Raw genomic sequence first — 72,089 nt, 5'->3', positions numbered from 1 at the left:
TTATCACTAGTGATTTATATCTCCTTAATCTCTCAGTGTAATGTGAGTTCATATCAACACATGTGATATAAATAAACTGAGTGGGTCGGGTGGGGAAACCTGGTGAGTACATAGGGTTTTCAACCCACAATAAATAAGTTTATTAACTTTATCAAACCAAACAAACCCGATTGCCCGTTCCCGTTATCCTTACTTTACGTCCCTAAAACATCTAACACAAGGGACCTAGTTTAAGGGACTTTCATCAGGGTGACAACACATGCTTCGAGGGTTCCTCAGCAATTCATGTCAAATAAGGCAACCATGTGGGGGATGGAGTACTGCTGGTGAGCACACAGTTCAAATAAACACCTACAGGTTGCGAGCCTGCTAGCGTTCCACTAGACTGTCTAGAATAGTCCGTGGTCTTCATCTATACTCCGCTAGATGACTAGATCATCAATAACACCTATATAGAGGCCTCTCATTATTTTATTTGATCACACAACAACTATTACATCTACCCATGTTTTACCCAACACGTTTTGTAGATGTAAAACACATATACAATTTAAATCATTTAAAACGTGTATAAAAATATTTCACCCAACATAGACAACAAGTATTCAGACAATATGTACACATAGCACGTAATTTATATTAAATACTTCATATCTATGTGTAAGATGAAAGGGACCATGCACTCACTTGATAAGGTGGTGACTCGGTACTCGGACAGCACTTCATTTACTTTAAAATAATTTCCTTCGACGAAACCTAATATTATTACCACTAGAGTTTAATATATTATTCGTCGAGACTAATTAATAGTCTAGCTATTATTACTATTATATAAGCGTTAAACAATACTTATATAACCCATAATAATAGCTCAAGTACTTATTATAAGTTCCTAATAACGTTATTATAATTAAATAAAAGCTATATTAAAAATAGTGTAGACGTAGCTCACTTACAGCGGGTTTTATAGAAAACCGGGCTTTGCTTGGAGCAGCATTCCTGAGCCGAAAATCTCTTCTTCTCGGAGCCGTCGAGCACTCCGGGGCTTCCACCTCGTGCTAGGGAGGTTCCCTAGGTTTTTCGGGTGGTTTCAGGGATAGAGAGAGAGTAAAGAGAAGAAAGAATACCTCCATGTTTTATTCTTTCTGCCACCCTACATGATTTTTTCTTCTCCGATTCATATAGCCTTGGATATAATAGTTTTAACTTCTTAGAACCTGCCCATGTGTCGTGCCAAAATTGTGTATTATCCCCAGATATGACAAATTTACTAAAAATATCATTAAATCTGAATGTCATCTCTTCAATGTCTTTTTTGGTTCCAGCTATGTTTTTCTAAACACCTGTGATACTTTTTTTGCTAGATGATCAGCCGGTTTGTTTTTCAAATTGTGTAAACCACCAATTACGTTGGCCCATAATGAAGATGATTCATGTTTGATTCGCCACCACCATTTTACCAACAATGCTATGTTTAGCGCGCGTATAGAGCCTACCCCCAGGCCACTAAGTTCCTTAGATGCAATTACTTTTCCCAAGGTACCCAGTGTATTTTTTGCTTCTCTTCGTTTCCGCCCCATAAGAACTTCCTTATAATCCTTTCCAGTTCAGCTATAACACCAACATGAGCTATTAACGATAAAGTGATAAAGCCAAACTCAACTCTATCTACTTCTATTTGATAGGCATATTGTTGTATTTTAAATGTATTCAAATTTATCTTATCATGTAATCTCATTTATATATATATATATATATATATATATATATATATATATATATAATACAACTCTCTCCATGATTTATTGGAGATTGATTATATCTACTCTTATATGGTATCAACCACTTTCCGATCCTTCTTCTTTTTTCCTTTTCTAAGCCTGCCCTACCTTCTTTTCTTTTCATCGATCATGGCTTCTTCAAGCACAAACGATGGAAATCTCTCCCTTAATACTATCTTACACATGCTTACGATTAAGTTATCATCCACGAATTATTTGTTGTGGAAAAATCAGATTCTCCCTCTTTTCAAATACCAGAATCTGTTTGCTCATGTCAATGGTGAATCAATTTGTCCCTCTGAGACGATTACAGTGGAAGACAAGTCTTCCCCAAATCCTCTTTTGCCCATCTGGGAAGAGGCAAATCATCGTGCCCTATTGATTATCCAAGCATCGCTCACTGAAGAGGCGATGTCTGAGGTTCTAGGTCTCACTACTGCTCATGAAGTCTAGGCAGCCCTAGAATCGGCCTATAGTATTGACTCAATTGACAGGATGCAAAATCTCAAAGATTCTCTTCGTCAGCTCCAAAAAGGTTCTCCCTTAGTCTCTGATTATAGTAGAAAGTTCAAATCCATCTGTGATCAGCTAGCAGCAATTGGGCAACCGGTTGACACCACAGATAAAACTCATTGTTTTTTTCAAAGTCATGGTCCCTCCTTTGAAACCTTCTCCATTGCACATAAGGCTATCACCCCACGCCCTTCTTTCCGTTATCTTGTTGCTCAAGCAGAAATCCATGAGCTTTTCTTGAAGTCTCTCCATGGTCCCAACAGTCATCCACCTCCAGTGGCATTTAATGTTCATCAGAATCGTTTTTCACCCACTGCAAACCGTGGATCTTCTTCCCGTGGAGGACGTGGTGGTAGATCGGGTGGATGGGGACGAGGTCGTCGCCCTCCTCACTATCAGTTGCGTAGGAAAGATGGACACTATGCTTCCCAATGTCCTGGTCTTCCTACCTTTGCAAAACAAAGTGTCAAAATTGATGCTAATTTAGCTCATGCTTTCACTGCTAAATGTAATGTTGATCACAACTGTTCTGATTGGTATGTTGATACTGGCGCCTCTGCGCATATGACACCTGAAGCATCCAACCTCACTAATTCTGCTCCATGCACTGGGAATGAGCATGTCGCTTTTTGTAATGGTAATATTCTTAACATTTCTCGGATTGGTAATGCTTCTATTACCAAAGATATTAATCTAGCAGATGTACTTGTGATTCCCAAGTTAACAAAAAATCTTATTTCGATAAGCAAGCTAACCTCTGATTCTCCAGTTAATGTGTTGTTCTCTAATAATCAATTTGCCATTCAGAAGCGCAAAACCAAGGAGGTGCTAGCAAAGGGCAGGGTTGATCAAGGATTGTATGTGTTGGAGCATGGTCATGAAGCCCTAATTTCGCATCTGAATTCTACCAGAGTAGGTGCTTCATATAAGCTCTGGCACTCTCGTTTAGGCCATGTGGCGTTTTCAACTATTTCAAATTTACATAAACTTGGTCATTTATTTGTTACTTCAGTTTTACCTAAACCTGGTCTTTGCTCATCTTACGAGCTATCTAAGAGTCATAAACTTCCTTTTCCCATTAATGAAAAACGATCTTTGCATGTTTTGGATATGATACATTGTGTGTAACATCCAAAAATACGACCCAAAAATTTTTGTTTTTAATAATAATAAAAATCATATACTGATCGTCATACCATGAAACCATACGTCAAATATCTCAACTCATAATAAAATGTCATGAAACATTTGTGCCAAATCAAACTATGAATCTAAACAAACTCCCAGGATAAAGACTGAAGTTGTGGGGTGTGCCATGTCATCATCCCGAGCTCTTCCCTTTACTTGCGGAAGTACCTGAAACCAAAACTGAAACTGTAAGCACAAAGCTTAGTGAGCTCCCCCAAACTACCACATACCATACAATAACATATAACACATACTGGGCCTTGCCCACTGCATCGGACCGAATTCCAGAAACTGCATCGGACCGAAGTCAGGAACTAACCAGGGCCTTGCCCTCTGCATCGGACCAAAGCCCAGAAACTGCATCGGACCAAAGTCCGGAAGCTGACTGAGCATAACATAGCATAGCATAAACATATCAACTAGTATGAACACATAAACTGCATACTGCATCGGGCCGTAGCCCGGAACACATAACACGTAAATCCAGTCTGAGCCACGAAGGCATCAAACATACTAACTACTGCATCGGACCGAAGTCCGGAAACTACTGCTATCTAAACGGGCCGGCATTGTGGCCTTAGACCCGTTCCTACTGGAAGGAAACTCACCTGAACTGTTGAGCTCTACTGATAACCCTCTGGCTGCTAACCGACAACTCTCTGAGCCGCTGCTCCTCTAGCTCTCCGAGCTACCAATATCAATATGACACTTAGTCTGACAGTCCTCCAAAAGTCAACTAAGTCAACTCTGGTCAAAGTCCAAGTCCTGGTCAAAGTCAACCTTCCAGGTTGACCCTACTCGCCGAGTCAGCCTATTGACTTACCGGGTTCATAAGCTCAAAAACCCCTTTCATACGCGACTCGACTCGCCGAGTCTACTGATTTCCGAGTTCTGACCTGTCCGACTCACTGAGTCCCCACTCCACTCACTGATCCGAGTCTTAACTCGGAGGGTTTGGGGTTTCGCGACTGGACTCGCCGAGTCCAAGAACAGAATAGTCGAGTCCCAGACAATCTTTAACAGACTCGTCGAGTTGTCCATCCAACTCGTCGAGTTCCTGCTTATCTTCATCCAACTCGCCGAGTCCTCCCATTTGACTCGCCGAGTTACTACACAACTCAAGTCTGAAATCTAGTCCGACTCGTCGAGTCCTCTCCCAGAATCGTCGATTCCTTACGTTCATTTCCATAATTTCGAGTCACAGAGCTTCTCCTTTGCTCCAAACAATAGATTTGGGTTCCTAGAGTCCATTAGCAACATAAAGTTGCTACCTTTACGTGCTTCTTGTCTCATAATACCAAAACCAAGCTAGAAAGGAACTTAACTCATGGGGAATGGCTTTTTCATAGCAACTAACAGGGCTTTCTGCATCTTTGGTCCAAATAGAGCTCAGATCTGGAGTTTCAACTCCAGATCTAACTTGTGCACCTACTTCTCATCACATACTCTCAAAGAAACCCTAAAACTCCATGAAAGATGGATCTAGAAAGGAGAAAGCCAAGAATAACGATTTATTACCTCCAAATGCTCTAAAAAGTTTCACCAACTCTGGATCCAAGGCCTTCTCTTTTGCACTACTATGAATCTCTTCTCTTCTAAGCTCCAATTTACTTCACCAAGGGTAGATCTTGCTCCAAAAACGATTATGGTGGCTAGGGTTTGGGGTTTTGGACTATAGGGGCCGCAAATGAGCCCTAGGGAAGAGAATAAGATGCTTAAATAGGGTACCAAGTCCCGAAATTATGGTTTCCCAACCCAGACCAGACTCGTCGAGTCCACTTGCCGACTCGCCGAGTCGGTCACTTACTTTACACCTGGAATCCCGCTCCGACTCGCCGAGTTCCTCCCTGGACTCGAAGAGTCGACCCTCTTTAACTTATGGTTTTCCTTTCCTTTCTTGACCTTTCTGATTTCGGGTGTTACATTGTGATTTGTGGGGTCCAACACCCATTTGTTATACCGATGTGTTTATATATTATGTTATTTTTGTTGATGACTTCTCCATATTTACTTGGTTTTACCCATTGAAACACAAATCAGATTTTTCCAACACTCTAAACAATTTCTTGGCCTTTGTTCAAACTCAATTTTCTTGCAAGGTCAAAGTGTTTCAAAGTGATGGGGGTACTGAATTCATAAACAACCAGGTTAAGAGTATATTTGCTGAAAATGGTACTCATCACTGCATTTCTTGCCCTTATACATCCCAACAAAATGCTAGGGCTGAACGCAAGCATCGACATATCACTGAAACAAGACTTGCAATGCTATTCAATGTTAGTGCACCTGTATCTTTATGGGTGGACACATTTAGTTCTGCAGTCTATATCATTAATCAGATACCCTCTTCAGTGCTAGATAGCAAGTCTCCATTTGAGCTTTTATATCACACACAACCAAACTTCCAGGTTTTTCGTAGCTTTGGTTGTCGGGTATACCCTTACATACGAAATTATTCAGATCACAAGTTGGCTCCACGTAGCATTCCTTGTATCTTCATCGGCTACAACACACAATACAAAGGATATCGATGTCTGGATACTAGCACATCCAGAATCTATACTACTCGCCATGCTAAGTTTGATGAGGCAAGTTTTCCCTTTGCTGATTCCCCTTCGTTTGCTGATGAAGCGACACTACTATTATCGAATTTTGAAGAAACTGGGTCAGTGCTGCAGGCCCAATCAAAGCCCAGCACTAGTTCTCCCTCCAGCTCACCTTCAAGTTCATCTATTGTGCCCAGCCTTTGTCTCTTGTGTCCTGATCCTCCTCCTGTGATATCTTCATCAGATTCGCCACTACAGACTAATGATTCACCTCCACCTTCTAATAATGATGAAGACCCCTCCAGTGATGACGAGCCAGTCTCTCCTCCACATGGTGTTGTAACTCCACCAGTTTCTCCAGTCTCCACCCATCCTATGATCACACGGGGAAAAGATGGGATTCGTAAACCAAAGGTTTTTACAGGATTCATGGCTCTCACATCTAGTGCTCTTCACCAAGTCTTACTCGCTTAAAAAGATCCTAAATATTTTAAAACTACATCTAAACATTCCAGGTGGAGGAATGCTATGTATGATGAATTACGTGCACTTCAAAAAAAATAATACCTGGGAACTAGTTCCAAGAACTCATTCATCAAATATGGTTGGCTCCAAATGGGTCTTTTACACCAAATATCGATCAGATGGTTCTATTGATTGGTATAAAGCGCGTCTAGTAGCACAGGGTTTCACTCAAGTTCATGGCATTGATTACTCTCATACGTTTAGTCCAGTTGTGAAAGCTTCCACTGTCTGTATCATTCTTTCCATAGTTGCTCATCAAAACTTGCCTTTACATCAACTGGATGTAAATAATGCATTTCTTAATGGTCATCTGACTGAAAATGTGTTTATGGAGCAACCACCAGGGTTCATTGATTCCAGGTATCCATCTTATGTGTGTCGTCTCAAGAAAGCTCTTTATGGCCTTAAATAGGCTCCACGAGCCTGGTTTCAACGTCTCAGTACCTTCTTGATTCATATTAGGTTTATATGTAGTCGAGAAGATCCCTCTCTATTTATTTATAAGCATGACTCATGTATTCTCTTTCTTCGTGTCTATGTTGATGACATAATTTTAACCGGTAACAATAAGGAGTCCATTGCTAAATTTGTTACCAGGTTACACAAGGAGTTTGCAATTAAAGATTTGGGGCAGTTGAGTTATTTCTTGGGACTTGAGGTGCTTTACACCAGCACTGGGTTGTTTCTTACTCAGACTAAATATGCTCTTGATATATTATCAAGAGCTGGTTTGCTAGATGGCAAGCCTGTTTACACTACTATAGCCACATCCGAACCTCTCACAACTTCAGGTGATCCTTTTCATGACCATACTTTGTATGGATCTCTAGTTGTTGCTCTACAATACCTTACCATCACTCATCCAGATCTCTCTTATGCATTAAATCAAGTGAGTCAATTTCTGCATGCACCTACAACTGCTCACTATCAGGCTGTTAAACGGATTCTACGTTATGTCAAAGGAACTTTGTCCTTTGGTCTCATCTATCAAATATCTCCTTTTATTCCTCTTGTTACTTATTCAGATGCATAGTGGGCTCGTTTTGTAGAGACAAGACGATCTACTTATGGTTACTCCATTTTTCTGGGTGGAAATATTGTCTCATGGAGTGCCAAGAAGCAACCAACAGTATCTCGTTCTAGCTGCGAATCAGAATACAGGGCCATGGAAAATACCGCTTCCGAAGTTGTTTGGATTACTCATCTTCTTAAAGAACTGCATATTCCCATCTCCCCAACGCCTTGCTTGTATTCTGTAATGCTCGCAGATCTGGGCTAGTCAATTTAGAGACAATGAGCATCAAAAATAAGTTTTTGATGGAAGATTATTTAGAAGGATTAATCTTAACCAATGTATAGTATATGCTACAAGGGTTCCGTACATATAAAGAACGCCGAAATCCAAGTTATAACGAAGAAGTTATGGTCCATTGAAGTTTTACGACAAAACCGGCACGACACCGCGTAACGTAAAAAGTGAATTTTTGATAAAATAATTTTTAGCCTTATATATCTAAATCAAAGTTTTAATATACGTTAAACCAAGAGTGTTCATAAAAAGAACGTCAAAATCTGACTTCGTATGAGGAAGTTATGATTTTTCTAAGATTTGGCATAACAGTGCACAACCTGAAATTCGAATTTTAGATCGATCAATTTTTGACCAACGCAACCTAAATGAGAATTGAAGATCTCATTAATAGTAGCGCAACGGTAAAAAGACAGACGAAAACGGACGTCTAATGAAGAAGTTATGAATTTTTAACAGATTTTTCATGTTCCGGCCTGTTAAAAATATAACTTTAAAAATAAATCAAAATTAGACGACAAAGTTTAAATGAAAGTTGTAGGGTACTAGGGTACGGTCCCGCCTACGTGTGAATATAAAGAACGTTAAAAACGGAGGTCGTATGTGAAAGTTACGGATTTTAGAAGTCGGAAGTGTGTTGTGCGAAAATGGGTGATATGGCACAATCTTGGCCATTGCTTTCTCCCCAAGTATTGCCACTAGATGGTGACATGTGGCACCAAGTTCAACCATTTTCATCCTATAAATAGAACCTCTCCCACCCTCATTTTCTTCACACCTTACTGGAGATGGAAATCCTGCCATGTTGCTGCTGGATTGTCCTCTCAAGTGGAATTTGTCTCTTCTGTCATCAACTCATTCAAACTCTAGCTGGGTGAAGACCTATTTTCATGCCCGTTAACATCTGATGGAGTCTATAGAGTCAACGCCTTTGGGCGAAAGTTAGATTCTATTCCCCCTGTTAATAATAACCCAATTCAGATATCTTGGTGTAAACTCATCCCGATAAAAATCAGTACTTTTACTTGGCGTGCTGCGTTGGGACAGATTCCTACTGCAATGGCTCTATCACAAAGAAGTATACAGATTGATATGCTACTGTAGCTCATGTATTGAAGGGTTTGAATGCGCAAATCATGTGCTGGTGCGTTGTCCCTACGCCTGTTTGGTATGGAAGCATATCTTCTTGTGGTGTGGTATTAATTGGTCAGACTTCCAAAACATTGAAGAAACAATTCACTACACAGCCAATTGGGGTAGATGCCCTAAGAAAAGGAAGAGACTAACAACCATATGCTACGGGACATTATGGAATCTATGGAGAGCACGTAATGACCGACTATTTCAGGGGAGATTTGTCAACCCCAATCGTGTGGTGGACAATATCAAGGCGTCGGTGTTTACATGGATTAAATATAGAAGTAGAGGGTATCCTTGTAACTGGGAGGAATTCATTGTCCACCCATTTTCTTTTTAAACTTTAATTTGTACGTTTTGCTTGTTCTTGCTCCCCTCTAGCTACTTGCTAGTTCGGGTGAGCATTTATAATATTGGCCGTTTCCAAAAATATAAATGCTCAACTTTGTTCAATTTACACTTAAGATGTCATTTAATACTGATAGTTAACTACTTAAATGTTATATTCTCAATTAAAAGTTAAAAGCATCTAACATCCAAACAAATATGTTACAAAGGTTGGTGTAGAGCAATGTGAAAGGAGATCTGAGCACTAATGGATAATAGATGTTTAATGGACCACTAAAACTTCACTAAAGGGAAACAAAGTTATACAGAGAAAATATATGTACAAAGGTTATATATAATTAGGATGACATCGTAGAGAGACATATGGTATGCTTGGTCGTGTTTGGAAATCACAAAGTTGAAGGCGTCGAATATACTAAAACTTTTTCTCCAATAGAAAAAATGGTTACAATAGATGTTGGGGTTTTATGAAATCTAAAAAATTAAACAAACCAGATTTGTAGCGAAAAATAGTATTTAAAATTTTAAAACAAGCCTAAGAACCATTGATCCACTTAGACAATTATGATTAACTAATACAACCATATTGAGATGTATAACTCATACCCTTGAAGCGTACTACTTTTGATGTCGTGATAGCAATCAAAATATATTGTTACTATGACGTATCCACACAATTCAATCCATATAGCTGCTAGACAATCAATTAATCAAAGCAAAACCAATATGATTCTTCTTTGTTCCCAAACTGACGATCAACTTGAGGAGGTAGGATAGAAATTTTGTGGTTTAGATTGGGAAAAGAAATGAGGAAAATTAGTTTCTTGGGAACTCTCAACAGAAAAATCCCAAGATGTTTTTCTTTTATACTTATATTAATCGTAGGCTTTAGGCAAACCTTTAAACCATTAAACAAGTCAACCTAAAACCATTTAATTAATTATTTGGCTTGTTAAATGAACTCTTTATTTAATTATTAAATAAGCCAATTATTTGGTTTTACTTTGACTTAATAAATAATAAATAAACTATTTGTTTTATTTTTTATTTTAATCGATAAATAACAAAATTTATCTTATAAATATTTTATTATTTATTTTGAATCTTTTATAACTTTTAGTATGTGAGCCACTAGTCTCACAGATAATAACAATACAACAATTTGTTTATATCTTGCATCTATCTCCATCAATACATACCTTTTTGATCTAGCATGTAATTGACACTGGAATTGCATCTAATGGATGCATATAATGTGTTTCTACATGGTGACCTTTTAAAAGAGGTATACATTTCCTAACTGTCACATGATAATCATGTTTGAAGGTTAAGAAATCACTTTATGAGTTCCACCTCAATGTTGGTTTCCAAAGTTTGAATTTTCCCTTGTTAGTCATGCCCGTCAACATTTCAAAACATATTTAAGTACTCCCTTCAACATGAAGACTTATGAAACTCTATAATGTTTAATGACATTAAACTCATCAACAAATATGTTACCATTGTTAGGCTTTTGATCCGAATGGTGTCTTGTTTTTATCCATAGCCTAATGCCTCAATCTTCCTAGCTATACCTTTGTGGTACTTATGTTTATGCAACCATACATTGTATACTCAAATCTTGGTTAACAATTTGATTGATTTAACATGTTGCGAAAAGACCTCTAAAAAATGACCGATTATTATTTTCGTAAAAAAATAAAAAAAACTCTCGCTTATGTAATTTTTTTTTTTTTTTTGAAAAAGAGAGAAAAAAAAAAAACTTTTTAATTAGATTAAATCTTCAGTCAAAACTAATGCCTTGATTCTACCAAAGAAGCTAATCTGCTCAACCATCGCGCCTGGTATTCCTCCTACGAGGAGAAGTTGCATCCTCGCCTTGAGCGGCGGCCATCTTACCTCCCTCCTTCACCTTTGTCTAATTTAAAAAAATAATAATAATAAAATAAAAATAAATTAGAACACAAAACATTAAAAAAGTTGTAATAAAAAAAGTTTGCTAATACTCACTTGATTCTTCTTGGTAGCCAACAAGATCTTCAACAAGGGACTAACAACAACAACAGCAAGTGAAAGTATAATGCCAACAATAAGACTTGGTTTCTTTTCAGCCTCTTCAATAAGTTCCTACACAAAAATAATAAAAAATTAAGTTCCAAATACTCATGAAAAAAAAAACCCTAATAACTTACCATAACCTTCATCTTGTGTCCACTCAAGAAAGGTAAATCAGCAATCTTGTAAAGCACATCAAACACAGATTTCTGCAAATTTTCATAATCAAATTTATCAAAACAAAGAAAGTGAAATGGAAAACTATTAAACCATGATTTGAACTTTTGTTTAAGTTGGTTAATTACCTGGATACCCTTGAGTCCTTCAATACCAGCAGCGTCTTCTTCTGCTGTTTGATTCGCTTTCTCTACTAAAAACTTCGGCTTCCATGTCGTATCCCTAATCGATGCTGCAGTCGTTTCATCATTTGTGATCAAAATGTTGTCGAACAAAATCCCTTCTTGCATTGTCCAGATTTCGATTCCAATGGCGGCGATGGGTTCGACTGCGAAGTTTTCGAGTTCAAAGTATTCGGGATTTGGGATTTGGCGAGGCTTCCAGACTCCCATGTAGTTAGGGTTATCGATAAGAGGAGCTTTCCATGTACCTTTGTAATCCGGATTCTTCTTCATTGGTCTTTGCCACTTTCCACACCCTACGAACTCGCATTTAGGGTTGTCAATTTTCGGAGCCTCCCACTCGCCGTCCTCCTCATCGTCCCAATCTTCCGGCTTCACCGCCTCCGGATCATCGATTTCATCTGGTTCGTCTTCTAACCATCCTTTTGGTTTCACAGCGTCTTCATCTGGAATCTCCATTGGTATATCTTCATCCCAATCGTCGGGTTTTTTGGCATCTGGGTCGGGAATCTGTTTGCTGTCGTCCCAATCTTCAGGTTTGTGCTCGCCATAGTCGGGAATGGTTTTTGGGAGAACAATCGGTGGATGAAAATCTTCAGGTGACAAGATATTCACCTTCTTTTTCTCTTCTCCGTCGATTAAGATACTCACTTCGTAATCAGGTTTCAATATGGCAGTATAGACATGTGTCATTTTGTCTAAAGGGATTTTAGGAGGATAGGTGAGATGGTGTTCGACGTATTTTCCATTCTTCTGGAACTTGGTGTTTACGATGAAATGAACCTTCTCTGTGGAGCCACATTTATCTGGACCAAACATGATTGAGTAAGGAGAATTGCTGTCGAATTGTTTGGGAGTCCAGCCGGATTCTTGAGGCCGGAGGTACTTCAGATATGCGCCACCACATTCAAGCTGGTTGTAGAAGCGCGTTTCGAATTGAAGAACAACTGTACGGTTGTTAACTTCTACAGGCTTCTCCAGCTCCTTAACGATTGCGTACTTTCTAGCCTTCTCGCTTACAAGAAGACCATAATCATCATGTCCCTCGCTCTTTGAGTGATTCCATACACCTGAGCAACCACATGAATGAATCAATGGATTCCGATATTAGTCTGTGCTATGAAACTTGAATTTGCAGGATGATGTATAACAATAGTACATCGCATAGATTACAATCATGAGATGCTAGCAATTGATTACAATTGAAAAAAAAAAATCTAATAAACACGTCAAAACAAATAGCAGAATTAACAATAAACAAATTGTAGATCTGAACATATCTAACCTAAATACTCTTCATTCTCAGACACAGTCCAGCTATCCTCAAACGATTGATCAAACGACTCGTAAAATACCTAACACGAAAAAAACAAAAGAATTAGCACTTCAGAAACCAATGGAATCATATCATAACACCCGATGAGAACACACATTCATCGATTGTTGATTAGGTCACTTACAGTGCCGGAAGAAGAAGCGAAGGTTTGAAAAGCGAAACAGCCGATCAAAATGAAACAAAAGAACTGCAAACAATAGATTCTCCGTTTGCTTTCTTCCATAATCCGACGAATCGAATTCCAGAGTCGATCTTCCGATCTGAATGGCTTCTTCTTTTGGTTAGTTTGTTAAGTGTGTAGTAGATATATGGATCTCGGGAGTGGTTACGTCAAAATGGTTTAACCAAAAATATCGCATGGCGCGGAAATCAATCAATCAGAGATTGCCACGTAGCTTTCTCAAACATGGCTCGCGTCGTATGCAGCAATCCGAGATGAACGGCTATAATGCGTAGAATGGGCTTTCGTTTACGATGGGAACAAGTCGGGGGGTTTTGCGGGGTTTATCGGAAACAAATTCAAAATACAAATCCAAATGGAAATAATTACTTCCCAAATAATATTATTGGATTAATACGTTCATCTTTTTAACAGCAACAAAAAAAGAAAAAAAAAACATTTTACATGAATTTGAATATGAAATCAAAGTAATTTGGAGCTATGCTATCAATAGCGCGCAATAATGGTGCTATAGCGTTTTGCGGTGTTACTGAACCGCTATTTTGAAATAGCGTTTACAAATAGCGGTGGTGCTATTAGCGGCACTATTGACTGCTATTTACCGCGAAACCCATCTGCGCTATAGCGACGCTATACCCGCTTTACAATTTCGTACATATTAGACTACCTTGACAAAGAAAAAAACAATTGTGTGTTATTTCAATATTAATTCTTTATTTTTTAAATTAGTCCACTATATTTTTTGTCTTAATAAGTCCAAATAATAAATATAATTAATTATAAACTACAAATCAACAAATGACAACTTCCTTTCTCGTATGTTTCAGTACTTAGAAACCACGAACGATTTGAGCTGTAATGACATTTTGACACTTTTTAGTTTCCATATAACTATATTAGAATATTATATATAGATTATGTTATGTTTTTATATGATTTTTTATGATATTAATTCCATATAGTATTAATAATCTAATATATAAATTTTGTATAAATATATAATATAAAACTATACATAATATTAAAAAACCGTTATACCACTGTTATATCACTGCGATAACCGCAATTTCAAATAACGGCATGTGACCGCTATTGAAATTTGGACCACGATAACTGCTTAGATTTGGAGTTTAACTAAATTCTATTAAATTCTATGCTCCAAGGAATTGGCTATAAAGATTTTAGATTTTAATTTTTATATTTTATTAAAAAATAGTCTCTCACCTCCTTTTAGTTTTGCCATGATTTATTGTTTGAAATCGTTTATCATCATCTTTCCCACATCTCACCCACACTCCCATGCCCTTAATATATGGGTTCAATCAAAATATTCTATATATTGTTATTTAAAAATGTGTTTAATTACACATTTAATCAATAGTTAAACATTTATGCATCCGATATAAAGTCACTCAAAACTTATTTTACAAAATACTGTTTTAACTTTTGCCTATCTGTTCATGTATATGTATCAATAGAAAAAGGAAACTTACACAATATCGATCACAATAGCAAAACGGGTTCATGACAACCTGGACGTCTCCATATGACGCGTTGATCATAAGGACGCTAATCAATATAAAATCCAACATTTACTGAACCCATCCCTCAAAAGCAATCAAGTCTCCTAAATTACATCTAGGAGTTCAATTTATTGATATTGAGGGAGAGAGTTCAGAAAAAATTGAGTTTTAATTGCATACTCTTGAAAGCAAGTGAAGGGTTGGTGTAAACTTATAGAATGCATAAGTGGCTTATAAATACAACAAGTAACTAGATATTACATTGTGTTTACACGTTCAACAAGAATGGTTTTCCACACAATTCCAATTTCCATGTTTTCCAAGAAAACATGGCTGATATTCAAAGAAGTTGCTGCCCAACTTTCAACTGGTTACCGATTGAAAGCGACACAAGCTTCAAATCATTGTTATTGGATGAAGCATATGAGTAGTCGGTAACCTTGCATTCCAAGTTTCGTTAGACACGTATGTAAACATATGATATTATAATAAAGTTTAAATACATATCATTTTGTGTCATTTGAATAATATGTATTCCGAACGTGAGATCCAATTGTAATTTGTCCTATACAATAATACATCGGGTGGTGTAGTGGGCCAAGTATATGAGGACGAGTTTGTTTCTTGTAGTTTATAGGAGCAATATTCAAACAAGGCAGGAGACTTTTGTGACTTGTCCGTACTATGTTTGGCACCTAATAAGATTGGCCGTATGTTATAGATTTGAAGGAACTTGAAAAAAAAACCTATAGATTTGAAGAATAAAGAAGGGTGAAAAGAGGTCGTAAAATATATGGGTTGTTGGATTACAGTTAAAACGGGTAAAACTTTTGTATACCTTGAGTTTATTAGAAACTTTTCTTATACATTTTTCTTTTTAATAAAAAAGTAGTATAATAAATTATGGTAGATTACACGTCCATGTGGTTTGGGTAATCCGTACACTTGTCTTGTAACTTGTTTTTTTAATAAAAAAAACTATGAATGTCTGTATAGAATGTTTTTTGTGGCTTTGATGCCTTTATAAAATGAATAGTTTGCCCTTATTTTGTTTTTAATTTATTTAAGATGCAAACTCGACAAACCTAACAACGATAAGAACGATTATGCTATGATAATTAAATAGAAACACAAAGAATGTCGTGGTTCACTCTGACAAATAATTATAGAATTATTAAAATCTAACGGGTCCCACCACCCCTTTACTACTCCACCAACCCATTGGATGTTAAGATGCAAAGTCGACAAACTTGAGGACAATGATATCGATAATTATGCTAAGAGAATTAAACAAGAACACAAGAAGAATTAACGTGGTTCACATGATCACATTGATTAAGTTGTGTCCACATGCAAAACATAGAGAGATTCTTTACATCTCCTCTTGTCACTATCACTCATATTTACCTTGTGACTGCTTCCCTTCCTCTCTCCCCTCCTTCTGGCTACCCTGTCTTTGGTAACATTTAAGATTCCTCATATTGAGCCTCAGACTCTCTTTCTCCTCCCCTACCACCTTTAATCACCCATGGTCACTCGCTCTCACATTGGCTCTCTTTGACCAAAAATGATTTTTAACATCTCTTCTACTTTTGACATCTCTCCCATTCCTCATTCTACTGCTCAAGCTTTGTGGGACCTCAATTTGCTTGTTGCCATGGACTTCGAAATGCAGCCTCTTCGTTCTAACCATAGTTGGGATCTTGACCATCTAATGCCAACATTGTTAGTTGTTATTGGCTATATGGTCACAAGTTTGATAGTTAGGGCCATCGTGATAGCTACAAGGTCCACATTGTTGATCATGGTTTCTCTTAACAACGTGGTCTTGATTTTGATGGAACTTTCAGTAATGTTGTCAAACTTGCCACAATTCGAACTGTTCTCGGTATCTTGATCTCTCGTAATTGGCCCGCCAACTTGATGTCAAAAATGTTTTCCTTCACGGTGACCTTGTGGAAACAATGTACATGCGTCAACCTCCCGAATATGTAAGTACTTAATTTCCTAATCACGTATGCCATCTTTGAAAGGCTCTCTTTGGTCTCAAACAAGCTCCTTAAGCTTGGTATCAATATTTTTCCATCATTCTTTTCTCCCTTGGTTTTCATAGTAAGAAATCTGACTCCTCCATTTTTACGTTTCAGTGCGGTTCTGATACTGTCTTCTTCTTTATATAGATTATATCATTCTCATTGCATCCTCTCCTTCCCATCTCCAAAGTTATTTCTCAATTTTCCTCTGAGTTCCCAATGTCTGATCTTGGAACTTTGTCTTTTTTCTCGACATATCTGCCACTCGTGACTCCTTGGGACTCTTCCAATCTTAATTTACATTTTCTCGAGAAATTCTCTCGCGTGTTGATATGGCTGAGTGTAATCCATGTAGCACCCTGGCTGCCACTAAAAGAAAACTTATTGTCGGGGGCAAGTGGTTCCTTAACCCTACCTTTCTAAGCCTTGTTGGAGCTCTAAAATATCTTACTTTTACTCGCTCTAATAGTGCTTATGCTGTGCAACAAACCTATCTTTTTCTGCATGATCCTCATGCACCTCACTTTCATGCTCTTAAGCGCATCCGTCGTTACCTTAAATGTACTTGACGCATGGTCTTCATATTCGTCTGTAATCCGTTGATCACTTAGTTGCTTCCTCTGATGTTGATTGGGTAGGGTGTCCTACCACTCGCCAGTCTACCTCTGGGTTCTGCATTTATCTTAGGAATAATTTGACTTCTTGGTCCTCTAAATGGCAACATTACAATTTTCTAGCGTTTAGTTGAAACAAGACGTTCCAAATCCAAAAACTACTTCACGTAACGTTTAACAAAACGCTACAAACTATAAATTATCCGCTACCTGGTACAAGCTACGAGGTACCAGCTAGTTTTACCGAAGATGTAATTGGTCGTGAGTGCTTAATGCTAGAAAAAATACTAAGACATAAGAGAATAAGTTGATTTGGTAATAAATAGACTTTTCAATTTTGTTTTTTTAATCAAGTAATTGGTTTTTTTTTTCCGAATAGGTTTTTTTACTAAGACATAAGAGAATAAGTTGATTTGGTAATAAATAGACTTTTCAATTTTGTTTTTTTAATCAAGTAATTGGTTTTTTTTTTCCGAATAGGTTTTTTTTTTCCGAAAAATACCAATTTGTTTAAATCTTTATTATGAAACTTCTGGTATTGATTCTATTTCGCCATTTTTAAAGGATTAATCTAGATTATGTAATATTGATAATAACCTCAGACGATGAAATAAATCGTATTGACCTCTTAACCATAAATCATTTCATGGTTTGGAAGTTTATTATGTGTTAATTACTTCGTTAGATTTATTTATTATTTATTTTATTTTATTTTATTTTGTAGTTGGGGTACTACAACTTTGATTTTGAAGAATCGTATCAGCAACATTTGAATGATTTGATTTATCACCATTATTTTGGACTACGTCGTTCAGGATCGAGGTTAGTTCTTTATGGCTTTCTGGCACCACTGGTATCTTTTTGATCAGATGTAGTTCGCGTTCGTTTAATGTCCTGAATGTGTATGCATATATACTATCACTATGTAACATTTTCAATATTAATACGTACTACTTCCCAGATTCATCCAAGATGCTAGGCTAGCTTTTTCAGTTGCAAACATAACAAATCTCTCTACGAACTCTTAGACCCACTTATAGATTCACTCATCACCAACTCTTTCAGATAATTAAAAGATATCAACACGCATTAATCAATAAGCACAAAAAGTACGTAAAACGTTTCTTCTCAAATATTTACTACGAGGTTGACCCCATCATCACTTGGATGCAATTCAAAGTAGAAACAGCTTTTGCATATTTACAGGCATATGATCCCAACTTGAACCATGAAAAAATCAACCAAAAAGTAACCACGTGTACGACACCCTGTTAAAGATAACACAAGAACGACAGCTTCAGTGTTTCAGCGGTGGTGGCTGAACAAACGGCTTATTTTCCACCTCCACTCCCACCGATTTCAGCGACTCTGTATATGGCTTCGGGTGCCTGTAATAGTGTCATGTCAACTCGATTCAATTATCACCATAACTCTGCAAAAATTTCTCATTAAAGTAAGTATTTGTTAATAATTACATGGAGTAAGTATCCCCTCTGATGGGATCAGACATGACTTGCTGGCGATCAGCCTCCTGCACATGTGCTATCTTCCTGAAGAATGACTTCTTGATGAACTCATTCGACTCCTCCGCCACCTTCTCCGGCTCCACCAGCTCCGGCAAAGTCTCTCGCTTTGACTTCTTCACTGAAACATTCGGCGCCCTTCTAAGTTGATGCGTCGCAGTGAACACTCCGATGCTAACCGACATCATAATCAACCCCAGCGAGATATACACCGGTGCATACGCACCTTTCACCAGACTATTTATTAATTCCACCCCAAAGTTTTCATATCGATATATCAGATACAAATCACATATAAGACGCATAATTTCAGTTCAAGAATGACATTAATTACCTGGGTTTCGGATCATGGTGACCATAGCTGTGATCAGCGGTTGGGGAGTAAGCCTTCATCTTGGGGGAGGTTAATGTAGAAAATGCTGGCATTCCTCTTGACCGACTCACCATTGATTTCACCAAATTCTGCAAGGTAAAAAAACAGTTACTTAAACACAATTAGATAAAGAAATGGTTCAAATTCACTAAAATGATTCCAATTTTCATTGTTGAGGAGAAAATAGGAGTTAACTGGGTGATGATTACTCACAGTTGCTCTTAAAGCCATTGAAGATGATGGAACCTGTGAACTGTTGATAACAAATTCTGGATGAGTGGATGGATTGTTATTTGGTGTTTGCAATGGTGTATTCTCGAGGTGATGTGGTGTATATAGTGGGGAAGAAGAGACACGTATTTTCGAGAAGAGACCATGGAGACACGTGGCGGTAGGAAAATGGGTACACGTTTCCCGTGGAGACCTCTGGAAGAAGCACGTGTAGTTCCTAACTGTGACATGTTTCTTTAACGAATTCGATCGCCTATGAGATGCTCTTTTTTCAAACTTATAATTATTCTTTTCTTTTTGTAAAATTAACGTCTTGTTCAAATAATTTTGCTTTATGATATATGTATCTTTATTTTTTAATAGATAAAAGAATTGGAAGTTGATAATTTCTTGAGTTAGAAAAAAAAATTGCTTTATGTTGTAGAGTTAGAAAGGAAAGAGTTTAACATTATTACAAATGTATTAATTATTTTGTAAATTTTTATAACTCATAGTGAAAATAGTTTGATAATTAAAGTTTTTGAAAAGTTATCCTACTTCTAGGGTGAGTTTTTAGACCTGTGAACTGGACTGGATCGGACTGTTTTTTTGGACCCCGGACCGGTTCTCGGTTCTAGGATTTCAGCAAAACCGGTTTGGTTTTTTTATCTGTCCAGTCTGGCCAGTTCTGGGTAAAAACCAGTTTTGGACCGGCTTATTTAAAAAAAAAAAAAAAAAAAAAAAAAAAAACTGTATTTTGTAAAATTTTTTAAACAAGTATATCTTATTCGTTTTAAGTCGGATTGACATATAATTTTTTCTAATGTGTAATTTAGAGTTTATAGATAAATTTTAACTACAATTTTGTTGTTTTTGGAGTTATATTTGATGAGTTACAATCATTCAAAGATGAGATATCAAAACTGAAATATTTTGCTTTTCAGCAATAAAATTAAACTTTTGTATTTTGTGAAAGTTTTAAACAAACATATCTCATTCGTTTTAAGTCGAATTAACATACGTTTTTTCTAAGGTGTAATTTAGAGTTTGTAAATGATTTTAGACTATAATTCATTGTTTTTGGTATTATATTCGACGAGTTACAATGCTTCAAAGATCAAAGCTGAAATATTTCAACTTTTCAGCAAAAAATTTAAACTTTTGTATTCTATGAAATATTTTAAACGAGCATATCCCATTTGTTTTAAGTCGAATTGACATGCGGTTTTTTCCAACGTGTAATTTAGATTTTGTAGATAATTTTAGACTATAATTCTGTTATTTTTGGTGTTATATTCAATGAGTTACAATCATTTGAAGATGAGATCAAAGCTGAAATATTTCAGCTTTTCAGGAAGAGAATTTAAACTTTTGTATTCTGTGAAATTCTTTAAACAAACATATCTCATTCGTTTTAAGTCAGATTAACATGCGTGTTTTTCCAACATGTAAGTTAAAGTCTTTAGATGATTTTAGACTACAATTTTGTTGTTTTTTTTGTTATATTCAATGAGTTACAATCCTTCAAAAAAATAGTATAAATTATAAATAATCAAAGTTTGACCGGTCTAAAGGGCACAATACACGAAAACGTATTCATTTTTACGAGTTGTACCGCATCAAACCCAAAAAAGTATTTATTTTAACGAGTTGTAACGTATCAAACCCAACAATATATTCGTTTTAATGAGTCGTATCAAACCTAAAAACACGTTTTTAACAAGTTGTACCGTATGCATATAAAGTTGTACCGGTCCAAGAACCGGAAAACCCGGACCTGGACCCGGACCCGGACATGAACCTGGACCCGGTAAGTGTCATCCGTTCCGGTCCAAGATCCGCAATATTCTCCGAAACTGGTTCGGTCCAAGAGCCGGTTCGGTCTGGTCCAAATGCTCACCCCTAGAGATGATGGTGAGTTGTGACACTTTGTGGCCGAGGCGGTCATGGAGTTCAGATATGCTTGCTTTGCTACCTCCCTTTCCTCTTGTCTCAGGTAGCGTTCTACTTTCTATTTTAGCTTTGCCCACGTCTGCGGTTTTTTCCCCATGAGCTTTTGAGACAGTGGTCCTGGGAGGAGGCCCCACGTGAAGGCGTCTGCTATTAATCCTTCGTCATGGCATGGGACGTCCAGTGTGATGTTAGTGAACCTGGTGAAGTATTCTCGCATTGTCTTTCCTTCATTCTGCTTGCAGCTAATGATCGAGTGTGAATCTCCCTTGTATTTACGAAGTTGCATGAAATTCGTCAAGAAGAGATACTTTAACTGCCCGAAGTTATAGATGCTCCTTGGTCACAGCGTCTTGAGGCACATTCCTGTATTGCCTTCTAGGGTTGTTGGGAAGTACGTATACTAGAATCGCTAGTCTAGCTTGAGTGAGGTCATCGTCCACTCATACGTGTCAGTGTGACTATTGGGATATGTGGTTCCATTGTAGGTTTTGAGATGTGGTAACTTTGCTGTGTTTGGGATTTTGTAATCTAAGAGCTCCTTGGTGAACGGAGATGTTATGCTGCATGACAAAAAATCTTGGTTTGGGATAGGGAAGGAACCATGTGGGTTATACTGTTGAGTGGTGATGTAAGGTTGCATCATCATGATGTTTTATGCCAGGGAATGGCTAGGGTTTGGCCCATAGAATTCTTGTCATGGAAATGGGAAGGTAAATGTTTGTGTGGGCAAGAGGGGATGAGTTTTGTGCAAGAGGATTATTGGGCACAAGTTGCTGATAATGTGGGATTGTGGTGTTGAAAGGTATGTTTGTTACAAACAGAGGTGTTTCGAAAGCCATTGTTTGATTTCTCACGATCTGGTTCAACGGCGGTGTCTAAAAAACCACTGGTTGTTCGCCTACCATTTGATGTAGTGGTGGCGGTTGCGAGAAAGTCGGTGTGGCACTGACGTTTTCCACCATTGGCGGTGTTGTATTGCTTAATATCACCGTTAGTTATGGTGTTTGCATTGGAGTGCGTTATGTTGATACGGCGGTGGAGGAAGTTGGTCCTCCGACGGCCGATCTCTGTGACTCAGTTATTGGAGTGGTGGTTACCGTCGAGTCGCCCTTTTGTGACGCATCACCGAAAAGCGTTATGAGAATCGGGGTGGTGGTTTGTTCCAATGACATCATAGGTCTGATGGGGCTGGTTGGTGTTCCACCAGTTCCCCCAATGTCGTTAGACGCCATTCTTTCACCAATGAGGAGTGTGTTTTTTATTTGTTTTTCGTCATACGATAGATGGCGCCAAATGATGTGACCTGGTTCCCGGACGATGGTGTCGTACGTTTGTGGTGATTCCGATGAACCTGTGAGGTCACAACGAGAAAGGATCGACAACCGTTCTCCGGGAGGAGGCGCACGGGAAAACGCTCTGACGGTCAAGTTAGTGGATAGACATGGGATTGTATTGTGTGTAAATTATGTAACAGCCCGGAATTCCAAGTATTGTAATAATTATGTTTTTGGGGTGTTTTAAGAGGGGACTCGGCGAGTTGGAGCCTAGACTCGCCGAGTAGGATCGCAGACCTGGTCGCAGGTTCGCGACTGGACTCGACGAGTCCAGATATGGACTCGGCGAGTCTGCGCTGTTTAGCGAAAACCCTAACCGTTCAGGTTTGGGACGTATAAAAGGGACTTATTGGCCGTCATTGTTCATTTTAGCATTCTGAGAAGAACCCTAAATCGATTGTGTGCATCTGGAGCAAGGATTATAGGCCATTGTTGATTATAAAAGAGTGGTTGTGCAAGGAAGAGAAGGGATTGGCTAAAGGAGCAGCAAGGGAGTCACATTCTGAGGATTGGGGACACAGAGAATACATCATCCAGGTAAGAATTCGAGTATACTCTGCTATGTTGATGTGTTTATGGAATTAGGGTTTGTGGAACCCTTTTGTGATTAGATTGGATGCTACCCTAGACCCCCAAACGATTGTGACTCTGTATTGGGACCTTTGGAGGTCCAGAATGTCCCATGCCTGTACATTTCGGGAATTGATGAAGGTTTTGGATTGGAATCCTTATGCCTTAGGTCAATATGTATGTTATGAATCATGGGGTGTACCATGAGCACCAAAATGAGGACCTTACGTGATGGACCAGTCTAGGAAGGCCAGGCCTATGAATGGTCGGAGCAGTTCTGCCATTAGAAAGCAGTTTGAGCGGTTGCATGGCATGGACTCGCCGAGTCCGATGAACAGACTCGGCGAGTAGCTTGAAGATTTACTGGGACTCGTCGAGTTGTTCTTCAGACTCGGCGAGTTGAGTCGGGGTGGCCCCGCGATTCTTCCAGGAGGAACTCATCGAGTAAAAAGGGGATACTCGACGTGTAGAAAGGGAATCTTAAGGAATCGGTGAGTTAAGGGCGAGTGGACTCAGAGTGGTTGAACTCGGCGAGTCTTGGGGCGACTCGGCGAGTTAGGTCGCGGGTTGAGTGAAGTTCTGAGCATGGGGACTCGGCGAGTAGGGTCAGTCAGGGGTTGACTTTGACCTTGTCTTTGACCAAGGATTTACCAGTGGTTCCAGGGGTATTTTGGTAATTGTTGTTATTGTTTGAGTTCAGTGCATTAGTGACTGTCCAGAGGTGGAGATCGTATCAGTGATCGGAGCAGCTTGAGCTATCTGTTCAGTCGGCAGTTTCGAGGTGAGTTATCCTCACTATATCGCTAGGGTTTATGGCACCAATGCCAACCCTTTTATCGGATGGAAATCCGGGTAGTTGTCAGTTGTTATATGTTATGGGCCGGAAGGCAATACATGTTATGGGCCGGAAGGCATTACTATGTGGACCGGAAGGTCATGGCCTGGAAAGGCGTATGTATGCATTTAGTATGTTGATTGATTCATAGGGTAATGTTATGCTAGTGACCGGCCAGACCGGTATCTTGTTTAGAGTAATGCTATGATATGTGATCTGTTGATCGATTGTTGTCTATGAACTGCTATATGATTATTTGTTATGTTATATATGCATTTTATGCTTATGGGCCGGAAGGCGATATGTTATGGGCCGAAAGGCAATATGTTGTGTGATGGACCGGAAGGTCGGCGTGGGTAGGACCGGAAGGTCAGGGCCTGGAAAGGCGTATATGTGGTTGGTATTATGGGGGTATCTCACTAAGCTTTCGGGCTTACAGTTGTGGTTTTATGTTTCAGGTTCTCAAGAGGCTGTGGCAAGGCAAAGGCGTGATCGTACCGTTCCTCGCGTTGGTGTTTTATGATATGAACCTGGGGAAAATACTCTGTTAAATAATGTATTGAAAACCTTTTTGTAACAACGTTATTAAAATGAGTGGTTTTGAAAAGTTTTAATTGTTTTGAAATTTTGGATGTTACAAGTTGGTATCAGAGCCTTGGTTTGAGTGAATTGGGGAAACATTCGTGTGACTCCAGTCTCAAATCGAGGAGGATTTTAAAAAGAGAAATTAAAATGGTTTTCAAATTTAGTAAAAGGAGGACGCGAAGGTACGATCAGCCGGAGCCAGTAAGTAACCCCAAGATACCATACATGATATTTGTTTATTTGAGCTTGATAGCACAGCATGCTAGAGTTAGGCTAGGGATCTTCAGGAATTCATGATAATGTTGCCTGATTTGTGATGCCTGTAGCCTAGGGTCCCTTATGGGATGTTCTCAGTGTTCCTCTAGTGGTGAGGGTTGATAGTTGTTATGCATGTTCCCTAGGGTATTGTGGTAGTACTTCATACAAATATGGGTAGGTGTGGAAGGTAGTATGGGCCCGTACTACTGAAAGCACAGGACCCATACGCGTATCAGGGAAACCATGGTCTCTAGGGTAGGGTTGCAAGAGTTGGATCCCAGGATTTTGGGAAGTGTCTGAGATTGGTAGGGTGTCTTCAGTATGGAGATTTCGGGGCATGATGATAGTGGATCCGGATCAGGATCGGGAGCTGGAGAGCGAGTTCCGGGTGAATCGGTGCCGTCGGAGGTTATCGATCGGACGAGCACGAGCGAGCGGGATGCGAGGATTCGCGAGATCCTGCGTGATGAGGTTGCTGCATTGTTACGGGCTGAGTTGCCAGAATGGTTTGGGTCGATCAGGACCGCCATGGTTGAGTAGTTTGATGAGCGATATGCGGCTCTCGCAGAGACGGCTGCCGCGGCGGTTACAGCGGCTGTAGCAGCGGCAAAGGGAAGACCTAGTCGGGGTTTCAGTATCGGAACTTCTTTTATACGAAGCCCCCCACATTCGATGGAGTTCAGGACCCGATTGTTGCTATGAGATGGTTATCAGACATGGAGGGGTGTTTCTCCACGAGTTTATGCCCTGCTGATCAGAGGGTGAGGTGTGCTCTGAACCTATTGAGGCTCGGGGCGAAGGATTGGTGGAGATTGACCACGGGGTCATATTTCGACGCGCAGAGGGCTGCGGTTTCAGGGGATCAGTTCAGAGAGATGTTCAGTACTCGCTATGTTCCGCGAGATGAGAGGGATAGATTGGCTCGGGAGTTCCTTGAGCTGAAGCAGGATTTGGAGTCGGTGACTGAGAGCACCAGGATGTTTATTGAGAGGGCGAAGTTTTGCCCTGAGTTCGCTTCGGAGCAGGCTCAGATGTCCCGATATCTGAGTATGCTCAAGGGGGATATCAGACAGTTCGTGTCTGCGCAGAGGTGTGAGACCTTGTTGGAGTTGCAGGAGGCCGCCCTGTGGCGTGTGTTAGAGGTTAAGTTGCAGTTACGTGAGTTGAGGCAGGCCCCGATGCAGTCGCAGCCGGCGCCGAAACGGTCCAGGACCGTAGATGTTAGAATGGGGGATCGGAGCGGCCACACTTGTGGGAAGTGTGGGAGGGGTTACACCGGAGCTTGCTGGTCCGGTGGTGCATGCCGCAAGTGTGGAAAGGAGGGGCACTGTGCACGGGATTGTCGGCAGTCAGTGCCAATTCGGGATTTGAGGATTTGTTGTCAGTGTCGGCAGGTTGGACATTTGAGGGTCAACTGTCCACCGCTTTCTGCAGGACCGGTGCAGGCTCTAGCACCGGCCACCTTGAGGAGTTCAGGAGGAGGACAGGATGGAGCGGAGCCCCAAGGGCTCAGGGTCATGCTTATCGACTTGCGGCAGAGGGAGACGGAGCAATGCCGTAGGCAGCTGCGGGTATGATGCTTTCTTGATGTCTTGATTGCCTTGCGTTGATTGTGGCGTATTGTTTTGGTGCCGGTAGCCTTGTGCGGTTTTCGATGCGGTATTCATCCTTTGGCAGGTTGTGGGTTTGGTTACGGGTTATTGTTGGGAATTCCGTTGGTTATCGTTCGTGAGGGTTGTTAGTGGAGATGCGGCACTGGGTTGAATGTCGGGTAGCATATGCAGTCGTAGAGTGGATAATTGAAAGACCGGATTCTTTTGAGTGGATTGATCAGGGAGGAGATGTGTTTTGCTGAGGGTTGCTTATGCTTGTGGGAAGCAGTCATTGTGTAAATGTTCTCTTTGTGCAGGATTGTTCTGAAAGGTCGTTAATGACGATCGGTGGCAGTTAGTCAGTGCTTTAGTAGGGGAGAATTGGAGAATTCTCCAGGAGATCGATGAGTATGTGAGGGTGCTTAGCTGTTGGGATTCAGCAGTGTTTGTCAGCTCAGAGTATAGGCCGACGAGAGCGAGTGTCGGGTATGCGGGGCGGGATACAGACCTAGGGCATTTGATTGTGGAGGCCTGAGAGAAGGTCGGGATCAATCTTGAGTAAGTAACCGGGGTTATGCGATCAGAGTATTTGTATGTTTGAGGTACGTGATGGGTTGTACTGCATTAATCCCACGGGATTATGTTGTGCATGTTTCTAGAGCTGGAACCGGAAGGTTCCCAGAGTTAGAACCTGAGAGTTCGCAGAGTTTGGGTGTACGGACCCACAGAGATATAGCCTCGAGTGGCTAGTATGTGTTATGAGAGTCGGTCCAGTCATGCTGGAGACTCTGTTGGTATTGCTGGATCAGTTTGAGATTGCGGATTGTGTATGTTGCAGTGTGATTGCATTGGAAGGTCTGGCCCCGGGTTAGTGATCTTGTTTAGCTGAGGCAGTGATTTTGATGAGTGGAGAGAGTGCATGGGATTGAGAGCCCCTGCAATGAGAACCAGAGTATGTGAATAGCGGTTACGCAAAAAGGGTGGTGTCGCTTGGGGCAAGCACCGTGGCACCGGTTGGAGTGGCATTATGGCCAAGAGGGTCCCTTGGAAGGAAAAGAGAAAGGTGTGTAACTCCGAAGGGGAGTGCAAGTTCACGAGAATGAAAGCTGCAGAGCAGAGTTATGGTTAGAGTATTTCGAGTATGGCTTCGAGCATCGTGTTCGTGGCAGCGAAGTAGGAACCCATCCGGTTTGGGGATGTCTGTTGAGGCTCAGAAGGGATGCAGGGGGAGAGAGAATCTTAAATTCTCAGTGTGATTCTGATCAGAGTGTAGGGTGGATGTAGTGGTTCATCTTGGGAGATGTTCGAGGATATCATCAGTGTATCGGGTCTTCCAACCTGCGGGTGTTGGGACTAGTTCAGTATGTGTATGTGATGGCAAGAGGAGAACTTGTGAGAGTTGCTCTGAGAGTGAGAATGGATCTCTCAGTCGGTCCGGAATGGACAAAGTGGGCTTTGGATCGGGGATCCGGTGGTTCATGGTTTCCTAACCCTTATGGGTCGAGTCATCGTTGAGATTTAGAGCAGAGTTGCATCTTGGGTAATTTTCGGTTACAGAGAGTGATGTGCAGTACAGAGATCGTGCTTCAGTCGGCAGAGCAGATTCAGCAGGTTAGACAGAGGTTATTGACCGCCCAGAGCCGACAGGAAAAGTTATGCAGACAGACGCCGGTCCGAGCTTGAGTTTCAGGTCGGCGACCTCGTACTCCTGAAGGCCTCTCCTTGGAGAGGAGTGATTCGATTCAGGAAGAGGGGCAAGTTGGGGCCCCGGTATATTGAGCCTTTTCATGTGATTGCGGGGGTAGGCCGGGTGGCCTAACGTTTGGAGTTGCCCACGGATTTGAGACAAATCCACGACATTTTTCATGTGTCGCAATTGAGAAAGTGTAAGCCGATGAGTCGGCAGTGGTCCCATTAGAAGACATTCAGGTGGATGCGGGCCTGAATTATGCTGAGAGACCAGTGGTCATCAGAGATCGGAAGATCGAGGTTCTGAGGAATAAGGAGATACATCTGGTGTTAGTTCAGTGGCAGTGCCAGAGGGGATCGGAAATGACCTGTGAGCCGGAGCGTGAGATGTGGGAGCAGCATCCGGAGCTATTTTCAGAGTGAGACTTTGAGGGCGAAGTCTAGTCCTAGTGGGGGAGAGTTGTAACAGCCCGGAATTCCAAGTATTGTAATAATTATGTTTTTGGGGTGTTTTAAGAGGGGACTCGGCGAGTTGGAGCCTAGACTCGCCGAGTAGGATCGCAGACCTGGTCGCAGGTTCGCGACTGGACTCGGCGAGTCTGCGCTGTTTAGCGAAAACCCTAACCGTTCAGGTTTGGGACGTATAAAAGGGACTTATTGGCCGTCATTGTTCATTTTAGCATTCTGAGAAGAACCCTAAATCGATTGTGTGCATCTGGAGCAAGGATTATAGGCCATTGTTGATTATAAAAGAGTGGTTGTGCAAGGAAGAGAAGGGATTGGCTAAAGGAGCAGCAAGGGAGTCACATTCTGAGGATTGGGGACACAGAGAATACATCATCCAGGTAAGAATTCGAGTATACTCTGCTATGTTGATGTGTTTATGGAATTAGGGTTTGTGGAACCCTTTTGTGATTAGATTGGATGCTACCCTAGACCCCCAAACAATTGTGACTCTGTATTGGGACCTTTGGAGGTCCAGAATGTCCCATGCCTGTACATTTCGGGAATTGATGAAGGTTTTGGATTGGAATCCTTATGCCTTAGGTCAATATGTATGTTATGAATCATGGGGTGTACCATGAGCACCAAAATGAGGACCTTACGTGATGGACCAGTCTAGGAAGGCCAGGCCTATGAATGGTCGGAGCAGTTCTGCCATTAGAAAGCAGTTTGAGCGGTTGCATGGCATGGACTCGCCGAGTCCGATGAACAGACTCGGCGAGTAGCTTGAAGATTTACTGGGACTCGTCGAGTTGTTCTTCAGACTCGGCGAGTTGAGTCGGGGTGGCCCCGCGATTCTTCCAGGAGGAACTCATCGAGTAAAAAGGGGATACTCGACGTGTAGAAAGGGAATCTTAAGGAATCGGTGAGTTAAGGGCGAGTGGACTCAGAGTGGTTGAACTCGGCGAGTCTTGGGGCGACTCGGCGAGTTAGGTCGCGGGTTGAGTGAAGTTCTGAGCATGGGGACTCGGCGAGTAGGGTCAGTCAGGGGTTGACTTTGACCTTGTCTTTGACCAAGGATTTACCAGTGGTTCCAGGGGTATTTTGGTAATTGTTGTTATTGTTTGAGTTCAGTGCATTAGTGACTGTCCAGAGGTGGAGATCGTATCAGTGATCGGAGCAGCTTGAGCTATCTGTTCAGTCGGCAGTTTCGAGGTGAGTTATCCTCACTATATCGCTAGGGTTTATGGCACCAATGCCAACCCTTTTATCGGATGGAAATCCGGGTAGTTGTCAGTTGTTATATGTTATGGGCCGGAAGGCAATACATGTTATGGGCCGGAAGGCATTACTATGTGGACCGGAAGGTCATGGCCTGGAAAGGCGTATGTATGCATTTAGTATGTTGATTGATTCATAGGGTAATGTTATGCTAGTGACCGGCCAGACCGGTATCTTGTTTAGAGTAATGCTATGATATGTGATCTGTTGATCGATTGTTGTCTATGAACTGCTATATGATTATTTGTTATGTTATATATGCATTTTATGCTTATGGGCCGGAAGGCGATATGTTATGGGCCGAAAGGCAATATGTTGTGTGATGGACCGGAAGGTCGGCGTGGGTAGGACCGGAAGGTCAGGGCCTGGAAAGGCGTATATGTGGTTGGTATTATGGGGGTATCTCACTAAGCTTTCGGGCTTACAGTTGTGGTTTTATGTTTCAGGTTCTCAAGAGGCTGTGGCAAGGCAAAGGCGTGATCGTACCGTTCCTCGCGTTGGTGTTTTATGATATGAACCTGGGGAAAATACTCTGTTAAATAATGTATTGAAAACCTTTTTGTAACAACGTTATTAAAATGAGTGGTTTTGAAAAGTTTTAATTGTTTTGAAATTTTGGATGTTACAAGTTGGTATCAGAGCCTTGGTTTGAGTGAATTGGGGAAACATTCGTGTGACTCCAGTCTCAAATCGAGGAGGATTTTAAAAAGAGAAATTAAAATGGTTTTCAAATTTAGTAAAAGGAGGACGCGAAGGTACGATCAGCCGGAGCCAGTAAGTAACCCCAAGATACCATACATGATATTTGTTTATTTGAGCTTGATAGCACAGCATGCTAGAGTTAGGCTAGGGATCTTCAGGAATTCATGATAATGTTGCCTGATTTGTGATGCCTGTAGCCTAGGGTCCCTTATGGGATGTTCTCAGTGTTCCTCTAGTGGTGAGGGTTGATAGTTGTTATGCATGTTCCCTAGGGTATTGTGGTAGTACTTCATACAAATATGGGTAGGTGTGGAAGGTAGTATGGGCCCGTACTACTGAAAGCACAGGACCCATACGCGTATCAGGGAAACCATGGTCTCTAGGGTAGGGTTGCAAGAGTTGGATCCCAGGATTTTGGGAAGTGTCTGAGATTGGTAGGGTGTCTTCAGTATGGAGATTTCGGGGCATGATGATAGTGGATCCGGATCAGGATCGGGAGCTGGAGAGCGAGTTCCGGGTGAATCGGTGCCGTCGGAGGTTATCGATCGGACGAGCACGAGCGAGCGGGATGCGAGGATTCGCGAGATCCTGCGTGATGAGGTTGCTGCATTGTTACGGGCTGAGTTGCCAGAATGGTTTGGGTCGATCAGGACCGCCATGGTTGAGTAGTTTGATGAGCGATATGCGGCTCTCGCAGAGACGGCTGCCGCGGCGGTTACAGCGGCTGTAGCAGCGGCAAAGGGAAGACCTAGTCGGGGTTTCAGTATCGGAACTTCTTTTATACGAAGCCCCCCACATTCGATGGAGTTCAGGACCCGATTGTTGCTATGAGATGGTTATCAGACATGGAGGGGTGTTTCTCCACGAGTTTATGCCCTGCTGATCAGAGGGTGAGGTGTGCTCTGAACCTATTGAGGCTCGGGGCGAAGGATTGGTGGAGATTGACCACGGGGTCATATTTCGACGCGCAGAGGGCTGCGGTTTCAGGGGATCAGTTCAGAGAGATGTTCAGTACTCGCTATGTTCCGCGAGATGAGAGGGATAGATTGGCTCGGGAGTTCCTTGAGCTGAATGTCTTAAAGCCTTAAGAACAAGACACTAAAACTCAGATATGGACCCATTAAGACCATTAATGCCATAAATTTGCAAACTTTATGCCTTTAGGTGAATACAAGGAGCCTAAACTCTAAAACCTAGCGCATTTCACTCCAACCTAGACTCTAACACATGAATGAGGACTAAACACGAACCAAGTTTGCACCTTTATGATATAAGATGAGTAGAAACATCTGAAAATACAACTTGGAGGCTTAGGACTAGCTCATACTCACCAAGATCTAAAATTTAGGAACAAAAGGAAGAAACTAGCCTCAAACTAGAACTTAATGAAACATAACCCAAGTTTGGAGCTTTATATCTTCTAGTGGTGCAAAATGAAGAGGAGATGTTGGATCCAAAGTCTTGAGGGCAAAGCTTCCTTCTTGAACAACCTTCTTCATAACAAAAAGCACACGCTATCACTCAAAAAGCTCCAAAATGATCAAAATGCACTATGGTTTGCTAATAGGATCGAGAAAGGGGATGGAGGCTAAGGTAGGGAGGGTCTTGGTCCATCATAAGGTTTAAATTGTGCACAAACCCTAATTCTTAGGGTTTTGGTCTGAGCCATGTACGCCAAGCGTACAAGGACGTACGCCCTGCATACACAAACAATACAAAAAATCAAGATTTTAACTTCGGGGACCCAATTTGCAACAAAATTAAAACTTAATGGTTCAAAAGCAAACTTGATAATTGTAGATGTTACACTAAATCAAGAATTCTCGTGCTATAAAATCTTACTTGTGTACAACTATGATGCATACCCTAAGCAACTACAGTAATGATGTCAATTCCATCTAACATTAAAGAAATTCTCCTATGCTACCAGACATCATACATCACACAATTTTATCATGAAATTCCTGAAGATCTGTAGTGAATTATGAGCATTTGATTTGGCATGCAGAATTAATATAACACAATGAACATGATGATTTGGGTGAGAGAAGATGTATTTGGTCATAGGAATGAGTACAAAAAGGGATCTAGATCTAGCTCTACATAAATATCTCACTCGCTAGTCATAATGAACTACATCTCTCAAACATACTCTACAAGTGGTATGCAACCCACTATTTATAGAGATGCTAACATGTCTCTCTCTATCTCTCATGTCAAAAGGCATAAATCCCATATGCAAGTGGGTCTATAAGAGCCAAACCATTACAAAGTCACTCCATGAATAACTTTGCACCCAAACATTCTCCCCCTCAAATTTAGGAATGGATGACCCACTTCAATCTTCCAAAATGAGCAACTTCATGAACTAAGCCTCAAGCCTGACAAATGTAGAAATGAACTTCAAATATTCAATTATTCAATGACCTTCCAATTCGGGTTATAGAGTGTGAGACCTTACATACCGAGCATCAAAATTTTGGAGTATCCAAACCTCCACAATAGATTACCCAAATTTGAGAATAAAAGCACACCCCAAAAACCTTCATTAAGTCCAAACCCCTCATGAACCGGGAAAAACCAAATCACTTCAGAATCTCAAATCGAATTACTTCATAAACTTCAATTTCTCAAGGTCACATTGGTCTTCAAATCCATGTAATATGAAAATTCACAACTTTCAAATTCTCATATTTAAATCTCTCCCTATTTTTATAATTAAAAAATGATTATAAAACCGAAAAGGAATGAGAAAGTGCTCAATTCAGAATTTTCCATACAACCCCCCCCCCCCCCTAACACATGGCATAAACGTTTTGCATAAATCCGAAAAATCCAAAAATATCACAATTTTCGAATTCAATACTTCTCGGACCGCCTTTGACTTGAAATTCAAAAGTCCAGGTAGAAACTGTCAATTTCGAAGTTACGCGGGGACACGTTGTGCCACAACAACCTTAAATGTAAAACTTTACCCCAAATGTGAAACTGGGCATAAAGTGTTAATTCGCATCAACTGCAAGGACCTTATTCGAAAATTTTCCCATTTCACAGAATTTTTAGCCCAAATGTGAAACTGGGTAAATTCTACCAACTTGCAAAAATTGCAGGTATGCGAAATGAAAATTTAGCATTTATCACATTTTATGACCCCCATTGTGAAAGTGGGTTAAAATATTCACTTCTTTGAAAGTTCAGGGGTGCAAAATGAAACAACCCTTTCTTCTTCACTTCGCATTCCAGTTGGATATGAAGACTTTCGCACATTGAACATACTATCCATGGATGCGAACGAACCATTTGACCTCATATGTGAACTCAAGAGATCATCACACGACAAATACACAATCCATAGATGCGAACCTGATTTTGACCTCCAATCCAGTTAACTAATAACAAAGAATTGTTTGACTATCAAACCAAAACACTCGCACGTCTCATGTCAAACTCGCTATCCCCAAAATACATCACATATTGAAATTACCATCCACGCATAGAAATCAATTTTGACCAGAGTATAAGACTTTGATTCGAATCCCATTCATCCTATCCCAGCTTTGTTTGATGTTTACTCACAAGACTTCAATTTTTACATGTCGAAATTTCCAGTTGCACTTCAAACGATTACAAGCACACATCGAATACTTGATACATTACAAGTTGAAATTGATTTTGACATCAGTAAACCAAGATAGTTCGACCAACAAATCCATTCTACCCAACCAAACCAGTCAAAATTCGTTTGAACCCAATGACCAACTACAAATCAAATTCGACTCTACATATTGAAATCAACCCCTCTTGACTTCCAAAGCTCCATCGTTCGACATCAATATTGACCGCAAGGGGTTTCAATTTCCATATGGATTTCAAGATGCGAACATGAACCTATTCACAGTGTTCGACATCAAGAACCCTAACCCAGTCAAATTTCAAAATTAAACTCCAATCAAACACTATTTCGAAATCACACAACCCAAGTTCAACTTGTATCAACCAATGTCAACATTCAATTCATTGAAACGACAACAGTTTTGTAAGATTTTTTTTTATCTTTATCCCCCTAGCCTAGAAGGAAAGATACTTCTTTTACTATGATGAAATTTTTTCAATTTTGATCACTTTATAGTTAGAGTTGATTGGTTGTGCCTACCCAATAATCTAGAATGATTCTCTATTCACTCGATTTTAGTTTTTTGGGTCATAATCATTATGTAGGAGAGATAGCTGAGTGATTGAAGGCGTAGCATTGGAACTGCTATGTAGGCTTTTGCTTACCGAGGGTTTGAATCCCTCTCTTTCCGTACCTTCACCTAATTCATCGATCTTACTAACCACAATAGAGCAAATAGCAATGGATACGACTATTACAACAGTTAGACCTTTCTTTGATATGGATTCTCTATTCCTAATGGTTGTGTACACTTGATAATCTAATGTTGGCTTTTTTCAAGTTTGACTTTTCGATTTGTAAGGTCAACAAACACAAAATTGATGATTCTAACATCGATTTTCAGATCAAAAAGTGATTATTCAACTAATCTTCATCACCTTCAATTGTTCTTGGTCAAGTTCTTTAAAACCAAAATATTGATTGATGATTTCTCAACTTTAACTTGAACAAAATTGAATCGTAACCAAACCATATTATATTCAATCAATTCACAAATTAGAAACACGAAGCAAGAACAAATTGATCATCGGACTAGAACACATGAGTATGACAAGACCAAGACGTTTATCGATCATCTTCAAACAATGAATACTGATGAACAACTCGGAGTCATAAAATTCATAGGAAAACAATGATTTTGACCAAGGATAAATGATGAACTGTAACGAACTAAACGAATGGGCTGGATCAAACGTTACAATGAACAGTAAAGGATACGACTTATGGACTCAATACATTCATGAATAGTAACAGATACGTAATATTGGATCATAGACGAAATGATTTTTGGACTTAAAACCAATCATGAACAGTAATAGATCTAACATGATTTTGGGCTAAATCTTGATTCAAATAAATAGTTTCAAGTTGAGAATTGAATCAAACATAAGAAAATAGGATTGGAGTGGGCTTGATCAATGAAAATTTTATTGGATCATAACAAATGGGTTTTTCAAAAAAATTAATCCAATGAGTCAAAATGATCAAAAATTCAATAACACAAGCACGAATCAAAGAGATTTTAAGAGATCATTGAGAGACTCACCATAAACGTTCCAATTGTGTCGAATGTAGCCAAACCGAGAATTCTTCAAAAAAATCATTTTGATCTTCGAAGACCTGCTCTGATACCAAATGTAGTGAATTATGAGCATTTGATTTGGCATGGAGAATTAAAAGAACACGGTGATTTGGGTGCTAAAAGATGTATTTAATCATAGGAATGAGTACAAAAAGGGATCTAGATCTAGCTCTACATAAATATCCCACTCACTTGTCAGAATGAACTACATCTCTCAAGCACACTCTACAAGTGGTATGCAACCCACTATTTATAGAGGTTCTAACATATCTATCTATCTATCTATCTATCTATCTATCTATCTATCTCTCTCTCTCTCTCTCTCTCTCTATATATATATATATATATATATATATATATATATATATATATATATATATATATATATCTATCTATCTATCTATCTATCATGTCACAAGGCATAAATCCCATATGCAAGTGGGTCTACAAGAATCAAACCATTACAAAGTCACTCCATGAATGAACTACATCTCTCAAGCACACTCTACAAGTGGTATGCAACCCACTATTTATAGAGGTTCTAACATATCTATCTATCTATCTATCTATCTATCTATCTCTCTCTCTCTCTCTCTATATATATATATATATATATATATATATATATATATATATATATATATATCTATCTATCTATCATGTCACAAGATCCCTAGCCTACCACTAACATGCAATTCTATCATAAGCGTCATAAGCTAATAACAGTGTGGGTACGTGGGTTATATTTTTTTGCTTCGGGTGATCGTACACATCTCATTCTTCCTTGGTTACTTTTGAAAACCTTTACCGATCCTTAGTTTGAGTCTGGATTCACAAGAATGCTCATCCAATTCAATCAAACCAAGGATCTGATACCAACTTGTAACATTCCAAAAATCAAGGTAAAATTTTCATTTTCAAAACCAAACCAAAAACCATAAATTTTTGCAAAACATATTTCCCAAATGTAAAAATCATAGATTAGAGTATCCCAAAATCAAAACTCATAAAAATTTGAAGGATGTTCACGATCAAGCCTTCGCCTTGCCCTTGTCCTCTAAAGTACCTAAAACCATAACAATCAAATTGTAAGCCAAAGCTTAGTGAGTTCCACAAATTACCACACATAACCAAACATATAAGAACATGCAAATATGAGCCTTTAGCATGACAGAACCACCTCGTAGGGCCTATATCCTATCTTGACCGCTCTTCAGGCCTTCGGTTTAACTGGACCGCCTCGTAGGGCCTTCAGCCTATCGGGACCTCCTCGGGTATCTTAGCTTTCATTACAAAGCAGGACCGCGTCAACCCAACCACAATATGTCGACATATACAATAGATAAGCATAAACACATATGCAGAGAATACAAGTAATCATACGGATCTACCAATGTATCATATAACCAGCATAACATCATCCTATATACTAGGATACATAACCTAGTTGGCTAGCATTGGTGCCTTCGACCCATAAGTATAGCGAGGAAAACTCACCTCTCAGTCTGAAAGATAGCAGAAATGAATGCTACTCCAAATGCGAACTCTATTGGTCAACTATACAACAAACAGTGAACGAATCTCAAACTTGGTTAAATTCCTCATTAAAGTCAAGGTCAAAAAGTCGAAAGCTCAAAGGGAATAAACAAAAACTAGATACGCCTAGCGTACTACCATACTCATTCACTAGGCTCTGTGTAGTCGCGATCTCTCCATACTAGGGGGCCTTTTCCCAGTACGCTCAGAGTACCACCTGGTACATCCAACGTACTCATCCTAAATCCACTTTTCCTCATTAAGTGATGGATCCATTAAGATCTCACATCCAAAGCTCCTATCTAGTCCCAAATACCATTCTAAGTCATAAAGTTTCCAACTTTATGACTTTCTATGGCTAGGCAGAGTCCAAAAACCAAAACTCTAACTTAATACAAAAACCAAAGCATCATAACTCTTGCATGGAGGGAAGAAAGGGGCCCAGATCACATTCATCAAGTTCCTAGCTTTATACCTTGAAATGATGCTTGAGGGTGAGATACTTTTGGATCTAAGTTGCGTTGAGCTTCCAAGATGATTCCACTTCCTTCTTCTTCCTTCAAGAGCACAAAAATACACTCTCAAGCTCAATAAGGCTCACGCAATGGGTTAGGGTTTGCAAGGGACGTTTTTGGGAGATGGAGGCTGATGGAGGAAAGGGTTTTGAGGGATAAGGATGTTTATATAGTGCTCAAACCCTAAAAAATTAGGGTTTGCACGCTAGCCATGTACACCCAATGTACGCATAAGTACGCTCAGCATACTCACATACACTTGTGATCCACTTTAATGAGTTACGACAAGCGTACGCCCCAAAGTACGCTTAGTGTAAGAGATAATTTTTCAACATAATTTATAGTTTGGGTCAAAAAGGAAAATATATGATGTTCGGGTGTTACACTAGAGAGAAGACGTGATTCTCTCCTATTGCGTGTGTAAGCAATAGATGGAAAGTCTAGAGACTCAAAATTGGACCGACTAGTTTTGTTAGCCATGACAGGAGAATCATGACCAAACCCAACAGATAAGGGCAGAGAGGACTCCCTAAAACCAAAGATAGTATCAGAACTATCCTGAGTAGAATCTGTTCTATTTAGGTTGAAAAGAGAATTAGCACCATCTAATCGATAATCCAGTATCTGACTACTATTAAAAGAACCATAATCAATTGATGACTCAGATTAAACAGGCTCGCTATAGGAAACATATCAACTCCACAAGATTTTTCACTAGACCTATCAAAAAACATTACTTTGCACTTTGAACGGAAAGACAAATTCATAAAATTTTACATCCCTGGAAATAAAAATAGAATTCGATTCAAGACATAAAACTTTATATCCTTTCATTTCCAAAGAATATCCTAAAAAAACACACTTCTCAGCTCTAGCAGAAAACTTATCATTATTTTTAAGTTTGTAGAAAAACATAAGCACCCAAACACACGAAGGTTATCAAAATTGGAACACTTCTTATAAACCAATTCATAAGGAGATAAACCTTTTAAAGTAGATGAAGGATTTTTATTGATAAGAAACACTGAGATAAGAATGGCATCACCCTAGTATTTCAAAGGAACTCCTGCTTGAAAAATGAAAGATCTTGCAACATTTAAAATGTGTCTATGTTTTCTCTCCACAACATCATTTGTTGTGGAGTGTAAAAATAAGAAGTTTGATGAATAATCCCATTATTTTCATTAAAAATTTTTACATAAAAAATTGAAAACTCGTTTCCATTGTCAGATCTTATAGCTTTAATGTTAACATGAAATTGATGTTTTAACATTTTAAAGAAAGTGACATAACTTTGATAGACTTCTTCTTTTGGATTTAAGAAGAAAAACCTAGGCAGCTCTATTGAAGTTGTCTATAGTCAAGAAAGTTTATATACACCTATCTACACGATATGGTTCCCACACATCTAGGTGAATAAGTTCGGTAACATGTTGACTACTAACAAAAGAATATCCAGTTTGTTTGGCTTTATGAAAAACATCATGATGAGGTAAAGAAACATTATTGAAATTAAGTTTCTTTTTAAGCACATTCAAGGCTTGATCAGCAGGATGACCACGGCTACTATGCCAAGTAAAGTTGGAGATACAACAAGAATTTTAAGTGATAGAGGACTTATTACCTGAAATGATGGGATCATGATAATAAAGTCCTCCGGATTGATTACCAGTCTCCATCGTCCCCTTGGACTATGATGATGGGTTTTGATACTTAAAATAAGAGAGCTTTTTCATAAAAACCGCAACGGAAGCTTTAAAAACTCACTAGTAATTTTCGAGTATATTTCAAAACAAAACCACCAATGATCCTTTTAAAGAGGTCATAATGATTTTAAAAACAACCATAGAGTGTTTTAGAATGACAACCTTTGGATCCTTTGAACCCACTTGGTTTTGGGTGTTGATGAAGATGATTAGAACAAGGCGCTTGAACTTCTCTACAAGTAATCCACCACCAAGAGTAAGGTACAAAGAAATTTTAGTTTTTTTGTATTACTTTGTTCTTTAAGCCTTTAAGTGCTTAACAAAATAAGCACTAAAGGAAGACACAAACTGAAGCACCAAATCAAGCAACTAACTTCAAAAGAAAGATAGATGATATGAGAAAAGAAAACTATGACTTTTGTGAGTTTTCTAAGCTAAAGAAGAAGTGTTTATTTCACGCAAGAGGCTTTCATTTATACTCCCATGCAAAGTAAGGTCAAACCAATATAATACTCTAAAGTATTTTAAAGCATAAAGGCATGAGGGGACATGATAAGGAAGCTAGGAAAGGAACATCCCATACCCGTGGGATTTTCGGCCATAGTGCCTAAATAAGACAAAAATTGTGTTCTAGTTCCTTTAACCAAAAGCACCATCTAACTAGTTAATACATGGTTAGCCAAAGTGACCAAAAACATTTGTACTTGACTTAGTAATTATACTATATGATATAATAACTAGTTTGTTCTTTCTTTTATTATTATTTTCACAAAATAATAATTTTTCTCTAATTAAATACAAGAGTTGAATTTATTTATTAATAATCAAATACTTAATAAATATTCAATAAGTACCAAATTGATTAAGGTGTGACCCTATATGATCATATGTTATTAGCAATATCACTCAATAATTATTCTTGAGCATATAGATCCAACATGTGAATCTTGAATAAAGCAATTATGTTCATTAAAAATAACTTAACACTTACTATCTTTGCATAATTTATGAACAGATAAAAGATTTATAATAAAATCAGGAACAACAAACACATCAAATAAAGTGAGGGAATTTGAAAATTGCAAATTCCCAGTTTTATTAATTTGAGCAGAAGAACCATTTAGGTGATTGATCCTCATATTCAATTTAGAAACATCGACATAATCAAGGAAAAGAGATTCATAGTTTATCATATGTTGACGAGCTCCTGACTCAACAATATGAAAACTTGAATTGAGAAAGGAATTCCATGAAATACCTTATTGACACCGATAGATGTTTCATCCAGTCCTTTCTTATTGTCACCAATGATTTTAAGAAACTTAGAATATTTCTCATTAGTAAGTAACAAAAATTAGAGACATTATCATTATCTCCAGACACAAAAGACTCAGAGTCATAACCAATAGTAGAATTATCAGAAAAACTTTTATTCTGATTGTTAGATTTAGACCTTGGTTTATAATCCTTGGGATATACAATTAGTTTACAATATTTTTCTATAGAGTGGCCATTGAGACCATAGTTCTTACACTGAGGAACTTGACCACTTAGACTTAGGTTTCTTTTCATCAACAAATTTTGACACAAATGCAGAAGACGGAGTTTTATTGTTAGAACTTACCAAATTTGAACCATGTTTTTTTTATTAGACTCTTCACCAGAAACTAAGGAGAAGGTAATCATAATAGAAGGAAGAGGTTTCATTAAGAAAATGTGACTTTTAACCTGATTATAAGACTTATCTAATCCACTCAAGAATTGTATTAACTTCATTAATTTTGAATGATTGTTAAAACTACTAGGAGCTTCATAATTATAATCAGTAAGCTTTGTTAAAATCAAATTCTTTCCAATAAGACTCAAGTTTATTAACGTAGTCAGATAAAAACAAACTACCCTGAGTAAATGAATTGATTTTCTGATGCACATTAGAAATGACAGACCCGTCATCCTTATGATAGGCTTCAAACAATTCAGCCCATATTTTTAGAACACTTTCAGAACAAGCATGATTAGTATATATGTTTTCAGAGATAGACCCAAGGATCCAGGAATGGGTAACAACATTGGCGAGTTCCCATTTTGATAATGTAATAGGATCATTACTATGTTTTGAAATAGTTCCATTAGTAAAGCCAAGCTTATTGCGAGCTTTGAAGGCCCTAATCATGGAACTACGCCAAAACCTATAATTTTCAGTCCTTAACAATTTAAAGTTAATCACACTAGTAACAACATTATCAGAAGGGTGAACATAAAGAGGATCATCAATATTAATAACAGATTCATTTTTGCTTCCACTAGATGATTTATCAGTTGGATCAACCATTATAACAGTAAATAAAGCAAAAAAAACACAATTAAAAGATAAAAGAACACTGAAAGCAGACACCTGCAATGACTTAAGTCCAGTAGAGCACCACGGTATGTTGGGGTCCACGACAGTCAATCACATAGCCAAGGAAAGCATAAAGAAAAACAAGTAAACAGATAGACCAAATCAACAGTTAAATGTTGTACTCAAGACAACAAGATCTCCCACGTCTACATCTAAAAAACAAGAGATAGAAGGGAATGAGAGACGCTCACAGTGGTCCTATTAACCACTTTTGAAGTGTCGTTTACTAAAAGAAAAGATCGGATCCCTTAATTCTGTTCCCTCTAGAGTTAATCGGTGATGAAGTCCGTTCTCTAGAGATTTATTTCAGAATATGACAGGGATTGATTGATCAAAGATGCAACACACTAATAGAAGAAACAAGGTCTCCAAAATATCTGCAAGAATAAATGTACTCGCAGTAACCAAGCTCTTAATAGAAAAGGAAAGAACCATATGTTTTGATTTAGGGAGATAAATAAGCAAACCCTAGATCGGAACTAGAAGCCCTAGATCTTCATAGTTTACGTCAAGGATTCAAAATTTTAAAATGAAAACCCTAAATCGACCCAGTCTGTGAAGAATACAAGGATAATCGAAGATATAAAAGCAAAAGGAACAAAAAACAAAGAACAAATTGTACCTTTCTGGATTAGATGAACGAACAAAGCACCATTGATGATCTAAGAAACAAATCGAAGCACAAAATCTCTGACACCATGTAAAAAGTATAGAAATGAAAGACTCCCAACATCAATGATTCTTATATCATTTAAGGACAAAGAATCACAAGGTTTTCATTTACTTACATATAGAATGTCACTACAAATCACCTACACTACTCTCTGAATATATCACTCAATCTATCCTAAAAGATTATCAAGAAAATCAACAATACAATATGAAAACCCTAATCTGAAGATGATCTATCAACGAAGAAACGAGAGAGAGAGAGAGAGAGAGAGAGAGAGAGAGAGTTGTGAGCTGTGAGAGAATGAAAAAGACTAAATGAACGAATTAACACCACAACTGCACACTTTAATATACCGGGTCAAGAGAGATTCGAAGACCCATGTGTAAACCTGAACAAGATACGCTTTGACCCTCAACGATTAAAATAATTCCACTTGCATACAAAAGAAATACAACAAAAACAAAAAAAAAATACCCAAAGACAAATATAATCGACAAAATGTTAGTTTGCATAAAATGATTTTCTAATTTGAACAATTATACATATAAACTTGTTAAGCAGTCGCTCTACCACCATCTCACTGAGATATGATTGTTGACATCTATCTCTGATTTATCTCATTCGAATGGGATTATGGAGACTTTTTTTTAGAAAGATGGAAATAGATTAAAAAAAATACACTAGCAAAAAGCTATACAAAATTACAAAATAGTTATAGTTCTCCTTAAAGAAAAGAACTAGCATAGTCTAATATAACTAATGTTCTTGAAAAACAAACCCCCAAAACATCATGGATTATAAAACTCTTTATAATGAAAATAGTTATGATACTATAAATTGAAGAATACAAAAACCACCACCCACAACAAATATTCCCAATTGACGATGGGCTTCATTTCAACATAACAAACCCCAAAACATCATAGATTATAATACTCTATAATGAAAATATTTATGTTACTATAAATTGAAGAATACAAAAAGTAACACCAATAACAAATCTTCCCAATTGATGAGGGGCTTCATTCGATGACTCGCTTTTATGAGGAACACGATCATTGGTTCCACCTCCGCTTCCCCTTCCTCCTTTTTGTCCCTTTGCTAACATCACCGCATCTTGTTCTAAGAGTTCTCTGTTGCCATTCAACTTCATTATCCCTAAACCTGTATAGAAATCATATGATCTTTATACGATAATATATTATCAATATGCTTAAAATAAACGAGTATTACCTTGAGATTCTTGCACTAGAGTCCTTAGACTTTTTGAATGTGCAATCCTAATGTTTTCAAGAGCCAATCTTGCTGGGATTTGGGCTAAACAAAGAATCATGAGTAACCAACAAAAAATTTTAAGCTTTCTTTTCTCCATTCCCATTGGTTGTGTGCACTCTGCACCTACAAGTAAATGCATATATAAGCATGAGTTCGATTCTATTCCAAAATATATGTTTTCTTAGAAAGAAAAAATGGATATTTTTGGAAATCAGAAGTCATCTTGAGGGTTCAATTGGTTTCCTTTTTCTTGTGGTTGTGGGCTATCTATTGATTCTTATTCCTCTCCTTTTGTGGTTTATCAACAAGCTAGGAAGTTCAGGGTTACATGAAAATATGTTGGACCATTTGGAGATTTTCTTTTTTGTTTGTTTGTTTGTTTTAATATCACGTCTTTGTCTTTGTGTGAACGATAGAAATTGAAATTTAATAAATATTATGATTATGATAGAGATATTTGTTTTATCAAATGAAACGGAATGAACAGAGAATCATTTCCGATTATAAAACAATATAAAATTTTATTCTCTTGCTAATTCTAGTTCTATATTATTTCATTTCACCCAACAATTCACAAAGTTGGCTTCAAAGAATAAATTTAATGTAGTATTTTGGAATCGTAACAAGCATAACATTTAATATAGAAGCAACTTAAGAGAATAAGATACCCATTTTCTTCAACAGTAAACATGAAGCTATGTTTTGTTTTAGTAAGATCTTTATAATTTCTCAACCATAGATTCCCGTTTTACACAATGCCAAATTAATATCATAATTTATTTATGTGACACAGTAACCCTAAATTTGGGCTTCAAATTGGTGTTGAGAAATAGCATTTAAAACCAAATAAATGTCATGAGTTCTCTGATGCAAATCATCACCTGACACAAACTCATGACAAACACCATTCAATTCGATTAAACTGCATCCAGCATTCTTCTTCACTCTCCTTGAATCCCTCAACCTCCTTATCTTCGTTAAATCATCCCAACGTTTTGCATTTGCATAAATATCAGCCATTGTTGAATAAACTCCACCATCTTCAGGACTAATCTCCATAATACACTCAGCAGCTTTCTCTGCAACTTCAACGTTTCCATGGAGTTTACACCCTCCAAGCAAACTCCCCCAAACAAAAACATCACCCGACATTGGCATACTCTCTATCATCTCCATCGCTTCTTTTATCAAACCACCTCTTCCAAGTAAATCCGCCATGGATCCGTAATGTTTCAGCTCTTTAGGAACTCCATAGACGACCTCCATCTCTGCAAACAGTGTTCTTGCTTCATCGATTAAACCAGCATGACTACACCCCAACAGAACACCAAGAAATGTCACCCCATCTGGTTTGACTCTGTTCTTCACCATTTTCGAGAAAAAGTTCAGTAACATTTTGCCATGACTGTTTATAGCTAACCCAACAAGCATTGCATTCCAGGTGAACAGGTTCTTGTCAGATGTTGCTTCAAATATCTCCATGGCTATCTCTATGCAACCACATTTGGAGTAGAAATCCACCAATGAGGTACACAAGAATGAATCTATTTGAATCTTACTACGTTTGATATGATCATGAACTTCTTTACCTTTTTCTAATTTCCCTAATCGTGAACAGGAGGAGAGAACAGAAACCAATGATGTGTTGTCGGGATGGATCCCTAGAACAAGCATTTGATCGTATAGATCTAAGCACTCGTTGTAGTGTTTCGTTTGTGTATAACCAGACAACATTGTACCCCATGTTGCTGAATCCCTAGTTGGCATTTCTTCAAACACTTGACGAGCACGTTTAGTTTCCCCAGCCTTCACCAACCCATCAAGGATTACATTGTAAGATACAACATCTTTGTGAGCACTTTCGTCGAACACCTTGTACGCATCATCGATAAGACCACAGTGACAATATACGTGAATAAGATTGTTGCAGACGAATACATCGGACGTGAACCCGAACTTTAACGATTGAGACTGGATAGTTTTTGCAAGGGAAAGTTCACGGAGTTGTGCGCAAGCTTTTAGAACGAAAGGAAAGGTGTGAGCGTCCGGACGAACACATCGCCGCCGCATTCTGATAAAGAAGAAAACCGCATTTTCAGGTAAAGAGAGGAGAGTATGGGAACGAATGATGGTGTTCCAACAAAAAATCGAAGGGTTGCTGATGAGGTTGAATATAGAAAGGGGGTAGTGGATTGAAATGGGATGATGACGATGCGGCGGCTGTGGAGGAGAAGAGATGACGGAGTTGAAGGTATGGAGGATGGTGGCGTGTAGGTAGGAGGCGGATGAAGGGTGGAGAGAAAGAAGTCCTCTGGTGATTATTTGGGAATGGATTTGGTGGATTTCTTTGATCGATTTGCATTGATTTTTGAGACTGCATATTAGATCTGCTGACTGTTTGCAATAAATCATCGGTTTTTTGAAACCTTTTGGTAAAAGGATTTTTGGAAAAGGTGTGTTTGATATGTAAAAATGAAAAGTCTCAAAAAAAAAAAAAAAAAAAAATGTGTGTCTTTTGTCTAGCCTTTATTTTCTTTTTGGCCAAAAGTTAAAATGAAAAGGACTTTTCAATTTGCCAAACGACTTTTAGGGTTTTTTACTTTTTGAAAAAGAAAAAATCAAAATTTTGTTTAAAAATATATCCCAAACACCCTCCAAGTATTTGATGTTTGCAGTTCTCAGTTAGAATTGGCGGAGAAAGATTGGATTTTGGAAGAACGTGCCGGAGAACCACCATTAGCAGTTGCAAGTAGGGGTGTTCAAAAATATCCGTATCCGAAATTCCGATCCGAAATTCCGAAATTCCAAATCCGAATTATCCGAAAAATCGGATATCCGAAATTTCGGATATCCAATTTTTCGGAATCGGAATTGGATAATGCTTTTCAGATTTTTCGGATATCCGATATCCGAAAATTTTGGTTTTATTTTATACATTATTTGTTATTTTAGTCGCATATGTCTTATGATATGAATTTTAGTAACTAAAACATATTGATAACACCCTTAATTAAATACCTATATTACTTCATATGCCTTTCTAATTTAAAAATATGTAATTTTTAACTTAAAAACTTCATATGTTTTTCAAATTTTAACAAAATTTCAATTTTTCGGATATCCGATTTGGTATCCGATTCCGTATCCGAAATTTCGGATATCCGAAATTCGGATATCCAAAATTTCGGATACGGAATCGGATACCAAAAATCAACTATCCGAAATTTCGGATATCCGAATTTTCGGATATCCGGTTATGAACACCCCTAGTTGCAAGCATTTGCAACCGTTAAACAAGCTAAAGCATACATGATAGTATGTATTTTTGAAAAAATAAAGAGTTTTTTTTTCTTTTATTAACAAGCTATTTTTCAAGTTCTTCATTTATTTAATTATAAGTTTATAAGCTTATTGAAAGGTTTTACCATAATATATATATATATATATATATATATATATATATATATATATATATATATATATATATATATAGGGAAGAGTTATATGGAAAATGAATGATTAGGGTAACACATATTTGAACCAATGAAAACATGACAACACATCACTTCCACAATAACTTCCACAATATATTACTTGTGAAGAAAGAAATGGACACGTGTCATTTGATTATTGGTTCCGGTAGATGTTGTCCTAGTTATTTGTTTTCCATAGAACTCATTCCTATATATATATATATATATATATATATATATATATATATGAGTAAATTTCATGAGGCTAACACTCAGTAAGTTTTACCATATATTATTTAAATTACATGAATCATCGTTTGTGTAAGTTTTATCATACATTAATACATTATTCTCCTTCTTATGCCTTAAATAAAACCCTTAAACCTTTATCATTGGAAATCTTTGGATGGTACATCAAGTTGGCCTGAATTTAGTCGTAGTTAAGGTTTATGAACGTCATGTTAACGACGAGGTTGTAGTAGAGTGTGTTGTTCATATGGGATAGCATGAATCGGGTGAGGGTAGCATTGACGATGAGGCACCTCCTTCAAATATGTACTTCATCGTCTCAGATCTGTAAAACCTTCATCTTCTCCGACGAGCTTCAGGAAACCCCTCCGATTTTGCATGGTTTTTTTTATAAACCCGTTATAATGCTTGTAATTCTCGTCACAGTTATGGAGATAATTCTTATTGAGTATATATATAATACAATTACAAATAAGTAATAAACATTTGAAAAGATTAAACCCTAAGTTTAAATATACATGATAAGAATAGAGAATCTCTGATAAAATCTCAATATTTTGGGTCAGTTTACGGTTTAATCACAATATTTATTTTTTGAACAGAAAAGTCTCGATTATCTAACTTTATACGATAGTATGTTATTTTTTGTTGAAAAGAAATAAGGATTTTTTCGTTGATTTAGACAAAATATAAAATTATTGGGACTTTTCGGTTCAAAAAATAAAAATAGGGATTAAACTGTAAACTGACAAAAAATATTAGGAAGTTATTGGAGATTTCCTGATAAGAATACTAAGGGATAATGCCAGCTATATCTTTATTGCTAATACTCACCCTCAATCACATGGGTGGTGGTCCAACACAAAGCTTGTGATGAAAATGCTCAAATAACGGCTTTAGAAGACTCTTGATGAAAATATCTACCACTTGCAAGTTGCAACCGGGTAGGAACAAACCTAGTGTGTAATTTACCAGAGGCAACTAGTTCATAAACAAAATGGTAATCAATATCAATATGTTTGGCTCGTTTGTTAGAAACTAGATTATGACTAAGAAAGATGGCACTTTTGTTATTACAGAGAAGGATAAGATGATCAGGGGGTAAGACATGAAGCTCACAAAAAATATGAGTGGCCCAGACATTCTTAGTGGTTGTATCTGCCGTATCATAGTACTCAGATTCATAGCTAGAGTGGGAGACAGTAAGGAGCAACCAGTTGAAGAGCAAAGACCCACTGAATTGGTCAAAACAGATGACCCAAATTACGATGAGGCTAAATGAGCTAGATCGGTGGAAAAGGAATCTTTAGTAGGCCCAGTAAGCTGAGGAATGGGCTACTTGGTAGAGGCATTTCCAAGCTTCTGAGCTGTAGAGTCGGTAGCGACAATCGGTGAACCAACACAATTACTTGAGAAAAGTATGGCGGCGAGATTGATGGGTTCAACTTGACCGGAAAATGGGAAATTTGTTTCATCAAATTGAGCATGACGAGTTGTATAAATCTGAGAAGTAGGAAAATCTAAAGACCAATAGCCTTTATATTGAGTGTCATAACTGATGAATCTAAGATTTTTTAGGTCTCATTAAAGGTATCAAACCCAACGATACTAGAGAGATCCGAAATTTCGTACCTGAAATACAACACAACAAGTTACAAGTTCCTCGGGAACGAGTTCCGAGGGAACTCTCCAATGGTTAAATCAGTCAATGATTGTAACTCGAATTCAATTAATTAAATAAGTGTGTTTGTGTTTTGCATATGATAGAGAGAGAAAAAGAAACAGATAGATAGATAGATAGATAGATAGATAGAGAGAGAGAGAGAGTTATTTACATTACCTTTAGGTGTGTGTGTGTTGAGAGGTATATATATACAGTCAGATGTACCTTTTCGTTGGGTATAAAGCTTATCTGTTGTTCCTGAGATGATTGAGTTGACTGGTGTACCTTTTATCTTAGGAAGGAGCATAACGTATTACCGAACCGAATCTGGTTGGCCGAATGGCCGAACCGAACTATCAACAAAAGGGCGAACCTAACTTGAATGGTTGAACCGAACCATCGGTAGAAGACCAAACTGAACCTGGATGGTCGAACCGAACTTGAATGGATGAACCAAACCATCAATAGAAGACCGAACCGAACATGAATGGTTGAATCGAACCTGAATGGATGAATCGAACCATCAACAGAAGACCAAACCGAACCTGAATGGTCGGACTGAACCTGGTTAGCAAAACCATATTTAATCGAACAACGTATACTCAAACTTGGAAAAAGGCCCGATGAGATATATACATCACTAAGTCCCCTAAATTTGAAGTTGGAGCGATTCAATGTCTGGTCCTGATTTAGACTTATACTAGCCGCATACACAATCAAATATCTTTATTGAGCTGGACCGGGGATGTGGCATTGTTCATCATTTTTCAAGAGTACATGAACAAGATTAAAGCCACGATATAATCTGTCTGACGATGTTATTTATTTAACATGTCTTTGTGTGATCATGAAGTTTGCATAAATCAGATGTGTTGTATATAACCAATAATGTCGAGAAACGAATCGTCGATTGCATCACCTTAAGAAGGGAACTATCCACTAAGTCCCCCAACTCTAAATTTGGAACGGGTCGATATTCGATCCTACTTCGGAAATATACTATGCTGAGTTATAGCACAATTTTGGATGTTGGTTAGTTACGATGCTAACCATAACTTTTTGTGCTTACACTTATCCGTTTTAGGACAAGTCTTGTTTTGATAAATGTTGTTTCAATTTTTTTTTCGACTAGTTGCGATCCTATGTGGAACCCTGATGAAAGAACCATAATGACTTTTTAATGTCAAACCAGGGTGTGTGAACCATGATGGTTTTATTATGTTGAACCATGTTATGAGAACCATGGTGGCTTTATTATGCCATACCATGGTGTGATAACCATGGTGGCTTTTTTAGGTCGGACCATGGCAGTGAGTCGATGGTGACTCGCTATAACATACCATGGTGATGAGCCATGGTGGCTTTGTAGGTCGAACCATGGCATCGACCAATGGCGACACTTAAAGATGTCAATCCATGGTGATGAACCACAAACAACTTATTAGGTCGAACCATGGCACTGAGTCGATGGTGATTTATTATGCCAAACCACGATGATGAGACATGGTGGCTTTGTAGGTTTAACTATGGCATCGGCTGGTGGCGACTCATTATGTCGAACCATGATGATGAAACATGGTTGCTTTATAGGTCGAACCATGGCATCGGCCGATGATGACTCATTAGGTCGAACCATGATGATGAAACATTATGGCTTTGTAGGTCGAACCATGGAATCGACCAATGGCGACACTTAATGATGCTGATCCATGGTGATGAACCATGAGCAACTTATTAGGCTGAATCATGGCACTGAGCCGATGATGACTCATTGTGTCGAACGCGATGATGAAACATGGTGGCTTTGTAAGTCGAACCATGGCATCGACAGATGGCGACACTTAATGATGCTAATTTGTGGCGACACTTAATGATCCTATGTTTTTTGTCACATGTCACAGTCTCATTCAATTTGCCGAATGTCATTTTGTGGTTATTTTGAATTAATTTTTTTTCACGTGTCATTTTATGAGTTTTTTTTAATTTATTAAATTCAACATAATATTTTAATTTAATCATTTCCATAAAGATAGTAATAAATGGATATCAATTTCATTAATGAACTTACATTTTAATTTCAAAATTTTCAAATTAAAGCTCATTAGTTTCTTTTGTTTATTTATTTAAATTTAAAAGATAAAAACATTTTAATTATAATAATTCATTATTTTTTTTATTTTCTTATAAATTCAAAGTTCTCAAATATTTTGATCTTTATATTTATTTATTTTTTAAAAATTAATCCATGTAATACATAGGACTCACAACTAGTGTATATCAAAACTATTAGGATGTTGAGGCGGCATTTTACATAAAAAAAACTTCCTGAAACAATTTTGTCATTTTAAATGCTTTTATACATAAAATATAGTAAGTAAATTTTGATAACAAATTGAAATATAGACAACTAGGAAAACCGTTTCGATGAGTAAATAAGCTTATATAAAAATAAAATATGGTTCACAAATTATGCATGTCCTATTTCCATAACATAGATAACAAAGATGAAGCTTATTACTCATAAAAGCTTGAAGAGGTGCGTGCAAAGGCAAAATGATTGTCATTAGTTGCGAAAGGAGAGTCTGATGAAGAAGATAGTGGAACTTATCAGATCTGGTCTTCAGGATCTGATGATGAAGAAATGAGGCATCCAACTCATTGTGCAATGTTCATAAGTTATGAAGATAATAGCGAAAAGAATGTTTCTGGACGTTGCTTTGTGACCAAGTCCACTGATAAATCTCCAATGACCACCAAGGTACGTGCTATTCTTGAATCATTTAATATTCCTTTATCTGCTTATGATGCTGAAATAACTTCATTTGATGATATTGTTGCTTATTTTGATTCTGTTATTGTGTCTGCTAGTACTGAAGCTCAAAAAATAAATTTGCAACTAGTTGAGACAAGAAGAGAATTAGAAATAAAACGAAGCACAGTAGATAAACTTGAATTACAATTGAAAAATTTTAATTGTGATAGGAACAATCTAGATAAAGAAGTTAGGTTGTTGCTATCACAAAGAAACATTTATTGTAACTTTGCTAAACGTTTATATGAAAAATTGACAGCTTTACATCATTCATCTGAAATAAGCAAAGAACAACATATGAAACTTTTACCTTTTCTTGAATATGAACGCGAAAAATTTGATGTTGTTTCTTATGACTGCGAAAACACAATTGTTCAATTTGACAAAATACATGATGATAAATTCGCATATGGTATTGTCAAAACTGATGAATTCTTGAATGCTGATGAGTTGGTTGATATTGTCAATGAAAGTTTGACAAAGAATGAACAAGTGAAAATCTTAAAGAAATTTGAAAATTCAACTCTTGATTCTCAACTTAATTATGCTGATGTCGATGACAATTCAGATAATGTGAGTGAAATCAGTGAGATCGAAGAGGAAGAAGAGGTTGATTGCTCTAAATTGTCAATCATTAATATCACATCTAAGGTCAAAGGTAACGAAATTATAGCTGATTCGATAGTAAAGGATGAAAATGATAAACCCTCTACTTTGCAACATTGTGACTTTGATAAAGTGGAAGTTGAAAGCTGGAAGTCTGATGACAATGATGAAGACAAAGAAGTGAAGGATTCACATGAAACACCTCAAAGAGTTGTTGTTAATCAAGTGTTTGGTGATACAAAAGAATTCGACAAAATTCTTAATGATAAAGGTGCACATTATTTGGAAACTAACACTGTGGTTTATCCAAATTTTACATGTACAGATAATACAATTTTTCCAAATCAAGTCTTTGTCACAACTGGAAATGTTGAGAAAATTAAACTTGAATTCAACAAAATGGTTGAAAATGATAATCAAAGGTCAACTACTGAAGGTTTCTTTGCAAATCAAAATACAGTAGAAAACAATTTGACTCAAAATTCTTATGTTTTTCAAGGTCAAAAATCATCACAAAAATAGGTGGTTAAACGTGAAAAAGAAAACAAAGTTTTTGAAAGAGATGAAAAACCAAAGATGGAAGTGAAACTAAATTCTCATGAATTCAAATTGATGGTTAGAAAGTATTCAACAAAAAATAATGTTTCAAAAAGAAAAGCAAGAAAAGCAATCTTTTGGCAAGTTGTGTCTAATGATAAACCAAAAGTTGAAAAAGCACAAATTTCAAAGACAAAATCATCAAAATTTCAAAAGGATACAAATTTTCACAAACCAATATATTCTGCTGACAAAATTTCAATGAAAAATAATGATAAATTTGTTCAGAAATATGACAACATTAGAAAATTTGAGACTTCGCAAAAATTTGTGAATGATCATAAGTTTCACAATGTTAGCAAATTAACGAATAATTCATCAACTTTGAATGTCAAAACTCAAGCAAAACCAAAATTTTCACCTAAACAACCAAATTTTCCAAATCCTTCGATCTCAAAATCGACCAAAGTTTCGTATACAAAAGGAAAATCTGATGTATATACGATCAACAATTGGCTTGAAGGGAAAGAAAAACAATATCAAAATGGGAAGTTTTCATAGAAACAGATAAAGACTGCATTTAACAAATTTGTGAATAAGTCTACTACTGGTAATTCATCATCTCATGATTCACAAGTCCCGGTACAAAAATGGAAACCAGTTATGAAAGTTGCGAATGTTGTGAAGGATGAGATGAAAGTCAATGGAAATCCAAAGCTATTGAACAACTATATTTCAATATCTAGATCTGATGATGTTGATTTAATGGATAATGTCTCAGACAAAGTGAAAACATGGTTTTTAAATTCAAAGAATTTGTTCAAAACTACTAATGAAGGACCCAATAAGTTTTAGGTTCCTAAATTTTTTCAATAAATGCAGGTGATATGTGACTAGCAATATGATGCGAAATGGTATATTGATAGTGGTTGCTCTCATCACATGACTGGAAGAAAGGAAAACTTGTGAGATTATAGAAGCTTGGAAAATGCTGGAGTAGTCAAATTTGGAAATAATCACAAGTGTCAAGTGAAAGGCTATGGAAAAGTCACAAATGGACAATTCACAGTTAGTAGGGTTACTTATGTTGAAGGTCTTCAACATAACTTGATTAGTGTTTCGTAACTTGTTGTGGGTACTGGAAATCAGGTTGTGTTTAATGAAGAAGGAAGTATCATTTCAAACACAAAGACAAATGAAGTACTTTTCAAATCCAAAAGATATGGCGACATGTTTACACTAGATATCAAACCAATTGTGGGCAAACCTGCTGTCTGTTTACTATCAAAGGCCTCTAATGATGTTAGCTGGCTCTGACATAGAAGATTGTCGCATTTGAATTTTCGCAATATTAATGAACTTGTCACTGAAGATTTGCTTCGAGGTTTACCTATACTAAAGTTTGACAATGATACTTTGTGTGCAGCTTGCGAACAAGGAAAACAACATAGAAAAGGTCATCCAATTGTGATAGATTCAAAGATCTTGGAACCATTGGAACTTCTTCACATTGACTTATGTGGACCGTCGACTGTTGCTACAATCAATAAAAAGCGGTACATTTTAGTCATTGTTGATGATTTTTCTCGATTCACATGGGTATTTTTTCTCAGGTTAAAACCTGAAGTTGCTCAGACGATGATTGATTTTATCAAAAAGATTGAGATGAGTCTTAAAAAGAGTGTTCGAAGAATTAAAAGTGATAATGGTTCTGAGTTTAAAAATCAAACATTGAATTTATTTCTCATAGGCAAAGGCATTTCGCATAATTTCTCATCACCATATACTCCACAACAAAATGGTGTTGTTGAAAGAAGAAATAGGTCTCTATGCGAAGCAGCCAGAACCATGTTAACATATGCGAACTTTGTTGGAATAGTGTCTAAGGCTACAACTATGTTAGGCAAGTATTTGACCCGGTTGTGCATGGTCCTTTTGGGTTGCCTTCACCATAGCAACTTGATAGGATGATTTATTAAGAGAGAGTAAATATTATTATTATATTATGAGAATAATATAAAGAATAATATATTGTTATTTGATTAATATAAGTCATAGAATTAATTGGAATTAATTTGGTGACTTAAAGAGATTAATTAAATAAAAGGGTATAAACTATCAATTGTTTGATAGTTAAACTTTAGACTGTAAATCCATATAGATATGTATTGGACGGATTCTAGAAGCTAGGATAGCTTCAAAATCGTCCAAGGGGTTATCTAAGGAATGGATTTGGATAGCCTTAAGAGAAGATTATCCAGTTAGGGTTTAAGTTGTAACCCTTAAGGAGTCTACAAGTATAAATAGACCCTATGGCATAAGGAATTCGGTACTTCACCTAAAGTAGAGAAGCCCTGGCCGAATTCCTTCCCTCTCCTCTCTTCCCAAATCATCCTCCTTGCTATTTGGTGTTTGTAATCCATTAGAGGAGTGGCAATTGTGACTCTAGAAGCTCCAAGATAACAAGATCAACAAGGAATTCAAAGGTATGATTCTAGATCTGTTTCAATGTTGTTATTTAACCTAAATAGTCATTAGAAGTCTTGGATTCAAAGCATGTTTAATTAGAAAGCCTAGATCCAAGCATTAGGGTTTTGCATGCGCACATAGGAAAGTTCTTATGGCTAAAACCCATCAGTGGTATTAGAGCCTAGCTTGGTTTTCTATTAAATTGTTGCTTGTTTGTTTGAATCTTAACTGCAAAATTCGATTTTGTGTTTCTGTGTCATGAACTCGACGAGTCCCATGGTGGACTCGACGAGTTGGCCTGACTCGACGAGTCCAGTTGGGAACTCGACGAGTTCTAGTGTCAGGAAGGGCAAAAATCGGGATTTCTTGATATTTATCTTTTGGAAACTTACCTTAATCATATTAGATCAACCCTAATCCGATTTTTTGATATATATGACTATAATCTTGATCTAATTAAAGATATTTATCAACTTATAAAATATTTAATTTCCTTATATGATAATTAATTAATTATTTTGATTATTTTGGCAATTATCTTAAAAGAAATCTTGAATAAATCAAATATAGATAATTAGGAAATTAATTGTTAATTGAAATTATTTGTTATTTGATCCTCCATGTTTTAAATGTTTAAAACTTATCCTCAAGTTTTGAAATTTATATTTTGTGATTAAAAGTTTTAATTTAGACAACTTAAATTTCAAACCCTAGATTTTAAAAGGTTTAAAATACAACCCTATACTTATATATATATATATATATATATATATATATATATATATATATATATATATATATATATATATATATATATATAACTAAAAAGCTAGTCTTACCGTTAGTAGGCCTCATTCACGAAGCCGATCTAAAAGGTGGGTATAAGGTTGCGGCCTATAAAATGACGCTTAATGGGTGTACACTCACACCCACCGCTTGCTTGATCGGTGGAGGGTCGTTAGCCGAACGGGTAGGATAGGGCAACCTCATCCTCTCATTAAAAGTATAATAAGTAATACAAAGGAACTACACATTTTTTTTAAAAAAATTTCCCAATCTTAGTTACTTTAGGAAAAGTGAATTGATGCAATCCCATGAAATTACACTTTGCACCCTTGCTAAGAAGTTAGTGGAGCGTGTGTGGTTTACCGGAACACTAATTGGTTCTAAGCAAAGGTGGAAAAGGGTGATTCATTGTTTATCATAGTTCGATGGAGCGTGTGTGGTTTACCGGCACATCGAATAGGTGATCGTTACAATGAAGGCACCATGTGAATTTGCATGGTAATTCACACCCGCTTTGTGATCCTCGGTATCCCAGTCACAAACAAGAGGGGCACATCGAGATTTAAACATGTCATTGAATAGTTTCAATGAATCTTATCAGAACCTAGGAATTCTCAATATATTTAGGACTTATAGTTAGTTTTTTTATGATGGAGAATTAGTGAATCGTCATTCACTTACCTTCAATTTATTTGCATGTTAGATTACGGCATCCCTTTTCTAATATGTAAATGTTATTGTTGGATCCTAGCCCTAATTTTTCTTATTGGGTGATAATTAGGGATTCTTATTCTAATCTATCTTTGTCTTTTTTTTTTCTTTTGATGTCGAACACAAACAACGTTGCTGCTAGTTCTTTCACGTTGATGAGCCTTTGCCAAAAGGTCACCTTCGATGGAACGAACTTTAGCGAATGGATAAGATACATTCGCACCATTGCTCGCTATGAGGATAAGGAGTATGTCCTCGATGAGAAGCTCGAGAAGATCAACCCTAAAATCGCTACTCCGGCTGAAATTACCGCTTTTGAAACTCATGAGCGAGATGCAACGAAGGTACATTGCATCATGATAGCCACCATGAACTCCGAATTCCAAAAGTCCTACGAGGACATGTACCCGTACGAGATGCATCAAGACTTATTGGAGAGATACCACCAGAACGCGAGACAAGAGCGTTATGAGATTTTCACTAACATGATTTCCGCTAAGATGGGTCGTGGAGAATCTCTTACCGTGCACCTGCAAAAGATGCAAAGGTATGTCGACCGCCTTCGCAAGTTAAATGTTGATTTTAAGGAAGACTTGGCAATCGACATGGTGCTTCACTCTTTGCCTCCGATGTACAATCAATTTAGGATGACCTACCACATGAACAAAGAGGAGGTCACCCTAAGCAAACTCCAAGGTCTCTTGAGGGTCGCTGAGAGCAACTTCAAAGACAAGTCTATTGCACCAACTCCTAATCCACCCGCTGCTCCTGTCTTGGCTATTGGTCAAGGGAAGGGAAAAAAGAGGAAGGCTTCGTCTAAGAACTATCGCAAGGTTAAAGCCCGAGATGGTGCCTCTTCTAGTGGGACCAAAGTTGATCCCGCTAAGCCCTGCCCTAACCCGAAGGAGGCAGAGTGCCACCACTGCCACAAGATAGGACATTGGAAGAGAAGCTGCTTAGAGTACCTGCAAGCCATCAAGGAAGGAAAGATCAAGCCATCTTTCGCAGGTATATACACAATTAAATCTAACGATTCTAATCATGCTATTTCTTGGGTTCTTGATACTGGTTGTGGTTACCACATTTGTTCTAATGTGCAGGGACTAAGAAGAAGTAGGGATGTGGAGCAAGGAAGGATCAATCTAATCATGGGGAACAGAAGATCGTCGCCTGTGATCAAGATTGGAGTGTATTCTTTAGTGCTTAGGAATAATTTATGTTTAGATTTGAACAATTGTTGCTATTCGCCAGAAATGGCTAGAAACATCATTTCATTTCATGGTTTATATAGACAAGGTTTTAGATTTTCTTTTAATAATGAGAATGGTTCTATTTTGGCTGATTTAAATGGTGTCTTTTACTTTGAAGCTATACCATGCAATGGAATTTATGAAACTGTTATGATTGTTGATAACTTAGGAAATGATGTTTTGAATATAGATTCTTCCAATAGTATGGATAAGGCATCCTTGTGGCATTGTCGCCTTGGACATGTCAACAAGAAACGCATAGCCCAACTCCAAAAGGATGGAGTGTTGGAGTCATTCGACCTTAGGGAAGATGACACATGCGAGTCTTGTTTACTTGGAAAGATGACTAAGTCACCCTTCACAAGTTCATGTGAAAGGGGTGAGGGTCTATTGGACCTAATACATACCGATGTATGTGGACCGTTTAGATCAACCACGAAGGATGGGAACCGCTTCTACGTGACTTTTACCGACGATTATAGTAGATATGGGTATATCTATTTAATCAAGCAAAAGTCAGAAACCTTTGAAAAGTTCAAAGAGTTCAAGAATGAAGTGGAGAATCAATTGGGCAGGAAAATCAAGATGCTTCGATCCGATCGAGGAGGAGAGTACCTAAGTCTTGAATTCCACGATTATCTCATGGAGTGTGGAATAGTTTCGCAATTGACGCCTCCTAGGACACCGCAGTTGAATGGTGTGGCAGAAAGGTGTAATCGAACCTTATTGGATATGGTTCGCTCTATGATGAATCGTGCTTCACTACCTATCTCTTTTTGGGGGTATGCCTTAGAGACTGCTGCCGATATCCTTAACCAAGTCCCTACTAAGAAGGTTGCCAAAACACCTCACGAGATGTGGACAGGGAAAGCTCCCTTGTTGGCACATATCAAGGTTTGGTACACAATACTTTGCATTCACACATCTGTTTTAGTCAAGAGAAAAATGCGAAGAGGTCATGCTTATATGTTTCTATGGGAAGGTATCATTTCTTTCAACTTTGTACTAGTTAGGATGTCCCTAGAAGCATGCTGCAGCATGTTGACCCAAGCCTCATATGACTCTATGTGTGAGAAAAAAAAAGCTTTAATGAAATTATTTCATGAAAATTTCTTCCCAATTAGGCTTATATTCGCAGTAGTCAAAAGAGCTACCTTACTCTTCTCATATGAGTAAAGAGTTTATTGTTTGGTCCAAATCATAACAGAGGTACATTCGATCTTATAACCAATCTTTTTCATCACAAAATTCTTAACACAAATCACACAGAAAGACGTATGTCTGAGAGGTCTCTGATCAAACCCATCGAGACTTAGATATACAAAAATTATGTGTTAATGATCTGACATCATGAGTCCGTGATGAAGGTGAAACCCAAACATCTTACAACTTAAGGAATTGACGGGGAACATTGTTCCAGATATTGACGAAACTTTTGTTTCAGTACCAAAAATTCGAAACTCCAAATCATATTCAATTCGCATGCGTGGTCTTGATCAAACATTCGCAACCCACGATGTTTGTTACCCAAAAAGATCCAGTACATAAATTTTTTTATGAATATGATTTCTGTGTGAGTCTCATTTGAATGTCCTGGTCATGATAAATATTTTCAAAGTTGACTTGTCACTGATTACACTGGTCATACAAGTAATTTCTGTTACAATTTATCACCTTATGTTAGGATGACATGTAACAAAATTTTAAACCAACCCAAGAATCAATTTTAAAAGAAGCCCTTTGATACTTATCAAAAAGTATTCGATTGTAATTCACGGGAACATACACAAGCTGTTGATCATCTCTCTTGATGATTAACGAAGCAACCTTTTCCCGGGGTTTAACTGTTTTCGTGTCAAATTACATTTTTGACATCACAGAATTCCAAAAATTGTTTTTACTTGCTTCTTATCTTATTTCTTTGGAACACTACACTCACGAAATCCTTGAGGTTCTAAGTAATACCAACTTAGGCTGAAGATTTCACAAGTCTGGCATATGACTTCGCTTTTTCATCCCAAAAGTGAAAGAGCCTTGCCTCCATGCGAAGGGTTCTAACGGTTACATTTAAATAAAGGGAATATTGACAGGCTGTGTATACGTGACGTATGGTATTCTACCCGGTTTTCTAGGCGAAGTGACAGCTGCTTTTTGAAACATGGCTAACTTTTCGCAGTAATGGTCTGATTTTCAAGGTGCCACGTCGGATATCATTAAATGCATCCCGCTTTAAATTCAAATCAATCAGGGTTACATATAAAAGGGGGTTCAAGAGTGTGTTATACGGTTACGCGATCAAACACAAAAATTCCCAAATTCTCTGATTCTTCATCGTCTTCAAAGCACAAACTATCAAGTTGATCCTCATGTTTCATCCTACCCATAAGAATTGAAGATGCTGATTGTTTCACTGAAAAGGTCACCATTATCAACTGCTATGTTCAGTTCTTTTCCTGTTCCGATGACCTGGTTGTCAATGGCGGCATCAACTGCGTCATACAACTATTCAACTGACATCATCACTTTCAATCTAATGAACAACAAAAGGGTTCGTCTGACCAAGAACATGTTCATTGAATTTCTAAACATACCCCATAACCCACCGTTCTTTAAACCTATCAATTCCCAAATTATCTTCATGTTCAATGAGATGGGACAACAACCCACTCTTGAAAAGATAAGTGATTTCAGGAAATCAGGCTTGCCTTGCATGTGGAATTTTCTTTTCGGAATCTTTCTACGGTGTTTAACAGGAAGGATTGTTGGTCTAGACAGGGGAAGAATGGAGGTGTATGCAATGGTAATGGGTCTCTACTATGCTCTTAGTGTTGATTATGGAACTCAACTTTGGAAGGAGTTCATCAAAAGTTTAGAAAACACTAATGCGGATAGGGGAATTTCTTGTGCACGGTACTGGAGCTTAATTCTTGAAAAAGTTTATGCGAAGGAGGGAATTCCAGTTCCTGAAGGAGCAGATGTTGCAGAATTCTCATTATATCAATTTCCAAAAGTGGTTGAAGATGATGAAAATATCTTCACAAGTGTTGCAAGAATTCCTGATGCAATGCTTCGCAAGGTGTCATCTACACACAAAGTTTTAGTTCGCTACATGAAGACTTTTGATCCAAATGTGCGAACTGGAATACTTTTTGAAGTTAGTGGAGAGTCCTCAAAGAAGAAGAAGAAATATACAAAGGAAGAAAAACGTGAAGAAGTTGCGAAAGATAAGCTTTCTCCTAAAACTACTAAGGAGATAATACCCACAAAGTCAGGGGTATTAAAGAAGCTTCGCAAATCATCACAGACAACAACTACTTCTACTATTCGCAAAACTGAGATGAGTAGTAAGGGGGTTGTGTTTAGAGACGTTCCGGCTCCTGTTTCTCCTGGTTCAAAGAGAAAAAGAGCTCAAGAGATTTCAAAGCATATTTCTCAAAAGCTCTACAAGAAACGAAAGCTGATTATTCGCAATGAATCATCAGACGATGAAGTAATTCCAGAGACTCCACCAATTTCCATTTCCACAATGGTAAATGTTTCTCTTCCTATCACTTCGCAAATTTCCACCACCAAATCCATTCCACTTGAAGTTGTTCCAAACAAATCAGTTCAAGAGGAGGAAATTATTTCTGATAAAGTTGTTAACGTATCTAATACGGGGACACCTATCACAAATATTGAAGTTACAATGCCAATCACATCATTTTCTCTTCCAAATACAAGCACAACCACATCGTCCATATTTGACCATCCTTTAAAACATCCCTTTACTACTTTGTTCCCATCTCAATCACCTGAAACACCACAACCTATAACTTCGCAAGTTCAGTATGATGAAGAAACCGAAGGAGGAGGTTTTGGAGGAATGTTTGAAGCCATACATTTTGATTCAGAGGAGGAGGAAATACCTGATCATATGCTTATGTCAGGTAAGCAATTCAAAATCCTGAATCGAAAGTTGAATGCCATTATTTAATCACAAGCTGATGCTGGTACAAAGTCATCTATATCGGGATTGGAGGTTGAATTTATGATCAAAGCTGCAGAGAAGCGTATCATTACTAAAGTTGATGATTCTGATAAGAATAATGAGCTTCGTATTCAAGCTCAAGGAAAATCGTTTGATGGTGTTATAAACGATTTAAAAATTGTTACAAAAGAATGATACGTTCTGTTTGTCCAGGATGTGAAGAAGGTCAGGGAAGATGTTAACTTCAAAATTGAGGAGTTAAAGAAAGAAATTGCAAAGGAGATTCAAGATCTTCATTCGCAAAATTTGGAAGTACAAAAACGTGTTGATATTATTGCTGAAGCACTGACCAAGCTTGCTACTGATTATCAACCGTATGCTCAAATTATCGAAGCCAAGCATCAAGAGAATAAGGAGCAGTTTTCAAAATTAATTCAGTTGGCTACTGAATTAAAAAGTTGTGTTTCACAGCCTTCTCAACAATCAATTCTTACTCCGGAATTTTTAACTCTCAAAGTCAACACTTTAGAGCAAGCTATCCAGAAGGCGTTGGCCCCGATTACCAATTTTACTTCTCTTTTGCCAAAGAATGCCCCACCTGCTTTCATAGGGGTGCAAGGGGGAGAAATAAAAGGAAGTAAAGGAGAGGATGCGAAAACTGTTGGGAAGATTAATTCAACTCAGATTAAAACAACTCTGCCTGTAATCACGAAACCAATTCCTTCAACAATAGTAACAACGAAGCCAATCACTAAAGGAATTATAATTGGTTCAACTGAAGGAGGAAGTTCGAGTGCGAAACCTCAAATAAAGGATACTTGAAAAGGAAAAGAGGTGGTTGTTGAAAAATCAAAAGAAGAAAAGAAAGCAGAGGCAGAAGCTGAAATGGAAAGGTTAAGACAAGTGCAAAGTATTATGAGGCAAAGAGCAAATGATCCACCAACAATGAACAAGGGTGATCCTGCGAAGTTATATTCTTATGAAACTATTGAGTCCAAAGTGTTGGGGAATCACTTTTATGAATTTGAGAAGAAGCCTAGAAAGAGTTATGATGTTGCGAACTCAGACAGAAGCCAACTTGATTTTCCAATAAACGAAATGATGTTTATTACGGCGCAGTACAAGATAAGTGAAAATTTTGATAAGGCTGATGAATACACTTACTTGAAGATCAGATTTCATGCTGTACTTGCGAAGGATCAAGAGGAAGTTTGGTCCTTAATGAAAATCAAGAAAGTTTTAACAATCAAGAAGGATGTTATGTTCGAGAACATGCTTCAAAACTTTTTATATTTTGTGGTTCGTGTAGACAACAAGGCTTTTGATTTCACCATTGCTGATTTTCCCTTGATGAATCTAAATGATCTCATTCAAGTGGCATCTATTCTCAAAGACATGAAAGAAAACAAGCTGAAAGGACATGATACTGATGTGTTCAGATTTGGTTTCGCACATATCAAGATATTCATAGATAACTACTATGATTGCTTGGCGTTGACTGATGAAGAACTTGCACTGGGTCTTAGAAGAAAAGTTACAGTCTCTTGGGAATCAACCTTGCCTCAAACGGAGTTAAGGAAGTATGCAGATGGAGAAATATGTCTTAAACCTTTTGGAATGGTTTTCGCAGGAAAAGATACGAAAGGGAAGCACAAGAAGTTTTTGTTCAAAGTCTCAGAGATAGAAAGATACACCACTTCGCAATATACGAACTTTATTGTTCGTATGAATAATTGTGCGAAGAACAATGAAGGAGACAAGAAGGAACTTAAAAAGATAATCACCTGGTATTCAGAAATCCGGAGAACAATGCACTCAGCTATTCAGCATCTTACAAACTGAATAGTTTCGACTGTTTACAAAGGGGGAGAATGTAGAGACTAAATGTTGTAAAAGTCGAAGTGTTTGTTTCTTTAGTTTCACATTTTTAGTTATTTTACTAAGTCTTCTTTTGTGCGAAGCATATAGTTCAGGACTTAGTATATTTTTTGTACACTCAGGTTTCCTATAAATAGGGACTGAGGTTAGAAGTAGAGGATCAGATGAACGAGTGATTCATCATTCGCAAGTTTTCTCTGCTTAGTTCTGTAATCAGTTCCTTATTAATATAAGATCTAATTAATATTTACTTCTTGTGTTCATACTTTTCATTCAAACAATCATGATTGCTTTCTAAATCTCGATAACAATTCTCTACAAAAAGGATATGTTTTTTTGTTCGGTGGAGATAAATTGTAGAACAAATTATTGAAATCGTCCCTATGATTCGGTAAAAATTACTAGTTTGGTTCCTAAGTTCTTTTTTTTTTTTTTTTTTTTTTTTTTTTTTTTTTTTTGCATTCGGACCGTCCCTAAGTTTTGGTTTTATTACGTCTTTCATCCCTATTACACATGAAAAGACTATAATACCCTTTTCTATTTTCTTTTTCATTAATTTATTTGTTAGAGTTATTTATATTATTAATTAATTAAATGGGTCCCACCTAATTATATCCTTACACTTAACATCCCCATCACCAACACTTCTAACCCTAACACCACCATGGGAATCAATTCCAAATTCTCACTTCTCCGGTGAGCAACCATACGCCACCACCATCTCCGTCGGAAAATCTCTTGCCTCCGGCAAGACCAAAACTCCGAGGAGACTAGAACACCGACAAACAATAGATTTCGCTCCTATTTTTTCTTCCTGACCATTATCAAGTTTGATGATAGAACACCACACACCACCACCATCTCCGGCGGGACCAGAACTCTGGCGAACACCACACACCACCACCATCTCCGGCGGGACCAGAACTCTGGCGAACACCACAAGTCTGATGATAGAACACCCTCATTGTGATTTTTTCCCCTCTGGTTCCTCCATTGGACTGCCGAAAGAGATCTTAAATCGAAAATGGAGATCTGCAATATAAGATATGGAACTCAAATCGAAGATCTTCAGTGAACATGTATCTCTAATCTCCTATCACCATCTCCGTCTTACGGAAGTTAGAGCCACTACCACCATCGTGTTATTGACCGGGTGATTTTCTAAAATAGGAATCATCACCGCCATAGGTGGAGCAAGGTATCAGATAATGAGAAAATCAAATTGTTTCCTTCCACCGTTGCAGTCGGCTGTTTCCTTCCACCGCCGCAGGAGGTTGTTTCCTTTCACGAGCACCGCCGTTCCTTTAAAGAAATTCCAACAACCACCATCTCCTTCACTGCAAACCCATCCCCCGTCATCTTCATCAAAAAAAAACTTTGAAATTGGACTGCTAAATCAAAAATCACAACGAACATTGTTCCCCTTTAACCTCGTTTCTTCTGAAACCGTCTTTCATTTTTGGGATTTCATATGATTTTTCTTTCATCAACCATTTTAGGGTAGGTTTTCGGTTTTGATTTTCTGATTTTGGGATTTGATCTTGATCTGGTTTTGATTCTTATGATTTAATCTTTGGATCTAAACTGTTGAAACTGATTACGTTAGCGGTGGTGGTGCCGGAATAAATGGATGGTGGTGGTGTTGGTGACTGGTGTGGTGCCAGAATAAATGGATGGTGGTGGTGTTGGTGACTGGTGGTGATTGCCGGTGAACAGTGACCGGTCGTCGTTGTGCTGCAAGTAGGAGTTGGGTCCCAATAAATCATTTAATTGATTTTAATAAATCAATAAATAATAAATAAAACCGAAAAAAGAAAATGCAAAGGGTAATATAGTCTTTTCATTTCTAAAAGGGACGATATACACAATAAAACCAAAACCTAGGGATGGTCTACGTGCAAAAAAAACTTAGGGACCAAACTAGTAATTTTTACCAAACCATAGAGACGATTTTAGTAATTTGTTCTAAATTGTGTCCATCTAACATCTCTTTTGACTCATTTTGTTATGATATTTGGATTAGGGTGCATATATGGGCCAAAACCGGACTAAATTGATCGGTTGTATTAATGAGGTTTGGTTATGGTTAATATTGTTTTTTTTTTTTTTTTTTTTTTTTTATACTTTTTACCATAATATTGCAAATTGACATAAAATAGAAATTAAAAGTACTTTGTTATGAAAAGTGAACACAGAAAGTACATTGTGGTAAAAGAATAGAAAGTTCATTGATATAATGTATTGAAACTAGACTTGATTATAGAAGTATGTTGTAAAACTTAAAAAGAGAAAGTACATTGTTATAATTGGAAACACTATGGCTAAACTTTCAGGTAGTTAGGGTGGCAAATATGTCGTCTTCGGATTGGCAAGTCACGGATTGGCGGGTCATGAAGCTCAACCCAGACACAACTCATATAAATATTTGTGTCGTTTATCTTAACCCAAACCCAGATAAGCCAAACACGGACACCACCCGTGTAACCCGTTTAATTATACGTGTTCGCGGTTCAAAATCGGGTTCATGGGTAACAAGGAAGGAAGTCCAAATATTACATATTAACTTGTTAGTCTTTATCTCTCTTTTATTTAATAAATAAATTTTTTTATTTTTTTAATCCAATAAAAAATAAACGGTTTCACGGGTCGTCCCGTAAAATTATATGTAAACCCGAACATGACCTGTATAATAAACAGGTTGGCGGGTCAAAAAACTTAACTCAAACCTGTTTGTCTTCGTAATGGATTCATGTCATGTCGAGAATTGCAATCCATATAGCCCAACAATTTTTTTTGAATTCCAAAGCACTTTCTTTTCATTATGCTAATAAGTTTTAGTTCTCATTGCTGCTTATGCAGATGCTACTTATTTGAAACCATGAATTCGCTTGTCCCTCGCGAATTGCTAAAAACAGAGCTCGAACGGAATTTACAAAACAAATTGTTATTGTTATTGTTAATATTATTGGTACAATATTTTTATTGTTGTTCAAAGTACATGTTTTGCTCTCATAAACTCATTCACATGGTCATTGACTAATTGTACCATATATTATCATCACCTAATATGCAATGATAAGTTTTTCAAGCTAAGAAATAACACTTCCGGACACATTTGCCCTTTATGAACATCGACATAGCATCACTTGAATGAGAGTAAACTTTTCAAGTAAATTATACTTTCTTCTACAAAATAACAAAATAGGAATTAAATTAAAAGAATTTCATATACAAAATTCACTAAAAATAATAAAACTTCCAAATTTCTTTAACATAAATGTCTTTCAAAGAGCATGTCATATACTGCTTATCATGTCAAATCAAATAGAAAAAGTGGCAAACAACGATGATATGTATTAGCAAGAATTAGATTTCTAAAGATAGATTTGCAAAATTAATAAAACAACTGTTTGGTTTCCAAAAACGTCGAACAATGATTTCAAATTTGACTAACATTTTTCCTCACAACACCTAAAAAAAACGTGGACGGCAGGATTCGAACCTGCGCGGGCAAAGCCCACATGATTTCTAGTCATGCCCGATAACCACTCCGGCACGTCCACTTTGTTGTTTTATTTTCTCTCGCATTTGTATAGTATAATACATCATTACATCCTACCAATCAGCTAGAAAGGCAAAAACGCGCACGTATAACGGGGATAAGGACGAGTATCGGGGGAAGGGGGGTTTTGTTGATTGCTAATAAATCATAATCTTAATTATTTTATTAGTTTTATAAACTAACTAGGTGTAAAACCTGTATATTATACGGGTTGATTAAAAATGAATTTAAATATTAAAACGTAAACAAAAAATATTTTTTAAATAATAAATAAAGAAATGTATTCATTGCAATTTAATATTATATTTTTGACATTTAATACTTCATATATATAAATATATAAATATTATATGACTTTTTATTTTTAAAATTTAAAAAACCTAAGAATTGACATGTTGATATTATTTATTTCAAAAATATCACAAAATAACATGAGTTAAACTCATGAAAGATTGACATACAACAAAATGGATCTTCATTTATTATTTACTAGGTGTTAGACTCGTGTATTACACGAGTTTATAATAAAAAGACTTAATGTATAAAATTATAAGCATTAACTATATTTAAAGTAATAATTTTACATAAATACAAAGAATATAATAAATAAAGTAAGTAATTTAATATATAATTTAAGATTTTGAAAGTTATAGAGCATTTATTATGAAATTTAATAGAATGATCTACTTTACATATATAAATTTTATTAAAATGTGGATTTTAAATTTAAGAAAATAACAAGTGGAAAAAAAAATAATTCAAAAATCTTAGAAAATGACATGCGTCAATTTTAATAAGAACTTGACATTTGGCAAAATTAATTTTCATTTATTATGTTAGATTATAGTTGATTAGTATTCAAATGTAATCAAAATATATTATAAAATAATAATTTACTTTTTTTGTAGAAGCAGTTTAAAGAGTTTTATGAAACCAATTGAGATGATTTCATTTTTGCAGTTGAGCTTTTCAATTTTAAACACTTGATTTATTAGAAAAAAATCAACTTATTTTTTAAGCTTATATCCAATGGTTAATCTTTAAAAAATCAGTACTTTCCTTTTTCCTTTTATAAGATACATAGAGAGAAGAAAAAATATAACTTATATAAAGACATATATGATCGATCGTATAGTCATTCCATTTGCACCGGAAGTCAATTACAAATGCTCTCAACATATTTTCTATGGTTAAAATGGTTCTTTAACTTTTGCAGTAGGTTTGGGGGTGATACGACGTACATAAATTTGATTTTCTCCCCTAGTTCTTCCTGCGTAGATTTTCAAAAACGAGGGAAAGACGATTTGTTACTGCAATGAAAATGAGAATTCACCAACATTTGAATGAGTAGGAAATGGTACGCCGAAATACATGGTGAACATAAGGGAAGTATATGACCGAGTTGGACACCACAAACTTCACGTTTGATGTGGTGGAACATCTCTTCAATGCTTAAGTGAATCCCGTTATCAATGATTTTAATGATAAGTTGTTTGACGATACATATGATGCATCAGACATGTTAGTAGATGATTCAAGCGAGAATTATGATGAAATTAGATCGGCGATTAATAGGCATGTCGTAATATTTAACCATGTTTCAATTGTGTTTTTTTTAATATTTAATTTTTTAAATTAATGAAATAGTTTCTTTTTATTAATTTTATATCATTACATTTGATTTAATTAAAAGAAAAAAGAAAAAGGAAGTATGGTAAGGTGTGGTACCGTTCCTATTAATTTTGTGGATGAGCAGATAACAAGAATAAAGTGATGTGGTGCTCACGTGACAAGCAAAAAGTTTGGTACCACACCAAACGGTCTTAACATCATCATCGACATCGCCACCATCGTTGCAACAATCCCATTTTGGACAATAACAGCCCACAAAACACCACCAACATCCACAATCGCTATCATAATCGTCCCAACACACCACTTCAACCACCGACCGACTAAGAACAATCACCATCACCCAAGACACCGTTGTTTACCTCTGTCGCTCTCCGCCACCCTGATTGCTTCAGAATCATCATCGGCGTCCCCTTTTCAAATGTTTCTGTTGATTACATCTTCTATCACGACCACTCTTCATCTTCGTCTTCGTTTTGTTTTATGAAATTAAGATTTTTTACCACTAAATTGTGGGCTACTAAGATCTTTTTATCTCGATTTATCATCAATATGGATAACGAATAACTCCATCTAAACCAGCTAATCATCACCAATAGGTATGTATTTCCCGTCATTCTATTAACTCTTTGATTTTGTTTTGTACGATATGCAAATCCCTATTTTAATAAATGAATAGTTTTAATATGCTTTTGTCAAGTGTCACTCTAACACAACTCCTCATTAATATTATGTTATGTGTCATGTAGATATATTAGGCAATTCATTTCAAAATTCAAAATTTTTTAACTTTTTTATTTTTTTTTATTTTTTATCTCATTAAAATTTTGAGATATCTTTTAATTAATAATTTATTTAAAATGAGTTATTTAAAATAATTAATTAATAATTATAAATTTTTATTATAAAAGTTTAATTAATTTTATAACCGTAGTTTCCACGAGTTATAAACTAGTTTTATATATAGAGTTGGTTTGCTTTAAAATTCTCAATTTGAAATTTTGAAGTCGTTAATATGATCAATTAATAGATTTTAGTGGATGTCGTTGCTTAATTATGTATCCAGAATACACATAAAGATACTCATAATTTGTTATATAAATGTGCCATTAAGTTTTTGAATTAAATTCAAGGCATGCATAGGGACGCTTGTGATCCTCTCGTACTATTAGATTGGAAATTTTTTGGGGCTATTCATATATTACATGGGTTAAATTAGAAAAAAGAAAAATTAAATGTAAATGTAAAAATATTTGAAAACTTTGAATTTATAAGAAAATAAGAAAGATAATGAATTATTATAATGAAAATGTTTTGTATTTTTTAAATTTAAACAAATAAAAGAAACTAATAAACTTTAATTTTTGGAAAATTTAAAATTAAAAGGTCAATTCATTAATGAAATTAATATCCATTTATAACTATATATATTGCAATTATTACATTCAAATATTATATGGAATTTAATAAAATATAAAAAAAAATTATAAAATGACATATGGAAAAAAATTATATTCAGAATAATCACAAAATGACATTTGGCAAATTAAATGAGAGTGTGACAAGTAGCAAAAAAAACTCTCCATTTATTATATATATATATATATATATATATATATATATATATATATATATATATATATATATATATATATTATTAGATGATAACAGAAAAAGTTTAAGTTGTACGCCTGTACCTGTGATATTGGGAAAAGGCTCAATGAATTCAAAGAGAGAGAGAGAAACACTGCGAATTTCTTATTGGTCTTGACAGTGAATACTCAACCATCAAAACTCAGATTATTGCCATGAAACCCACTCCCATTCTAGGAATCGTTTATCATCTTATGTCTGAAGATGAACAACAAAGGGCAGTTTTGGCATCCAAGAAAACGACCATAAAAGCAGCGACTTTCCAAACCTATACCCCTGGACAAAGGGAACCTGCTACAAATTTTAATCAACAAAGAAAGAAATCAATGCCAAATGAGTCTAAACACATAACAGGAGAAGAAGTAGAGAACTGCAGTCATTTTGGCAGAAATGGTCATAACAGAGATGGGTGTTTCAAAAGAATCGGGTATCCTGATTGGTGGCCAAGCAAGACAAAACAAGACAAGAACAAAATAAAGGCGGCTTTTGTCGAATCTACAACTAGTCCTATACTAGGACTATCCAATGAACACTACCAGAAGTTAATAAAACACTTTGCAAAGGATGAACCAAGATATAACATCACTCCAACAGTAAACATGGTTGGTAAGGTCGAAATTGATGATGTGTGGGTCGTTGACTCTGGTGCCACTGAGCACATAACATATCAACATGAATTA

General features: G+C 37.2%; 3 protein-coding genes and 1 non-coding gene across 5 annotated transcripts; all 4 read right to left on the bottom strand.

Moving 5' to 3' along the window:
• Positions 1–11,096: 11,096 nt before the first annotated feature.
• LOC145102684 (calnexin homolog) lies at positions 11,097–13,582 on the bottom strand. The gene is made up of 6 exons (XM_079040141.1): positions 13,222–13,582; positions 13,047–13,116; positions 11,708–12,831; positions 11,540–11,611; positions 11,358–11,474; positions 11,097–11,265 (listed from the first exon to the last, which is right to left on the bottom strand). Exons 1-6 carry the CDS (start codon positions 13,318–13,320, stop codon positions 11,176–11,178), a joined length of 1,572 nt encoding a protein of 523 aa, XP_078896267.1. The 5' UTR covers positions 13,321–13,582; the 3' UTR covers positions 11,097–11,175.
• A 4,932-nt stretch (positions 13,583–18,514) lies between these two features.
• LOC145102683 (NFU1 iron-sulfur cluster protein) lies at positions 18,515–43,205 on the bottom strand. Of its 2 annotated transcripts, none has more exons than XM_079040140.1 (4): positions 42,833–43,205; positions 19,306–19,433; positions 18,924–19,208; positions 18,515–18,836 (listed from the first exon to the last, which is right to left on the bottom strand). In XM_079040140.1, exons 2-4 carry the CDS (start codon positions 19,416–19,418, stop codon positions 18,746–18,748), a joined length of 489 nt encoding a protein of 162 aa, XP_078896266.1. In that variant the 5' UTR covers positions 19,419–19,433; positions 42,833–43,205; the 3' UTR covers positions 18,515–18,745. The 2 variants fall into 2 exon arrangements, with proteins under 2 accessions (XP_078896266.1, XP_078896265.1); XM_079040139.1 differs by lacking the exon at positions 42,833–43,205 and adding an exon at positions 19,558–20,485.
• A 484-nt stretch (positions 43,206–43,689) lies between these two features.
• LOC145102682 (Pentatricopeptide repeat (PPR) superfamily protein) lies at positions 43,690–46,607 on the bottom strand. The gene is made up of 3 exons (XM_079040138.1): positions 45,040–46,607; positions 44,117–44,281; positions 43,690–44,047 (listed from the first exon to the last, which is right to left on the bottom strand). Exons 1-3 carry the CDS (start codon positions 46,568–46,570, stop codon positions 43,836–43,838), a joined length of 1,908 nt encoding a protein of 635 aa, XP_078896264.1. The 5' UTR covers positions 46,571–46,607; the 3' UTR covers positions 43,690–43,835.
• A 21,436-nt stretch (positions 46,608–68,043) lies between these two features.
• On the bottom strand, positions 68,044–68,125 carry TRNAS-AGA (transfer RNA serine (anticodon AGA)). The gene has a single exon. It is a non-coding gene; the product is annotated as a tRNA-Ser (tRNA).
• Between the last annotated feature and the right edge of the window lie 3,964 nt (positions 68,126–72,089).

Source organism: Lactuca serriola, chromosome 4 (assembly GCF_051521515.1).
Source record: "Lactuca serriola cultivar US96UC23 chromosome 4, Lser_US96UC23_V15, whole genome shotgun sequence".
Lineage (NCBI taxonomy): Eukaryota > Viridiplantae > Streptophyta > Magnoliopsida > Asterales > Asteraceae > Lactuca > Lactuca serriola.
Note: the sequence above shows the minus strand (reverse complement) of the source record. Positions and strands in the feature narration are given on the sequence as shown.

Coding starts and splice junctions, on each gene's coding strand:
- LOC145102684 (XM_079040141.1), bottom strand. CDS start 13,320: ATGGAAGAAAGCAAACGGAGAATCTATTGTTTGCAGTTCTTTTGTTTC. Junction 11,612..11,707: donor AAGGACTCAAGGGTATCCAG/GTAATTAACCAA, acceptor GAAAATTTGCAG/AAATCTGTGTTTGATGTGCT. Junction 11,475..11,539: donor GACACAAGATGAAGGTTATG/GTAAGTTATTAG, acceptor ATTTTTGTGTAG/GAACTTATTGAAGAGGCTGA.
- LOC145102683 (XM_079040139.1), bottom strand. Junction 19,209..19,305: donor CACCATGATCCGAAACCCAG/GTAATTAATGTC, acceptor ATTAATAAATAG/TCTGGTGAAAGGTGCGTATG. Junction 18,837..18,923: donor AGAGGGGATACTTACTCCAT/GTAATTATTAAC, acceptor ACACTATTACAG/GCACCCGAAGCCATATACAG.
- LOC145102682 (XM_079040138.1), bottom strand. CDS start 46,570: ATGATTTATTGCAAACAGTCAGCAGATCTAATATGCAGTCTCAAAAAT. Junction 44,282..45,039: donor TTGTCATGAGTTTGTGTCAG/GTGATGATTTGC, acceptor ATTTACTTGTAG/GTGCAGAGTGCACACAACCA. Junction 44,048..44,116: donor TCTAGTGCAAGAATCTCAAG/GTAATACTCGTT, acceptor ATTTCTATACAG/GTTTAGGGATAATGAAGTTG.